This window comes from Mustela nigripes, chromosome 6 (assembly GCF_022355385.1).
Source record: "Mustela nigripes isolate SB6536 chromosome 6, MUSNIG.SB6536, whole genome shotgun sequence".
Classification (NCBI taxonomy): Eukaryota; Metazoa; Chordata; class Mammalia; order Carnivora; family Mustelidae; genus Mustela; species Mustela nigripes.
Genome location: NC_081562.1, coordinates 83065599 through 83134867, shown reverse-complemented (window position 1 = coordinate 83134867; position 69269 = coordinate 83065599). Strand labels below are relative to the sequence as shown.

General features: G+C 51.2%; 2 protein-coding genes across 6 annotated transcripts; one reads left to right on the top strand and one right to left on the bottom strand.

Moving 5' to 3' along the window:
* Positions 1–13257: 13257 nt before the first annotated feature.
* Positions 13258–43851, top strand: COL2A1 (collagen type II alpha 1 chain). The gene is made up of 53 exons (XM_059404501.1): positions 13258–13342; positions 14599–14787; positions 15553–15597; positions 17461–17667; positions 19568–19611; positions 19788–19889; positions 21111–21188; positions 21811–21855; positions 21959–22012; positions 22415–22468; positions 23244–23297; positions 23702–23755; positions 23884–23937; positions 24243–24287; positions 24814–24867; positions 27900–27944; positions 28332–28385; positions 29810–29908; positions 30215–30259; positions 30352–30450; positions 30605–30658; positions 31019–31126; positions 31492–31545; positions 31627–31725; positions 31881–31934; positions 32351–32449; positions 32838–32891; positions 33276–33329; positions 33636–33689; positions 33889–33942; positions 34151–34195; positions 34333–34431; positions 34651–34758; positions 35072–35125; positions 35397–35450; positions 35809–35862; positions 36213–36266; positions 36583–36690; positions 37233–37286; positions 37714–37767; positions 38508–38669; positions 38859–38966; positions 39178–39285; positions 39505–39558; positions 39714–39821; positions 40037–40090; positions 40247–40354; positions 40609–40662; positions 41049–41156; positions 41502–41790; positions 42264–42451; positions 42647–42889; positions 43377–43851. The coding sequence occupies exons 1-53, from the start codon at positions 13258–13260 to the stop codon at positions 43521–43523; spliced, it is 4605 nt and encodes a 1534-aa protein (XP_059260484.1). The 3' UTR covers positions 43524–43851.
* Positions 43852–63455: 19604 nt separating this feature from the next.
* On the bottom strand, positions 63456–68850 carry TMEM106C (transmembrane protein 106C). Of its 5 annotated transcripts, none has more exons than XM_059402983.1 (8): positions 68746–68850; positions 67954–68165; positions 66986–67049; positions 66330–66489; positions 66098–66238; positions 65596–65645; positions 65054–65107; positions 63456–64185 (listed from the first exon to the last, which is right to left on the bottom strand). In XM_059402983.1, exons 2-8 carry the CDS (start codon positions 68135–68137, stop codon positions 64089–64091), a joined length of 750 nt encoding a protein of 249 aa, XP_059258966.1. In that variant the 5' UTR covers positions 68138–68165; positions 68746–68850; the 3' UTR covers positions 63456–64088. The 5 variants fall into 5 exon arrangements, with proteins under 5 accessions (XP_059258966.1, XP_059258965.1, XP_059258963.1 ...); XM_059402982.1 differs by having other exon boundaries at positions 68627–68806; XM_059402980.1 differs by having other exon boundaries at positions 68668–68805.
* Between the last annotated feature and the right edge of the window lie 419 nt (positions 68851–69269).

The window sequence follows — 69269 nt, the reverse complement described above, 5'->3', positions numbered from 1 at the left end:
CAACTTGGTTCATGGTAAGATGGCTCTCCTTTCTCCTTTATGGGTTCTTCCAGCAGCCATGCTCACAGAGACTTGGGGAGTGAGTTCTCTGTAAAGTCTCAGCACCAAACCGTGATTTTCATACATTTGGGTTTACGGGCTTTCCCTTCAAGGGGGGGCACCATTGACCCTCTAGGTAGAGGACATAGACCACAAGCAGTACTGATTCTGGGCAGGGAACATGTACTCTATCTGAGAAAACTATGTACATTACGTTCCTTTGCAGTGCAGAGCCCTGGAGGGAAAAAACGGGCTTCTCCCAGCCACAACATTAGGGGGAGAGAAAAAGAGAGATGGAGAGGGAAAGAGGACAGCAGGAGAGGGAAGGAGAGAACAAAAAGAAGCAACTGAGTGTCCATCAATGAGCGGATGCTGTGTCATGGTGTCCCCATACAGAGGAACGTGCCGCATCATGTGGTCATTATGCAGAAAGAAGAGGTGATCGTCGGGGCTCAGCTGCTGACCACTGTTCATTCTTCATGTATCTATGGCTGTGCTCTCTGCTGGGAGCATGGGGTGAGTAACAGAACTCTTGAAGAACGTCATCAGCCTGGGTTTGGGAAAAATGGAGGGGGCTTCCTCACTTGGAAAGTAGTACAGGTAAGAGAGGGTGGGGCTGGGGAGCTGGTCTGCATCTTGGCATGTGTCCCTATAGCTCTTATTATCTCACTGCAGTAATAATATGTGGACACCACCATCGGCAGCAATCCTGTATTTAGGGAATGAACTTGCAGCTTCTTGAATTTTCAAATATTACTTCCCTGGCTGGGCAATAACCTTGCAAGTGGGTTATTATTCTACCAATTTAGTTCCCTGCCCACCAGAACTCTGGACTTATTTGGAGAGATAGGACTTTGCACTTGAGGCCAACAGAGAAGAATGAAGTTTGTAGATTTGGAAGACCCAAGTTCTCCTTTGGCCTCTGGTCAAAACTAGCATTGCCTTGAGCAACTCTCCACCCTTCCTGGCAGGGCCTGGCCTAGAGTGAGGCACTCACCTCTGTGTAAGCTTTAAGGGGCACCCAAAACCCAAAAACCTCAGTGATTACAATAAAGAGATTTTTAAGTCATCCATGATGAACAAAATATCAAACTCTTCGATAGATCTGAAATGACTTCTCCTTTAGCGTTAGGCTCCAATATGGTTCACAGCACTACTCTCTGGGCCCCGTTTCCCCAATCTCTAAGTCAAGAGGGTTGGACTATTTGGCCTCTAAGTAGCCTGCTAGGCCCTGAAGCTTTATGGCACGCTAATGAAGGCCCACTGAAGAATTAGGGGGCATTTAGCAAAGTGCTAATTGCACAGCCCAGACAACACTGGAGGTGGATGACATGGAGACTTTAGAGAGACAACAAAACAGCTACAGAGTTGATAAAGCTGGAGGTGGTAACCTTTGGCCAGTCTCTCTTTCCATTAGATATAACCTCACCTATGCAGCCACGGAGGGGAGAAAATCCTCCCCCTGCTTCCTTTCTGAACTCCCCCAGGAAATGGGCTTGTTCCATGTCAGAGCACAAAGAGAGCCTCATTCAGATGTCACTTGTGGTCTAGGGGCCTGCTGGCTAAGAAAGCTTTCTCAGGATATCTGGATATCTGCAAGATGCTTGCTAACATGGAGGTGTATCGGAGGCAGACATGGAGGCAGAGGGGAGAGCAGAGAGCCACCTGCTCTGGCTGTCCTGGGACCCACCCAGTGCTGGCCCTTTCTCCTCCCTTGCCCCGATATGGGCAAAAATCATGGCCGGCTGCCTCATAGCCTGCCTGAGGGCACCCTTGTATTGACTGAGTCTCCCTAGGTCAGCATGGAATGCGTAAGAAGAGCTATGGATACAAAGCTTAAGAAATTCTATGGACATGTCAAGAAAAATGAGCTAATAGTCATATAATTTCAGATCTCATTTCCAAAGCGAATCATTTGTGTCTCCATATGACCCAAGTCAAGGATGATATTCCTCAGTGAGACTCTGGAAATCAATGCCCCATGCGGGGGCTGCAGCTTCGTCCCTTAAGACAGCCTGAGTAGGGCACAATGTCCTCAGAGCCTGATTTCAGATGTGCTTTTCCTAAACCTTTGCCTGATGGGAGATGAAGACTCATCTCTGCAAATGTCACTCATCACTAGAAAGTGACTGGGGCCTCTCAGGTCCTGTTCAGATCAACAGGATGAGAGTCTGGCTCTTCAGGAAAACCCACCTTTTCTCTTTGGCCCCAGTGACCCTTGGGCACTTGCTGGAGCTGCAGGAAGGGGCAACTGAAGGCAAGTTGAATTGGAAAAACCAGCCGCCTCCACCCTGGATGGGAAGAATAGCTCCCTTCATGGGGCTGCCCTGGGAGGCCAGGGGATCCAGGCCCGAGAGTGAGGAAGTGAATCAGCCCTTCCCAGTCTTCAGTCATCCGGCTGGCTCAACACCCTTTGGTGCTGTGGCATTTGGACATGTTTTGTCAAAAACTAATGAACATCTCACTTGGGTTCTGGAAACAAACACAGGTCTCGGCCAGTTCTTACACTTGCTGAGAATGAATACTTCCCTTTGGCTTTCCAGCCAGCAGGGCCCAACAAGTGAATTGAGAGGCTGAGTTGCTGGCCCTCACTGGGATTCGGCCATCAGAGCGTGACCCAGGCTGACTGCATGGCCCCAGGGCAGCCGGTCTCAACATTAGTGTGCATTGGAATCACCTGGGGGGACTTAAAAAACACTGGTGCCTGGGTTTCATCCCCCAGAAATACTGGTTTAATCTGGGGCTCCTGGGTGGCTCAGTTGGTTAAGTATCTGACTCTTGGCTTTGGCTCAGGTCATGATTTCAGAGTGGTGAGACTGAGTCCCGCGCTGGGCTCCATGTTCAGCAGGAGAGTGCGAGAGAGAGCAGAAGTGGAGAGGAGAGGGAAAAGCCGACTCCCCATCGAGCAGGGAACCTGACACGGGTCAGGATCCCAAGACCCTGGGATCATGACCTGAGCTGAAAGCAGATGCTTAACTGACTGAGCCACCCAGGTGCCCATCAGCTAACATTCTTGGAAAGTTGTATCCAGGACAGCTCAATGGGCATGGTAGAGGTTAATGCCCAGGTTGCACGGGGAATGTTTCCCTACCCCAAACTGGCCGATGAATCAGGCAAGAAAATGCAAGGCTTCAGGTGATCTCTGTCGGAGCGTCTGTCATCATTAGTCATTCTAACCCAGAAGATGGGCTGAGATGCACAGGTGCAGACGATGGGACACTTCCATCTTCTGAGCCCCATTCAGAGGAGACAAATCTGGACACGTCCTCTCTCCCAGGGCCTTTTTTCTTGGGCCGTAGGGAAAGGAGCCTGCTTCCTATTTCTAGGTCTCCCCTCTGCCTCTCCTTGGGCAACAGACACGAACCCAGGAGACCAAGTAGGGCTGGGAGAGGGGTGCTGGGTCCCAAAGGCAGCAGTTTTAGCCACAGTGGGTGGCTCCGATTTAGCCTCCGATTTAGCCACACTGGGTGGGAAAACTTTCAGCCAGTTCCTCTCTTATTTTAGCTGCATGGTGGTTGATTTTCAGATTCAGCTGAAGGGTCATTGATAGTACAACTAAATTCTGCAGGATGAGGGAGGGGAGAGGCAAACAAGCCAGAGCTAGCACCGCTCATCACAAAACTACACTCAGCCACCCTACTTTCCAGATGAACCATCTGAAGCCCACAGAGTAAAGCAATTGGATCGAGATCACACAGCAAGCTAGATGCATAGATCAGTGTAAAATTAAGAGCTCCTGACTCCAAGGCCAAAATTCTTTTCACTGCTGCAGGCCCAAGAGATTTGCAAGAATGTATAAGCCATTCAAGAGAAGAAATAGTATATTACATAAACCTGTGCCTCTAGTACAATAGGTAATATAGGGGTTCTTGAAATGTCTGCTGGAAAAGATGGTAATGAAATTGTTTTTTTCCTGCCTTCTCACAACCGCTCACCATGCTACTGCTGGATTCACATTGCACACACTGCTTCTGGAACAACTGGCCTCCCTCCCCCCACCTCACATATCTCAGCGCTAGAGCAACGTCTTTAATGAGTAACTCACCATGCACAGGGAAAGGAAACACGATGAGCACCAAAACCACAGGTATTGTTTCCAAGATGGCAAAGCAGAGAAGGTAGAGGTCTTTGTGAGCCTACAGATACACCACCCTGCATCTTTGCAAGCAAGCCATGCAGCCCAAGGCACCAAAGCGGTAAAAGCTCTGCTCTTAATAAACACAGGAACTTATATCCACCAGCGTTTCTCAAAATATCCTTTCTTTCTCCCTACCCTGGCCTGGATTATGTTACTTACCAGTTCTCCAGCTAGACAACTACCCTAGAGTTATCACCATTCAGTGTCATCTCCATGGAAAATCTGTGCTAGACGGAAGTAATCCCTGCCCTTTAATTTAATGCCAAGAACAAGCACATGAGATTGGACACTCACGGGCATTAATATTAGGGGACTCTAACTTCTGCAAAATGCTGTCATTTAGAAAACATTCGGTAGGATAAAGACAGTAACTGAATTCACAAGGAGAATTCTGGGCATTTACAACCCTTACGAAAGAGTAAAATGATGTGACGTTGGCTGTTAGGTGCACTTGCCCAGAGGCCTCGGGGTTTCTGGGTGCTTTGCCTGCATTACAACCCTCTGCCACCAGGTGGACACTCGGTTTTATCTGTGGACGGTTGGAATAATCCAGCCCATGCAGGTTTTTGTTTTGTTTTGTTTTTAAGTCTATCTTCCCTGGCAAAATAGAACCGTTTGTTAATGAATTTAAGTATACAGATCACAGAGAATCAGAATAAGTGATTTAGAAATAAAACTACACAATTCCAAACACGATTTGAAGGCATAGAAACACCTGGATATAATGAGGCATCTTTTTCCTTTATTTTGAATCGTGGTGCCAATCTGGGAGACACCACGTTGGTGCTATCCTGACCTGGGAAGAATCAGCTTCTCCCTGCCATGTCTTTTGAGTTAGAGCCTCTCAAACTGCTCATCAAACTGGATCGAAGAGCCTTGAAGGTAGGTGGTTTCCCCCAAATGTTTATCTTTCCACAGTTCAATTAAACTTGTGTTTTTCTTTAGCCTGATAACTGTTGAGAAGGTCAGTTGCTATTTTCGTCTTCCCTGTCTTCATAGCAACGTGACAAGCTTGTGTTCTCCTTCTTAGGGAAGAACTGTGCCCAAGGATGTGGTCCTTGTATTCCCAGTGCCAAGGACGCTCTTCAGGTAGTATTGAAAGTTTGTGCACCCAGAGTTTGCGTTCCTGATTTTAAAATAATTATAATGTCTTCAGCTGAAAACCTCAAATTCCAGGATATTATCGATCAGCCTAGATTCCATCAAATGTCATTCAAAGTTGTGGAAACATAATGGGTAAGCCAAACATGTTAATGGGACTCAATAAAAAATGGAGAAGTGAGATTGTTGGGTTTTTTTAATGGTGTGGCAGACAGGTGGGACAAGGGTCAGTAACTCGGGTGGTGACCAAGGAAAGCAGCGCCGAGGATAAGAAAGGCGACTTCAAGCCTCCTCTCTAACTCCATGTGGACATCCCACATCCATTACTTCATTTATCCTGACCATGAACCTGTGAGCAAATTGCTGTTATCCTCATTTTGTAGACGAGGTTCAAGGAAGCAGAATAATTCACCCAAGGGGAGAAAGCTAGCAAGAGCACCTGCCAAGGAAGCAAGTTGAAGGGCAACCCTCGTTTCCTTTTATGTTTCCCTGAGACAATAGTAAGGATATGTGTGTTCCTAGATACTGCGAGGATGACGCTAGCCTGACTTCCTGACGGGTTGGCACCCGTGGCAGCACAGGTGGGATTCTTGACCCTCGTTCGCATGAGAAAGACATGCTTGTGCCACCAGCCGAGGACTTGAGGGCAGGGCTCCCACATGACAAGGAGCAAACGCCATTATGGGGGCCTCGCCAGTCATGTAACTAAGCTGCCAGAGGCAGAAATTTATACTCGGGGGTGCAGGTGGGTGAGGAGTATGGCAGATCTCTGGAGATTCTAACGAGATTAGTAACACTGAGGCACATGTGTGGCCAAGCTGTCCTCCCTGCCCAAGGCTGTGTCTGGAAGAGCTAGTCTCAGTGAAGGGCCAGGACAGAGTGCTTCCATGCGGGGCACTGCTTTGGGCGGCATCATACCTCTTCACATACATTAGAACTTATTTACCTCTTAGTCTGGCTTTTTCCAGGAGCATCTCCTCCAAGGGGGTAATGTCCTTGAGGAGAGGATCCTTACTGGGTAGATCTCTGTGTCCCCCATACCACTTAGCGGCGCCAAGTGCATTGTCTGTGCTTAGCCCAGAGGAGCTGAAGGGATGCTGGTGAGACACCGGAGGGGGAGGGGACAGGAAGAAGGACAGGGGAGGGGGGTGTCCAGAAGGACTCCAGGGCTCTGAGGGCTGGTGTCTGCCAGGGAGGGGTGTGGAGGGCAGTGGGTGGCTGTCAGCTGAGAAGCTGGCCCGCAGGCCGGAGCGGGGTGCGGGCGTGCAGAATAGAGTGGGGCTCTGGCTCCCCTGGACAGGTGCCTCGGGCAGGTCAGACAAGGTGCTCTCGTTGGGTTTGCGGTGTGGAGAAGGGCAGTACACACTGTCCTGCTCCCTCCAGAGGTTGTTTTTGGCAGGGGAGGCCACGAAAAGCTTACCACACGTTCCCTTGAGCTTTTCAGGGACTTCCTGGAGGGCAGGCCCACCCCACCCACTGGGGCAGAATAAACTTGGTTTCCAGGGACCTGGCTTTCTCTGAAGGTAGACGTGCCCTGACAGGCCCAGAGTCATCCCCGTACGGCTCCTTGCTTCCCATGATACTTCCCACCCCCTAAGAGTTCATGGGTGAGCAGCCCCGAAGCATCCACTCAGCTCTCCGCTCTGCCCTGACACCGTCCCCACCGAACCCAGTCCCTGCCTCACGCTGACCCCATTTCCTATCAGGGAAATAGAACATAGGAAGAGTGGCCACCCATCTACTTGAGGAGACATCCTTTGAGAGTTCACACACTCACACCCCCATCAGCAGTCTTTGCGGGGTCATGCCTCCTCTCCAACCTTCTGTCCATCCCTTCCCCTCAACTCGTTTCTCCTTTCTGCTGCCCTTTAGCTCCCCACGCCTGCCATATCTGCATATGCAGCCACATGTCACTGTCATGTGTCACTGCCACGTCTCCCTGCAGACACCACCACCCCGTTAGCCAGGGCCACAAATAGTCAGCCAGCCTGCTGTAGGCAGGCCTGCACTTTACCAGCCTTGATGGGCACGGGTGGTCTGGAGATCTTGGTAAAATGCCAATCTGGCTTAGTGGGTTCTGCTTTTCTAGCAAGTTCCCAGGTAGGTGGGCACGGCTTGTCCATGGGCCCCACTTCCAGCAGCAAGAATTTAGAACACAGACTCTGTGACAGCAGCATGCTACAGAGACTCGAAGTGTCTGAGTTACAGGCCCTGCTCTCAAGGAGGCGTGGGAGCGGATTCATGTAGGTCAGACGAATGGATGGATGAACGAATGACTAAGGGCACAACTCCATGGTACTGGGTGTCTGTAAGTGTAGAGCTCGCAGGAGGGAGAGAGATGGAAGACAGAAGCCAGCCACTTTCACATGTCTGGCAGGGTTTGGGCCCCTCAAGGGGTGTCCCTGGAGCCCCTGCACTGGGCCATTGCTTGACGCATGCACAGAGCAAATGCTCTGTCACTCTTGGAGATGGGCTGTGGCTGGACAATCGTCTGACGTGGAACTGACTGCTTCCCATGCAGCCTCTGCTGGGAGTGCTGCGACTTCTCTGCACCGAGGCTTTGACACTTGTCCCCTCACCCCAGCACCATCAAGAGCTGATGAGAGAGACACATGTTCCTTAAAGCCAAATGCCGTGCCCTTTAAGAAAAGGCAAAATTTTGTATGAAAGGGTTCTGTAATTAAAAAAAAAAAAAAAACGTTACATGGGGCGATCATTTTTGTATTTCTTCAAAAAGTAAGTCTTTAAAAAACCCAGACATCTCTCTGTTTTTCTCCCAAAGGCCTATCTAGTAGGAGAGGAGTCAAGGAGGGAAAAAGGAGAAGAGAGGCAGCTCTGAGCCAGACTCAGTGACAACCAGTGGCATTCATGACAGCCTCTGCGTCTGGCCTTGATCTTGTCTGTAGAGCCACGTCTTATTTCCAGTAGCCCCCATGGCTGACCCCCCATTGTCCTGGGCCCCTTGCCTTGTCTTCTGGGTCATGGTTCTGCTAGCCTTGTCGTGGGAGCCATCGTGTGCTCTCACCATCGCTGTGCATTTCAAAACCCCACCCATCCCGGAGGCTCCCTTGGCTCAGGGAGCCTTCCCCAGCTTGCTCTGTGGCCTCCAGAATGCTCTTCTTGTTCTCTCTCTCTGTGCTCGTGGTTTCTTTTCTTTCTCTTTTTTAGGAGGGTGCCTTCTTCCAGCGTTTTTCAGTCCATTTTTGATTCCCTTACGAACTCAGAGGCAGCCCCTTAATCCCTTCTGTCTCCCCATTTCCTACCGCAGTGAGGTGTTCAGTGTGAGTGCTGAGCGGGATTTGTGCGGTGCTGAGACAGGGCTGAGGAGACTGAGTGCGATTCTTGATGCCGTTTGCGTTTGAGACTACATAGTGACACATTTATGCTCCAGTGCGAAGGAATGTCCACCATAAATCTGGAAACCCTACCCTGGACAGTCCTGATTCTGTTACTCTGCCCCAAAAAATGTCAAAGGAAAACATAAACACATCTTGAAAGGATGTCTGAACTGAGCCCGACCAACAGAGACTGAACGCCACTGAGAGACTGAACGCTGAACGCCACTGAGCGCCTGGACCCCCTCTCCCTCCACCATGGCCGACTGGGGGAAGCGTGGCCAGAGGTTGGGTGAAGCGTGTGCTTTCACCGCCTGCCATATTTGGGGATGGCTTTGCCTCTCAGGAATGTGAATCCTTCCTCACTTTATCACTATTTTTAAATGGAATTTGTGCAGAGGGAGAGAAAGCTCCTTTCTTTCCTGTCTACCTACAAATATCTTGCCCAGTGAGTCTGTGTCTACAGAAGTCTAAATTTAATACCCACAGTAAAAGGAAAACAGCAAAAGAGTTCTTTCACGACACAAAATGACTGGTTGAACCCGTCTGTCTCACTGAGTCGGTCGGATCTGGGGTAGATGCACGGATTCTGTCTGATCGCTCAGTGTTCTCCCAGCAGCAAGGTCGGGGCTTTCCTCAAGGGTGTGAGTGGATGGTGAGGCCACGTAGGAGCTTCGTCCTCAGTTTTCGATGCCCTTCCTTCACCAAGTCCAGTTCTGCACGTCTCCGTGCCTCCTCATCAGTTTAGAGTTGCTGGGCTAGAAGGCTTTTCACGTGACGTGAACAAACACTTATTTTCATTATTTTCAAACATTTATTTAACGGAGACCCTTCTAAATTGTAATGCACATTTCCCTGCCTCTTCGAAGAGACCGTATTAAACTGCAAAGAACATTTTTCTTGGACACTTAAATTCATTGTGACAAACCATAGGATTGCTGCAGATGCTATAAAACGGGGTATTCCCTGGAGCCACTGAGGACCCCAGAGCATTTGACTCCCACCCTGCTGGCCCAAGGTTACCAGGTTTTTTACTCACTTTGTCAACTTCATATTGCTTTTCTGTCTATCTCCTCTCTTCTTGTCCCTTCTTGCTCTTGTTATTGTTTTCATTCTACAACCGCTCTCTTCCCTCTGTGTTTTTGCATCTAATGGGTGACGTCAGATGACATTTTACCTGTTAAAAGAATATCTAAACTATGAATCAACAGACACTGAGCAAGAGGGACTCTAGGATGTATAAAATGCATATGCTCAAGTACATGCCCTAAATCCTGGCCACTCAGAATTCTGAGTGGTCACTGGTTTATTTCCTCTTCTTTTTAGCTTCTTGGCTATATTCTGGATAGTGAGATTGCTGGGTAAGTAATCTCCAAGTCCGTGGTTCCCCTCTACCCCTTTGGCTACATATAAGTTCAATTCTAGTCTGAGTCACAAATCAGAGGCTTTTATTTAATTTTTTAAAGATTTTATTTATTTATTTGACAGAGATCACAAGTAGGCAGAGAGGCAGGCAGAGAGTGGCAGGGAAGCAGGCTCTCCACTGAGCAGAGAGCCTGATGCAGGCTTGATCCCAGGACCCTGGGATCATGACCTGAGCCAAAGGCAGAGGCTTAACCTACTGAGCCACCCAAGCACCCTTGTCTATTTAAATTTGTTTATTTGTGGAGCATAAGAAATAACATGGAGGACATGGAGAGATGGAGAGGAGAAGAGAGTTGAGGGAAATTGGAGGGGGAGACGAACCATGAGAGACTGTGGACTCTGAAAAACAATCTGAGGGTTTTGGAGGGGTGGAGGGTAGGAGGTTGGGTGAGCCCGATGGTGGGTATTATGGAGGGTATGTATTGCATGGAGCACTGAGTGTGGCGCATAAACAATGAATTCTGGAACACTGAAAAGAAATTTTAAAAATAAAAGTTTTTTTTTTAAATGTTAAATTTTATTTTGCTTTGATCAGTTTTCATCTCCAATGAAAAAAACTTTTGTTTTCCCTCATAGGGAGCAGAGAACTAAACTGTAGTCACAGATGAACCATGATTACTGGGCAGAATCCAGAACTCCTATGTGTAGAAAGAGTTCACTGGCAAAGAGAAATCACAGACTTAGAGGATGAAATCTAGAGCAGCCTCGCTCTGGAGGATGTGGTACTTCACTGCCCACCAAACCAGATCACCTTGAAACAGGCTTTGGTTTTTTTCATATATTTTAGTGTTTTCACCAAACCTTTTTTATTTGGTTGAATCTTTATGGCCACTTGTATTTGAGGTCAACCCAGCTTTGTAGCTGCTTACATACTGTTTGTATCATAAAAGAAATCATATTTTGCATAGACATGCACTAGTCCACGGGGTTTCCCTAAGTCCTCCGGTGTGCTGACATTGTGCTAGGCACTGTTCTTATCCCCAGAGGGGCTCCCGGGCTCATTGCTAACACCAATGAATAGAAAGGTTAAAAAAAAAAAAAAAGGAAGCCGCACAAAAAAAGTAAGTAGCATAGATTGTTAAGTGGACACAGGCTACAGGTGCCAAAGGGATTCAGGAAGGCAGGGAGAAAGTTGTGTTCTGGAGATATCGCAGAAGTCTTCGGGGCGGGGTTGGGAGGGCTTCCCCTGGGGGGTCTTGAGAAATGTGTGGGGTTTGGTCAGTCATCCTCCCTTCCAGGTGGAAGACAGGACCCATGGCCTCAAGGAGGGCCTGGGATACTGCGGGTCTGAGCCATGCTTTCTCCTGGCAGAGGCTGAGGCTGAGGAAAGGCTCAGAGAGCTTCATGCCCCGCCTTGAATAGGAGCTTGGGAAAAGAGCGAATGCAGGCCCATGGCCGGCAGAGCAGTGGGAAGCCGTGGTTCAATCCTTCACCCACTTCCATCCAGGCTGCACAAAACATGGAGGCATCTCTTTAAATAATGAGACGTCTTTCTCTTTCTGGCCAGCATATGTGCACAGAAGTTCTGCACACTTGGAATTCCAGGCTCTACTCTGAGAAGCTTCAAAGCATGAGGGATTGGAGAGAGGGAGGGGAAGCCCCAAACTCCCTGTGGGGCAGCCTGAAGCCCAGGGGGTAGAAGTAGCTTCTTCCTATGCCCTCAACTTTCCAGAGGAAAATGGGGCAGAAACTCCACTGCTCGGGAGGGCAGATCTGGTCAAGTCAGACCCCAAAGAAAGTTTCATGAAAGTGTGTTTTTCTTAAAATTCTTTGAGATACCTGACAGTCCTCAGGGAGAGAAGACCATCTGCTCCACAGGAAGAAGGTCTATTCTGGGTTCTTTCCCCTTTAGTATCAATAAAGACACCAGGAGCCTCTAGAGAAGAGCTGAGCCCTGGGGAGCAGGCTGTGGCAGGCTAAGGTGCCCCAGGGCCCTCATCAGGGAAGGTGAGGTGAGGTGGGAAGCAGCAGAGGGCCAGGGGACCAACTAGGAAATTCTGGCTTCTCCCCTGGCTCACAGAACTTGGTCCAGCTGGACCAGCCGCCCAGCTCCCTGGACAGGACTTCGGCAGTGACCAATCATCCCTGGCCAGGACTGCTCAACCTGGCGGCAGTGCCCACTCCCCCCGGGGACTCCCGGACCCCGGGCCAGGAAGAGCAGACACCACGTCTGAGCCTGGACCTAAACAGTCCCCCACCTGGGCAGCAGGCAGGTTTAGTCTCCGCTCCCTCCGTCCTCTGTGGCTGCTTGAGCCCTCTCCCCGGGGCCTGCCCCCGCCCCCACACCTTCACACAGGTCTTCCTCTGTGCTATAACACACCGGCCCCTTTCCTGGCTATTGGCTCCGGCCAACGTCTGCCAAGGCTCCAGAGGAGGCTCTTTCTTTGCAAAGCTGGATGGGGGAGGGGTTGGGGGCTGTGGCTCTGAATCTTCAGGTGGAAGCACCGGGCCAGGTACTCCGGGAAGTGGCCAGAAGATAGGTAGAGGCAACTCCCCAAACCTGGCCCTTCCTGACGGTCTCGGAGGTTTAGGGTTCCAGATACCATCGCGAACTGCCCCCGTGCCCTCCTTCCTGCCTTCCGCCCAAGGTCCCAACGCGGAGCCCCCCTAACCCTCCCTGCTACTCCTTCCTACCACTTTGCCGGCTCCCTCCCAAGTCTTTTCCGTCCACGGTCTAGGGCTCCCGGCCTGCGCCTCTGCAAACACCCCCCGCCCCTCCAATCCGGGCAGAACTCCGAGGGGAGGGGCCGGAGGCCCCCCTTCCCGCCTGTGGTCGGAGGGGGCAGCGCCGCAGTCCTGGGTTGGGGGGAGGACAGCAGCCGTCTCTGCGCCCCGCCCGATCAGGCCACTCAGAACACTAGGGGTGGGGGGCGGGAAGCAGGGCTAGGGGAGAGGGGGGTCCAGCCCAGGCAGGTGCGGGCTCTGGCTGGGCCCCGGCCGGCTCCGGGGGCGGGGTCTCAGGTTACAACCCCGCGGGGGGCCGGGGGCGGCCCGCGGTTTGGGCGAGTTCGCCAGCCTCGAGAGGGGCCGGGCGCATATAACGGGCTCCGCGGAGGGGAGAAGACGCAGAGCGCTGCTGGGCTGCCGGGTCTCCTGCCTCCTCCTCGTACTCCAAAGGCCTCCTGCATGAGGGCGCGGTAGAGACCCGGACCCACGCCGTGCTCCTGCCGCCTCGCTGCGCTCCGCTTGGGCCTGCTCCGCCAGGCCCCGCGGTGAGCCATGATCCGCTTCGGGGCTCCCCAGACGCTGGTGCTGCTGACGCTGCTCGTCGCCGCTGTCCTTCGATGTCAGGGCCAGGATGTCCGTAAGTCGCCCAATGTCCCTGCCTGCCACCCTTCTGTGTCGTCCCTTCGCACCCTTCCTCCCGCGCCCTCTCCCGCTCTGGAGCCGGTGGGTCCGGGTCAGAGTGGCTCCCGGGGTCACCGCGTGCCGAGACTTGGGTGCAAGACGCGCGGAGTTCTGCAAGTTCGGGCTCTGTCTGAGCGTCCTCTGGTGCGGGTCGCAGTTGGAGGCAATTGCAGGTCTCTCCGTTGCGCAGGAATTTGAAACGTGCAAAGTATCGGGTCGAGATGTTTGAGCGCAGATTTAAGCGCGCTCTCTTCCACCGGCTTTGGTAATTAGGCAGGGGCACACGCGCACAACTCACCTCCCCGAAGCACTCGGAGTTCAGCAAAAACAGGTCTTGGCCCATCGATCTTAGGAGAAGTTGAAACGGGCCCTAGCGAAGGAGTGAGAAAGCACCAAAGTGTTGACCTCGCAATCTTCTCCAGCGGTTGGTGGCTGGAGGGTTCAAAGGGGAGTTAGACAAAGGAGATGCTCTGAAACTGGTGGGCTGAAATCCGAGGCCACAAAGAGGCTTCCCGAGAGCCGCTCTGAGACTTCAGCGCCTCTCGAAGTTTCCTCCCCCTCCTGGCTGGCGCAGGAGCAAGGTGCAGCAGCCCTCATTCTCATCTCGGCTTTCGCCCTGCCTCTAACGGGTGCAGAAACTTCCCGTAGGAGAGGCGGTCTGAAAGGCGATAACATTCCAACCAGATTGTGCTTTTCAAACGCCCCCAGAAAATAGCGCCCCCTCCCCGCCGACCTCCCCTCCAAACCCGGAGGTTCTACAATGAGTTACTCTTCTAAGTTCCTGGAGCTCGTGGAGCCAAGCTGCTAGCTGTGGGTCTGTCTCTCTGTGTGTGTAGCAAGGGAGGGGGCACTGTTGGTCGACTGCTATAACAATTTCAACCGAATATAGTTAGAGATGGCAGTTTCACAATCTAGTTCAAAGGCGGTTCGGATCGCACCTTTCCATCTCTGGTAAAGTCCACTGTCTGGGATTATATTCAGGACAAACGAAGCCTGGAAAGAGTATTAGGTAGAGAGGACTTTTTTTTTTTTTTTCCTTTTTCTCCACGTGTTTGGGCACGTTTCCGATGGCTGAGATTCCAGCCCTGTCTTTGTATGTTACAGACTGTAAATCAATCGCAGAGGAAACTTTTTTGGGGGGCGGAGGATGAGGTGGGTGGGAATCAAAATCTCTGTGGCGACCAGGCTCTATTTGGTCTCTCCTGCCACCAGGTTGTCTCCAGAGACGGTCTGGAAAGCTCTGGGCCCAGGAGGGCTTTCCGTTCGTTAGCTCGGCTGTGAGGCGGGGGCAGGAGTGGGGCCTGCGGCACAGCCGCAGGGAGCTCGGGCAGGAGTTTCTGGCCAGGTCTTCCGGTGTTGCGCTGAACTGGCCGCGCGCTCCCGGGCACTTGTTGGAATACGGTGTGTCTCTAAGTGATCCCAGCTTGGTCTGACTATATTTTTGTCTTCAGTTCGCACGGACACCCACCTCTGCTCAGTGCACAGTGAAATTAAGTCGCTCCAAAATAATTTGGGAGAATTTGGGAATTCTCCATCTATTAGAGGCATTCAGGTCAGTGGCGGAGCGCTCTCCCGCCGCAGCTTTACCGGGAGTAAGTGAATTCCACAGTTTCCTGGGCCCAGATATTCTAGTCGCAACCCCTTCTCCCCAGGAGGAGTGCATCGGGGCGGTTGACTCTGCTCCCTGGAGCGTTCCTGCCGGATCACCCCCTCCTCCGTGGGCGGTGGACCCAGAGACGTGACGTGGAGAAAGGCACGATCTGCGTGGATGTCAGGGATGTCAGAACCCTTAAGCTGGGGCACACCCCTCCTCCCCAGCTGCCCACGAGTTTGAGAAACTCATTGGAGGCGGCGTATTTGACCCACATCTGCATTTCACAGCCCTCGCCTCCTAAAGTGCCCCTCGGCTGAGGGGAGAGACCTCAATTCTCCTTTGTGAGGCTTGTTTGCGTTGGGAGATTGGCAGAGATGGCTTCCAGATGGGCTGAAATGCTGCCCGTATTTATTTAAACTGGTTCCTTGCGGAGACCTGTGAATCGGGCTCTGTGTGCGCTCGAGAAAAGCTCCATTCATGAGAGGCGAGGTCCGGTGGATTCCCCCGGACTCCCCGACCCCCTCTCCACAATGCCCCCCTGTGCCCGCCCGCCGCCACCTCCCGGGCTCCAGCTCTGCGCAAAGCGGCGGCGAAGCAAAAACAGTTCCCCGAAAGAGGTAACTTTTTAATTGGCCTGCTACAAAGGAGCGCTTTATGCGGCGCTGCGGTAACGAGGGGAAACGGATCAGGCGCGCCGGGATGCTATCGGCAGCCGTTTGGAACCGCAATTATGGTGGTGCTGGGCTCCTCCGTCCACACCTAGGGGATCCGGTTACGGGGCTGGCTCCTTTCTGGGGCAGTCATTTAATCCTACTTTTCACCCTCCCAGTGTCTGTGGGCGAGCCGCGTCCAGCGCTGCAGCCGCGAGAGTCACCCCGCGGCTCGCAAGGCCAGCGCCGCCCGGCCCCGCCCCCCGCATCCCGGCGCCGCCCTTCCGCGGGAAATCCGAGCCGCGTGCGGGTGCTCCCCCTCCTCCCAGCATTTTCTTTTTTAACCCCGAGCCCTCTTGAGTGAGGGCGGGCTTTTCCTTATACCGGACGGGAGACCTCTATCCCCTTCACCTGCCCCTGCCCCACCACCCGCTTTTTGCCATTCCAGCTATTTTAGCGGTGGGCGTGTCACGGCACTGGGACCCGGTGTACCCCCTGGGATCCCCGTACCCTCGCCGGGATTATTTTGCCTAAAGGCTGAGAGGGTTCCTACAGGTGGCAAAGGTCGGGGTGGGGGGGGTTTATCTTTAGATTTTCAGAGTCTCCTTCAAGAGCAGCAGGCAGGCCCTTTTCTTTCTCCGCCCACCTGGTTTGTGGCTCTTTCCTATTATTCATCCCCTGCAGCTGCCATTGCTTTGGGGATTTTGATGAGAAAAACAGCGCTGGGCGCTCCCTAGCACGTGGTGCGGGCTCTTCAGCCCTTGGCGCTCTCGGGAGAGCTCTTGTCAGCACAGGCTTCGTTTGCAGGGTGAATTCCAGACGGCCGGGCGCTGGTAGAGAGAGAGAGAGGACTGGTCCGTGCCGTTCTTGGTCTGCATTCTTGGACGAGACCAGGCCTGGACTGGGCTAATCTTAGCCCAGGCCAGGCGTTCAAAGCCCCCTGAGCCCTCCCCACCCCCCCACATTGATGTGTTGGCTTCTGATGAGGTTAGGGTCTCTTACACGGAGGGGAAGGGCTGGAGGTCAGCTGTGGAGGGGGGTGGGGGGCCGGGGGAGGGAAGTGTCTCTTGGCCCTTCCTGCCTCCCAAGGCATTCTGTTAGCCTGCTGGGATCCCCAGTGTGTTGTCTGAATTGGCCTATCCTACCCACCCCCCCAACTGGTCCGGATTCTAATAGGATTTAAATTATGGGATATTATCCTAATTCTAACAGCTCCTCCTTTCACCACCACTACCCCGGCCCCATATATCCACTTTTGGAGTCTGGCTGTTCCTAGATTCTAATTTTTGTAGGTAGAATTTTCTACATGCCTTCTGCATTTTAGCTGTCAGTTGTATTTAGCAAATCCCATAATTCCTAGAGGAAGGCAGAAAAAAGGCCTCTGTAGCTGTGCTGGGGAATGGGGTGTCTGTTTTCTCCTCTCCCCTGTCTTTGCAGTCCCTGAGTTCCCATTCAGGGTCTCACCCCCTGCTCCCACTCCAGCTTGCCCCTGCCCCTTCACCTCTGCCCCAGGCTAGATGCCAGAAGCAAATATGCTACAGTAGCCCTGCCTCCCCCTTCCCTTCACTGCTGGGTCGGGGAGGGGGGGGGGTTCAGTGGCAAACAGAGGGCATAATGCCAGGTGCACAATAAAGGGACCTTGAATATGTGGACGATTGCAGGATGGCTTAAGAAAAATCATTTTCAGGTGATCTATGTTCAGGAGCCCGCATTCTTCAGCATTTGAGTGATGTCAAGTTGACTGCAACCTCTTTCTCTTTTTCTCTTCTGGCTCCCCACCCCCTCCTTCCCTTGGCTCTCTCTGCTTCCCCTGCCCGGCCCTTGGTGCAGAGAAGGCTGGCAGCTGTGTGCAGGATGGGCAGAGGTATAATGATAAGGATGTGTGGAAACCCGAGCCCTGCCGGATCTGTGTCTGTGACACTGGGACTGTCCTCTGCGACGACATAATCTGTGAAGACATGAAAGACTGCCTCAGCCCTGAGACCCCCTTCGGAGAGTGCTGCCCCATCTGCTCAACTGACCTCACCACTGCCGGTGGTCGTAATTTATTTATTTCCTGTTCCACATAAATAAATTACTTGCAGGTGCAGCAAATGCCCTCCCATGGATGCCGGTCCTCTCTGCGGAGTGCAGGGACTGGTTATCCATGGGACCCCAGCAGCCGAGGCTGAAAGGAAAGGCCACTTCTTGCTTGCAGGTTGAAATAGAATGAGCCTGAGACACTGAGAGAGGTCCTCCCTCACCCAAAACCTCCCCAAAATATACTTCCAGCATAGGGAAGGGCGGGTGGGATCCCACAGAAGTATCCACACTAGAATGATCTCTGCAAATCACTATAGCCACGATGGCGATCATGTGCTCTGTGGGCCAGACCGCAGATACATTCCTCTATGACCCACAGCTCATCTTCTCTGTAGAAGACCGCTAAATATCTGGTCTTCAGTGCGGAGAGACCTTGGCCGGCTAGTGGGGAGACAGAGGGCAGGCTCCCTCTTTGAAATATGGGACCTTGGTGGCAGTTTCCTTTTGCTTACCTCTCTTGGAGTTAACTGCCAATTAAGAAGCAGGTTAATAAGAGAAGGCGGAGCTGGTTCCTGGGGGGTGGGGGTGGGGCTGGGCCTGCACTCTGGTGGGTTTATTTACTCCCAGCCCAAACTGGTGCTGGGGGTGGTGCATGCGTGTCCGTGACCCCTCTACAGCACTTGGACACAGGCCCCATCTCCCCTTGGGGGGGGGGGCACATGCCTAGGCCCCTTGGGTGGCCCTCGCTGTCCCCCTCCTACTCAAACGGAGAAGCAAGTGGAAAGGGAAGCAAGGAGTTGCCCTTCCTTAACACTTCGCCAACACTGGTGACCTGCTTTTATGGTCCAGATTTCCGGATCATTTCTGAGGCCCACGTGAGGGAAGTGTTGATTGCCTCACTACTTTGCTGCCACAGAGGGGGAAGGGGGTCTCTGATTTGGGAAGGCCCTCACTGCAATGCCCTCTCTAACTCCCATGCCCTGCTGTGTTCATGTGCTTGCTTCGAGGAGACCCAGCTTGAACGTAAGACCCTTCTGACCACCTAACTCCACTTCTGGGAGGGCTCGGGCTGCGGGAAGGGCTTCCTACCCTGTGGGGAGAGAAGACACTTGGACCTTCTTCGAGCTTCTGGTGCTTCCTTTCTTGGTGCTAATTAGACCTTGAGTGCCTCATTTTCTCTTCCTACGCCCTGCTCCATTCTTTTGCATGCCGACTGCTTTTTCAGTAACAAAGTCTGGGTCAGCTCCCTTCCTCAAGGGACCTCAGCAACCCCAGGACCCCAATGACCCTAACATCCCAGTGGAGGGACAGGAAGCTGCCTCCTTCTGGGGTTGTGTCCTTGTCTTTGTTTAATCCATTAAGGAGTGTTTGCGTGACAAGAACTCGTCCTTCTCCATCTCACAATTTTTCATTCTTCTCTTTTTCCCTCTGCAGGGCAACCAGGACCAAAGGTAAGGGCTTTTTCTTCTCCTTCTCCTCTTGTTTTGCTAAGTGGTGTTGTGTGCACCCAGCCCGTGGTGTTTGTAGGTAGCAGCAGAAAGCTGTCTTAGGGGGCATCTCAGGGCTTGGCCCAGGGTTTTGTACTTGGGGCTTGGTGGGCTAGCATGGCTCCCTCCTCAGACTGTGTCCTGTTTCAGGGACAGAAAGGCGAACCCGGAGACATCAAGGATGTAAGTACAGGTTTCTCTCATCCTGGTTACATTTTCTACTCGAACTGGGTCACCTCCTTGGGCTCCCTCTAATATGCCATCCTGTGGGTCTCTCTCTCTCACAGATTGTAGGACCCAAAGGACCTCCTGGGCCTCAGGTAAGAATGGGGGAAATCCCTTCCTCCATCCCTTCCTCCAGTAACTGATCTGCAGGTCCCCCGTCTTGCTGTCATCTCATCATTTTCTTCCCCTTTAGGGACCTGCAGGTGAACAAGGACCCAGAGGTGATCGTGGTGACAAAGGTGAAAAAGTGAGTTGAGAGATGTTCTCCCCCCCCCCCCCGCCCCCGTGGACTCCCCGAGTCCTCTGACCTCTCCCACCCCTCCCCCGTGTGCATGCATGACCACCTCCTCAGGGGCAGCCCATGGCCAGGCAGTCCTTGCATAAGCCTGCTTCATGTAAGTGCCCTTTTCTCTTTTTGCCAAGGGTGCCCCTGGACCTCGTGGCAGAGATGGAGAGCCTGGGACCCCTGGAAATCCTGGCCCCCCGGGACCCCCTGGCCCCCCGGGTCCCCCCGGCCTTGGTGGAGTAAGTATCCTTACGTCCCCTCTCTGCAGGCTGTCCCTCTGGACATGGGACTTCCAAAATTGCTACTCACACTTGGCTGGCTGGCGCCCAGGGCTGCGAGCAGTGTGTACATAGCCCGTCCTTGGGCTTCTCCCTGGGCCTGTAATTTAGTGGAATCACATATTACGCCTGACACTGCGGCGCTAAGGGAGGACTTTTTGCACTCGCCGGGTGTCTGCAGGGCAAGTCTTCAGTTACCAGGTTCCCAGGCATCTGTCCTGTGTGGTCGATTCCTGGGCGCGGGAGTGGGGGCGGAGGGAGAGGTTGACTGGACGCTGGCAGTTCCCTGGAAGAAGAGTGGCCGCTGTCCTTGGAAGACATTTACTCCTGGTCCTTGCCGGGTACATTCCAAGCCACCAATTCGCTCTCATGAAAGAGCCCCACTGAGCAAAGGTGTGCGGTGAAAGACATTTTTGGAATTAAACATCGACAGATTATATTATTGTCAAGTTTTGGCACATTTGCTGTTTTGGTGTTTGCTAGGTTTTACATTTTTAAACTTCGGTGGCTTGCAGATGCCTATGTCTTCCCTTGCCTGAAATATTTTAAGGCTGTTGATTTTAGTCTTTTGCTGGGCATTAAATGCCTGGGAATTAAAAAAAAAAAAACTTTAAGAGGAATATTTTAATTGTATTTCTCAATGTAGGTCAGACAATGTATTTATTATATTAGAATTTTAAAAATAATTCCATACAATGAAATGCAGGTAACTGAGACTCCTCCAAATAGCTCTGTATCTCCCAGGGAAAAGATTATGCCAGAATCTCCTAACGCATTTCCAGAATGATTTTTCAGGCATCATTGGCAATTCTGTCCAATGCAGTTAGTCTACAATAATTAGTTTATCTAAAATAGAGTTTTGGCTTGGGGTGCCAGGGTGGCTCAGTGGGTTAAAGCCTCTGCCTTCAGCTTAGGTCATGATCCCAACGACCTGTGATTGAGCCCTGCATTGGGCTCTCTGCTCAGAAGGGAGCTTGCTTCCTCCTCTCTCTCTGCCTGCCTCTCTGCCTACTTGTGATCTCTGTCTGTCAAATAAATAAATAAAATCTTCAAGATAAATAAATAAATAAATAAAATAAAATAGAGGGTTTTTTTCCCCCTATCCTGGTTTATAGCTTACCTAGATGAGAAGGAACAACCTGGGGCCTCTCAGTCTTCTAATGTCATTGAGTTTATTTGCAGAACTTCGCTGCTCAGATGGCTGGAGGATTCGATGAGAAGGCTGGTGGTGCCCAGATGGGAGTGATGCAAGGGCCAATGGTAAGAAAAGACAAGGGGTTTTTGCAGCCAAAATGGCAGGAGGTGGCGCTTAGCAGAGCCAGAGAATCTGACAACCTTACGTTACAGATAATTGCTTAGAGCAGCTCTTCTCCCTCACTTATGTAACCTCCCATGGGGTCAGCCCAAAGCATTTGGTTTTTAATGGTGATGGGTGCCAGGTCCAATGACGCGCCGGAGTGACCAAGAAGAATGAGGATGGAGAGATGCATGGAGGTTGAGGCTGGAAGGCCAGTCGCTGTTGCTCTTGGAATGAGAACTGAAGAATGCAGACAGCAGCCACTGTCCTCCAGCACCCACAGACTTCCAGCAGGAAATCTCAGCCCTGCAGCTCCGACTTGGCACGAGCTAAATGAAACTCAGACTTTAGTAAACATGGCTGCAGGCCAGGAGAAAGCAAGGCCAGCTTCTCTATCCAAATGGTGCCTATAAATAAGTAGATTGTTGCGCAGGGAGTGGGAAATGAGAGGGAGCAGCCACTGCAGGCCCCCTGCCCACAGAGTAACTTTTTGTCCTTTGTCTGGGCTGCTGGCTGTGGAGTGAGGGCACACTGGTGGCCGCTGGCGCATCACTTCCAGTAACTCTCTTCCTCCTCTCACTGCAGGGCCCCATGGGACCTCGGGGACCTCCAGGCCCTGCCGGTGCTCCTGTAAGTACTGGGTCTTTCTGCTCTGCGGTAGTGCAGACACTTTTTCAAGCTCTCATGTGTCAGTTTGTGGGCTTAACTTGGTATGCTCATGTTACTTTTTAAGGGACCTCAAGGATTTCAAGGCAACCCTGGTGAACCTGGGGAACCCGGAGTTTCAGTGAGTACCTGCGCTCCCCCTGGGGGGGCGGCTCCAGCAATGTACCATGCAGACCCCAAGACTGCCCTGAGTTTTCCCAGGGGAGGACCCCAAAATGCCACTTCTTAGCTCCACAGGGATCTCTCCCAGAGAAGCCCAGGTGGCAAGAACCACCAGGAACTCTGTCACAATAGTCCCCTTTCTGGGTCACCCCTGGCCTGTGCTGCCTGCTGCCTTCCAGTATGATCAGCTCTGCCCTCTTGCTTTCTCTCAGCACTGAGTAGGCTTCCCAAACTCCAGCCTCCATCTTTCTTCCTTATGGGAGAACTTAGATTCCAAAGGCTGCAGTTCCCAAATTTGGTCTACTAATAAGGCATCATTCCCCCTCCAACGATCTCATAAACTCTCTCACTTCGTTTGTAGGGTCCCATGGGCCCCCGTGGTCCTCCTGGCCCCCCTGGAAAACCTGGTGATGATGTGAGTACCCCCAAGTGGTCCGATGAGTGGCTGCCTCCTTTGGAAGGGTGTGGAGAGGGGGGTGTCTATGGGGGCAGGTGTGGAAGTGCCCTCAGCCTGGCCCAGGGTAGAGGTGTCCTTAGGAGCAGGACTGGTCCATCAGAGCCTCAGACCCTGTCTACTGTCTACATTCCCCCTTGCAGCTTAGCTTACGAGTGCCTGGGGACTGCTTTGGACCCACTGGGAAGGGAAATAATTAAAATATCATTAGCTCCGGGAAGGGAAATTGAGAAATGGGAGAAAGGAGAGTGAAAAGATGTCATGAAGGGAAAACAAAAGGAAGACACTCAACAGCCCAACATTATCTTAATTGTAAATGAGCTAGGAAAAGCACAGCCCACGTCAGGATGTCTGCAAAGGATACAGACGAAGTGAAGAGACCAGAGTTGGCTCTCGAGCTATTCTTATGAATCCCATTAGATGGTAAAAGTCTCTCCGGGTAAGGCAGCGCTAGCCGGGTCTGCAGGGCTTAGGAGGAGAAGAGGAAAGTTCTCTGGGGAAGCTGCAGGCTGGTCCAGATGCAGATGTTTGCCCACACAGTGAGCAGCTCTCCAAAAGAATACATCATGACCCAGAAAGGCGTTTGAAGCCTAGACTCTGGGGAAGGTGGGGGAGATGAGCAAGCACGTGGGCGAAAGGCACAGAAGCCGGGTGGGGAAGAGAGACGCCATCCGGAGCGGGCCAACCAGGCTGACTTGTCTTGTGGGGAAGCTGAAGTACATCTCTTTCCCTTTAGGGCGAAGCTGGAAAGCCTGGGAAATCTGGTGAAAGAGGCCCCCCTGGCCCTCAGGTAAAGTGCTCCCCTTTCCCAGCTGCAAACCTTGTTCCGAGTCTCCCTCTCTGCAGCTAAGGCAGTGGCCTCCCACCCAGCGCGTCCAGTTCAGCTAGCTCCCTTCTAACACGGGATTCCAACAGCCCATACGTACATCACCCCTCCGTGTGGACGCATAGGATCCTCACACAGGCCCACAGGGTGGGGGGATGCCGGGCAGCTCTGGTTTAAACCCATTTTGCCTAAGCTGGGGTGAGGTGTGGTATGGGGGCTCTGCGACCTACTGCAAGGCCCACCCGAGTGCTGGGCTTCTGGCTGCCCTGCTGGCCTGAGGGAGCTGGCTCCGAAGGTTCTGGAGCAGAGCAGGGCAGCCTGGACTCTGCCCTCTGCTCTGCCTTGAACATCTCCTCTTTGGACCGCAGGGTGCTCGCGGCTTCCCGGGAACCCCAGGCCTTCCTGGTGTCAAGGGTCACAGAGTAAGTATTGTGGATGAGGGTGCTGGAAGGGAGGTATTGCCCAGGGGAGAGAAAAGCATTCAGGGGGCATGAATCTTCTTTAAAGTGTTTTCCAGAAATGTGATGGGATGTTTTCTCTTGTCCTCTAGGGCTACCCAGGTCTAGATGGTGCTAAGGGAGAAGCTGGGGCTCCAGGTGTGAAGGTAAGGATGGAGAAGCACATGGGGTGGGGACAGAGGGAGGCCATGAGCCTCCTCTCTCTCCGGTCAGGGAGATGTTATTGAGCCAGTGGGTTAGCATAGAACAGCTTTGCCTGGGGACAGCCAGGCCTGCATCCTGCTGGAAGAAGGGCAGGTCGGGAGCACTCGGGGAATTGTCCATTTCAAAATTGAAGTTTGGGGGTCTTGGTGCTAACTGAGTTGACCAGAGCTTTTGGCTTCCTCCTCGGGAGTTTTCTGGGGGCTGCCACAGGGGACCCCCTCACTGACCCTATGCATCTTTTTCCCAGGGAGAGAGTGGTTCACCCGGAGAGAATGGCTCTCCAGGCCCAATGGTGAGTATGACTATCGCCCCTCGGGACAGCCTCCAGACCCCCTCCCACCAGCTTCTAACAGCCAGCTGATGGTTCTTCTGTGTAAACTGTTCCCTTTGTGCAAAGGAGATACTCAGCTTTGTAGATCTGATCTCACTGTGATCAGATCGAAAAGGGACATTTATTGAATAGATGATTTGTTCAAGGTTCACCAACATTTCCTTGCCATAGCCGTGCGCTAAGATGGGCTTCAGTTTTAAAAAATTGCTTTTCTTCTCCACATTTTGGGGAGTTCATCTGTGGCTTGACGCAAGATGTGTCAGTGACAAGGCTCCCAGTGGTGCCAGCAGGAGTGTCGATGGTTCTGTCTGGGCAGAAATGCCTTAGATGAGATGCGGGGGGTCCTAGGCAAGCTGGGAAGGCATCATCAGGGGCCACGGCACCTCCCTCCCCGCCATCAGCCCTTGCTGCCCCCTGTGGTGTCTGCTGAGAACAGGTGGAGTGTCCGTGAGTCAGCTCATGCTTATGCTGTTCTGGTGTGTTCCAGGGTCCCCGAGGCCTGCCCGGTGAGCGAGGACGGACTGGCCCTGCTGGTGCTGCAGTGAGTAATGACAAGGCCAAAGCCACCACGTGGTCCCCACTTTGGAGTTTACAGGACATTTTCCTCTAGGGCTGACCTTGACCCTCCCAATAGCCCCATGAGGCGTAGAGAGTGTGGCCATCCCGCCGGGATGGATTCTGAGTGTGCCTGGCACGAGTTCCCAGGCCCCGGTCTGCACAGCTGAAGGACAAAGGACAGGGCTGCGCTGTGGAAGGGTTGGTTGGTGGGGGCGGGATTCCCCCTGAGCCGTCAGGATTTTTCGGGTCATCCCCTTCTGAACCCCCACACGCTCCCTGTCCGTCCAGTTTGAACTTATGGACAGACTTCAACTGGCTACGGTGCTGAGCTACTTTTTGTTCTTTCCAGTGGTTGAGATGATGCTCTAGAAAAGTGTTGACCATCCCGTGTCAACTCATGGGGCTGTGACGCTGTGGCCCCGGTGGCTCAGGCACTTCCTGGGGTCAATACCTCATGTGCTCCGTCTCAGCTAATCTTCCCTCAAATCCTGTGTAGATTCTACCATTTTCCCCATTTTATTTATTTATTTTTTAGATTTTGTGCTCGCTTCGGCAGCACATATATTTATTTTTTAGATTTTATATCTTTATTTGAGAGAGCGAGCAGGGGCTTGGGGAGGGGGAGGGGAGGAGAGAGAGGGAGGGGCAGCCTCCCTGCTGAGCAGGGACTCCCAACACCACTGCAGGCAGGGCCTGGATCCCAGGACCCTGAGACCATGACCTGAGCCGAAGGCAGACGCTTAACTGACTGAGCCACCCAGGCGCCCCTTGTCTCCCCAAGAGAGAAGAAGAAACTGAGGCCCAGAAAGGTTAAATTGCTTCAGGCAGTGCTTGGCAGCCTCAGACTCTAGCAACTTCTTGTTGATGTGGGAGGGGAAGGGCATGTGCAGGAGATTTGTGGCCTGAGGAGAAAGGAGCTGTGGGAGTTTAGCTCTGCTCCCTCAGCAGTAGAGAGCCCTTCTGGGTGCTTGGTCAGGCGAGGAATGTGATGAAAGCCATGTTCAAGAAACACCGAGCTTTCTGTTGGGCTCATACCCCAGCCACCCAACCTCCGAGGCCCCGCCTCACAGGCCCTGGCCAGGTTGGCCCAAGTAAACCAGCTTTATTCCCTCGGCTGCTTTGCATGTAATGCATGTGTTTGGCAGAAATGTCCCTCAAAAGCAGACCAGGGAAATAATAGGCAGCCTGGACCCCCATTTGTCAGCCTGCCCAGGTGCCTTATCCAGGGGTCACTTTGCGTGAGCGGATCAGAGAGCGCTGGGGCTGCCAAGAAACACTGCGATTTCTGCAGATTATGGGGACCTGGCTTGTGGCTCTTTGGCCAGGCCTGTCACCACAGTGGTTGCACCCCATGAGGGACAAAGATAAGCTGCATGCCTGTCCTTCCTCCTCCTTGCTCTGCCTTGCTGCCTCCTGGCCCCACAGTAGTCTGTCTGGCAGGCGGGGCACAGGATTTGGCATAGAAAGTTGACAACGTCACATAGTTCCAAGTGCAGGCCTGGTGTCCAGGCTGGGCCCGGGACTGGGCTGGGTTGGCCTCTGCCGGCTGTGGTCACGTGCCCCCCTTGGGCCAGACGGTGCCCTCTCCCAGCCGTGCTGTCGGCAGAGCCATGGCGCCTGGCCCCGCACAGGACTCCGCTCAGCTTCCCCTTGCTCATGCTGGGCCCCAGGCCTCTCCTCTGGCCAACCCCTGGAGGGGAGGGTGCTCCAGAGTTTCCCAAAGCAGCCAGCCTGGCCCAGAAGGGGCTCTGGCCAATGCTGAGGCTTCATGTGCCCTCTGACATTTTTTTCTGTCCAGTCTCCTCTTGTTTTCCTATTTAATGCCAATTTGGAGAGTCTCCGTCAGGAGAAATGGACCATAGCCAGGAAGAAGATTTGAGTCTTTTCTAAAACAGGAGCTCCCCCTAAAGCATCCTTTTTCTTTAGCATGCCAGCAGGGGCAGGGGCAGGCAGGTGGGCCTCGCCTTGCAAAAGGTAGCCTTCTGGCCTGCTCTGGTCCCCTGCCAAGGACCAGGGCCCAGACGTAGCTCTGTCCGGCCTAATGGTTCCTGGAGTTTGGGTAAAGGTTCCTGGTCCTGAGGGGTTTTGAGAGAGAAACTGGGGAGTGCTCACCCTAAACCTGTGGAAAAGAAACCCTCAAAACTGGTCCTATGGGTGCCTGGGTGGTTCGGCTGAGTGTCTGACTCTTGGTTTTGGCTCAGGTCATGATTTCATGGGTCATGAGATTGAGCCCCAGGTCAAGCTCATCGGTGGGCGGTGAGTCTGCTTGAAGACACCCCCCCCCCCCAACTAGCATGTGGGGTCTCTCTTAAATAAATAAATAAATCTTTACCAAAAAGACACAAAAAACTTGTCCATGAGAGAAAGAACGGCAGCCTTGTTTTAACAGTGTCATGGACTCTCAGGCATGAACTCTGATGTGGCCCTCAGGCTTAGCCCAGTGCCCTGCCCCCTCACAGGGCTGTTTCCCACCAGAGCCAGACATCCTATGGGCATCTGTGTTTCCTTAGGAACCGGTGGTCTGGTGGAGGTGGCAAGGGAGTGGATCCCAGAGGTATCCTGGTGTTAACCACAGGGAGGCCTTAACCAAGCCTTAACTAAGGAGGTTAACCAAACCCCTGAAAGTGTCTCCCGCTGCAAGCAGGTGGGAAGAATTGAGTTAGGTTTGCTGCTTGGCTCTTTCATTTTTCTTTGGTTCAATTCGCGGAGTCTTTAAATGAAGACTTGGCCTTGAAGTTGGGGATATTTGGGTTCCAAATGAAAGTTTCAGAAATGATGGACTAGTGAGGAAATCGCCCAGGCTTTGTCCACTGCTGCCCCACAGCCCATGTTCTTGCAGCCACGACAGAGGGTTCCTAGCTGCTCCCACACTTGGGCCCGGCCAGCCTCCCCCTCCTCCCTGGGGGCCCCAGGCCCCAGCGCCGCCCGAGGTTTCTGGTGGGATGGGCTGTGGATGAGGAAGGCTCAGCCCTATGGGGCTTCTCACTGTGCCTGCTTCCTTCTCCCCACTCACAGGGTGCCCGAGGCAACGATGGCCAACCAGGTCCCGCAGGCCCACCGGTAAGTGCCTTTCAGCCAGGTAGGAGCAGGCGGGGTGAGCCTTCTAAGATGGAGGAGCGGGAGCACTTTCTCCCTATTACCCTCGTGTGCAGATAACCCTCGTGTGGTTCATTTGTCTTAGCCACTCTTTTGGCATTGTTTTGAGGAGGGCTAGATCGGGAGGTCAGAGAATCATCTGTGTCTCCCTGTGTGTATAGTTAGTTAGATGCTTTGCCTTGGGAAGCCAGGCTCCGGGACACGGGCCATGGGGATAATTTTCATCCAGGGACTTTGAGCCCCAAGGGGTGCAGAGCAAAGGAATGTGAGGTGTGGGGGTGGCTCACTTTGCGAGCTGGAGAAATACTACCCAGAAATGGTGTTCACCTTCCCCCTCCTTCCTTCCTCCAGGGTCCCGTGGGTCCTGCTGGCGGTCCTGGCTTCCCTGGTGCTCCCGGGGCCAAGGTACGTGCCCTACCCCCCTTTCCCATGTTCTTGCGGACTGCTCCCTCGACAGTCCCCCCTTCCCTTCTCAGGGGTGTCTCCCACCCCACCCACTGCTGCTCTCCTGGAGGCAAGGAAGGACCTTGCATCTCCCAGCCCCCAGCTGGAAGGGAGAGTAAGCAGGCAGGATACAGAGCTGGACGGACAGGTCCAGCCCAAGACTGGGGAAGGCAGGAAACGGTGGCGAGACTCTGGAGATCTGGGAGGGGCAGAAGACCAGGACCCGAAGGGAAGAAAGCAAAGCTCAGCAAACCCTACACCCCAGAGGGAGCTGGAGGATGGGGCCGGGGGGGGGGGTGGGGGTGGGGGTGCAGGAGAGGGCTCCTGCTTAGGCTGGGGGGCTCGGCCAGCCCAGCAGGGCTAGCAGAGTGCTTCTGAGGATTGATGGGGGTGGTGAGAGGCTGGTGGGTTCAGGGAAAGGTCCCTATGGCCCTAGGGGGACCCTGGTGCACACGGTGTGCGCATTCCCTGGGAATTCTCTCTGGAGATGAATAAGGAGCCTCCCCTCGGTCACTGGCATCAGGTTGCCTTTCCCCTCCCCGGGTTTCCATGGCAACCAGACAGTGTCTGAGGCCCTGGAGCTGGGTGAAGGAGACCCATTGTGAAGAGGGACAGCGGAAGGTGAGGGGGCCTGACCTTTAGAAATAATAATTACAAAAGTGAAGCAAGAGCGTCCTGAGAAGAAACCTGAGGCGGGTGTGCCCTGCCTCCAGGTCAGCAGCCCTCGGCAAGGCCCCTTGCGAGCCACACAGCCTGGAGGCCGGCCACTCGTGCCTTTTAGGAAAGAAAGGGAAAGTGGAAGTAGAGGCCATTTTGGGGGGCTGCCTCGGACTGGGGGAGCAGGGTGCTTGGCCCAGCTGGCTCTTATCCAGGCTGCCTGGCTTGCTGCAAGCTGGCCTGGCCACAGCCTGATCCGAGTGGAGGGGTTCCCTGAGCGGAGCTGTCCAAGGGCCTCCATTTCCTCCAGACAAGCATGGGGGCGTAGAGGGGGGTGGTGGAAGGAAAGGCTGCCCACCACGCTTGCTCATCCATGAGCCCACGGCACTGCCTGGGGGGACGGGGCCCCGGCAGGACCTTGCTGAGGGGTGCTGACTGGGCTGCACGGTGCCCGCTGGGCAGCGCGGACTCATGCCCCTGCCGTGGAGGGTCATGGTGTGGAGGGGACACGGAGAGCGCAGGAGTCAGAGGGGGCGAGGTCGTCAGGTTGGCCAGCTCTCTTGGGGAAGGGCGCCTTGTGGGAACAGGTAGGAACATATGGGAACACGCCTGCACACGTGCATAGTGGGCACATGCATGGGACTTGGCTTGCTGGTGCGTGCCTGTGGCTGGCCCACGAGAGGTCTGTGTCCCCTACCTTCTCATTCCTGCCCTCTGTCTTTGCCCAGGGTGAAGCTGGCCCCACAGGTGCTCGTGGTCCCGAAGGTGCTCAAGGTCCTCGAGGTGAACCTGGTACTCCTGGGTCCCCCGGGCCGGCTGGTGCCTCCGTAAGTGCAGCTTTCCTCTGGCCTGAAGTACCTGGGGTCTGTGGCCCGGAGGCTCTTGACTCTGTTTACCTCTGAGAGAACTGGGGCCCCCATTAGAGCCCCACCCACCAAACCTTCATTTTGGCCCAGCACTTGCATCCTGAACTCTAGGGACATGTCTCCCTCCACCCTGGCCTCCCCTTGAGACACCCAGCAGGACCCTGTCTGCACTGGACAGTTCTTGAATCTGCAGCCTGGGAGGGCAGGGAGGTGGCTGGGGCTTACTCTCTGCTGCTTACTTTGTAATGACACTGCCTCCTTTTTCAGGGTAACCCCGGAACAGATGGAATTCCTGGAGCCAAAGGATCTGCTGTGAGTGTGGCCCTGGGACTTGTCTCCTGCAGGTAGGGTCAGTGCCTCCTTGCCCCTCTCCTGACGCCCCTCTCTTCTACTCACGCCAACAGGGTGCTCCTGGCATTGCTGGTGCCCCTGGCTTCCCTGGGCCCCGTGGGCCACCTGGTCCTCAAGGTGCAACTGGTCCTCTGGGCCCGAAAGGTCAGACGGTAAGGCCCAGCATGAACCTCAAGTCCCACCAATACCCCTGGAGTCAGACCCCGCCATCCCTCCTTCCTGCGCTCACGCCGGCATCCTTGGGAGGTGGGGGGTGGGTCCCTGGAGGGAACCCCTTGCAATAACCTGCCTCTCTCTTTCCCCAAGGGCGAGCCTGGTATTGCTGGCTTCAAGGGTGAACAAGGCCCCAAGGGAGAACCTGTGAGTATCTGCCCATCGGTCTCGGGCCCACGACCAGCCCCCAGCCCTGCTCCTCTGTAGCCCCATCCCCTGATCTGGGACCCCTCAGGTTGTGTCGGGAGGAGGGGAGGTACAGGTTGAGAAGCTGATGCAGCTTAAGCTCTCATCTTTGGTTTGAGCAGTTGGAACAGTTTCAACTTTCCACCCTCGCTCGCCCATTGAGCCACTTCTGCTCTCCCTGAGCCGAGCCTTTACGGGCCCCCTTCCCCGTCCCCCCAGCCTTGAAACAATAGCCAAGGCCGCTCCCCCCCACCTGCTAGGCCAGTGACCACCCGGCACCCCATGAAGACTCACCCCGTTTCTCTTTTGTGTGGTTCTCAGGGCCCTGCTGGCCCCCAAGGAGCCCCTGGTCCTGCTGGTGAAGAAGGCAAACGAGGAGCCCGTGGAGAGCCCGGTGGTGCTGGGCCCGTCGGTCCCCCTGGAGAGAGAGTGAGTGGGCTGGGAGTCCGCACTTTGCGTGGGCTGTGTCCTGGATGGGGAAACTGTCTTTGCGGCTCTGTGTTCTGGCCAAGTCCTGTGGCCTGAGTATCAGATTCCGCTCTTCTCCGCTCACTGGCGCGGGGACAGGGAACCTGCTTATTTGTGCCACCCGCCCCCCCCACCAGGATGGCACGAAGCAGTCTGAGCTGCTCCCCAGGACAGGCCTGAGAAGTTAATCTCTCGGAATCTTGCCCGCCGTAGAAATGGTGGTTTGTGGGTTGGTGGGATTGCTCTCCTGAAGCCCGGCGAGGTGCTCTGTGCGATTGGGTCAGGGGCCGTTCTAACTCACTACCTGTCCTTCCACTTCCTTCTAGGGCGCTCCTGGTAACCGTGGTTTCCCAGGTCAGGATGGTCTGGCAGGTCCCAAGGTGAGTGGGGGACGAGGGGCTGGGGTTCCTGCAGTGCTGGTGAGATGGCCTCCTGCTGACTCCCTGACTCCCTTTGTGTAGGGAGCCCCTGGAGAGCGAGGGCCCAGTGGCCTTGCTGGTCCCAAAGGAGCCAATGGTGACCCTGGCCGTCCTGGAGAGCCCGGCCTTCCTGGAGCCCGGGTGAGTAGCCGAGCTGCTTTTGCTCTTGACTTCCAGCTCTGAGCCAAGTCCCCGTGCCCTAACCCACCTGCCCCCCCCAACCCTGTGCGGCCGGGATTGGGAGGGCCTGGGATCTTCCCTGACACCCATCTTCTCTCTCTCTCTCCTGAACAAAGGGCCTCACTGGTCGCCCTGGTGATGCTGGTCCTCAAGGCAAAGTTGGTCCTTCTGTAAGTCTCCCATCTGGAACTGTTGGGAGGAGTTGGAGGGGGGCTATCTGTGGGGAGGCAGGTAGTATGAGAGACAGGATTTTGGGTGGGGGCAGCTTGTGAATTATGAGAATGGGGGAGAGGGGCTGATGGCAGGCATCAGGTCAGGTGTGGAGCTCTGAAAAGGCTACCTTTTTGTGCATTTGGGCCTTTCCTTGGAGGAAGACAAAGGCTGGTGTGCACTTCTAGGGGTGCTGCTCCTCACTGAAGCCTGCCTTATTATTGGCAGCATCTGTGCGTGTGGTGTGGGCTGCTGGCCAAAACCGTGGTCAGCGCCGCAAGCCCCATGCTGCCAACGTGGTGGGCACTTGGTAGATGCTGGAGGGACAGAGGTGGTCAGAGTGTCCACGTTCTGACCATGCTGTCCTCTCTTTCAGGGAGCCCCTGGTGAAGATGGTCGCCCTGGTCCTCCAGGTCCTCAGGGCGCTCGTGGGCAGCCTGGTGTCATGGGTTTCCCTGGCCCCAAAGGTGCCAACGTAAGTCACAACCTGCCCTTCTGTTTCCTTCCGCACCGTGTGACCTCCCTCCTCACCCCCTGGAGAAAGGAGCGGCTCCTGAATAGTTACCCATGGACAGTTATGAGTGGGAGCCCCGGTGCCCTGGTCAGCCTGGGCCTCTGTGTCCTGCAGGAGTGCATGTGATCTGGGGAACCCAGGGCTCCTGAGAGCTTCAGAGCGCCTCAGCCGTGACATAGGTCCACAGGGCAGTGCTATCACACTCCCAAGCGGAAAAGGGGGTGCGAACCCTTGGCTTGAGCTTTTGCTCTCCCGCAGGCTATGGCCCCAAGCCCCAGGCTCCCCAACCCACTCTACCCACCTCTCCCACCACAACCCTCCCTCCATGGTCCTGCCCTTTCTCCTCCAGGGTGAACCTGGCAAGGCTGGTGAGAAGGGACTGCCCGGCGCTCCTGGTCTGAGAGTAAGTAACCTGCCTCCCTGTCCCCGTGCTGGTGCCAGCTGGACGTGCGCAGAGGGAGCCGCAGCCCCTGGCCTGCTCCCGGAGTCCTCGTCAGCAGGGGGATTCCTGTGGCAGCACCCCTACAGCTCTGGGCCCTTTGGGAGTCCACACAAAGAGACTTCTGGCTGCTCATGGTCAGAAGCCCAGGGATAGGAGGAAGACACCCACACCGAGAAAGGCTGGGAAATGGAGTGGCCCTGGGAAAGAAAAGGGTAGAAATGGAATTCGGGTTGGGGGATCACGGAGGTCTGGAGTCTCTGGGCCACCTAGCGTACCTGCTCAGCACTGGGATCTGCAAAACTGAAGGACGTGGGTCATGCCATTACCCCTTTCTCTTCTCTCTAGGGTCTTCCCGGCAAAGATGGCGAGACAGGTGCTGCAGGACCCCCCGGACCTGCCGTAAGTCCCTGCCTCGCCTCTGGGAGGCCCAGTGGGCATGGGGGTGGTGGCACAGGGTCAGGGAACTCAGGCCCACCTGGTGTGATGAGGATCTGGACTCTCCTGAGACACCAGACCTGCCCTCAGCCGAGGCAGTGTGCATCCCACCGCCATTTCAGGGGTGCAGGTCATCAGTGGGAGAAGAATGAGGGTCGCACGCATGCCCAGCTTCCGCGGGCAGCCCTCCTACTGCCCCTGCAGTCCTCTCTGGCCAAGGCTGTCCAAGTCTGCAGTCCTGGCTCAGGCCACCTTTGTTTCCCTCTGTAGGGACCTGCTGGTGAACGAGGCGAGCAGGGTGCTCCTGGGCCATCTGGGTTCCAGGTAAGTGGCTGGACTGGGCCCTCTCTTCTGTTCTTCCTGTGTCCAGGACTCTGCGGGCTGCAGCAGGCATCCCTCCTCAGGGAGATGGGGGGGGATGAGGATTTCCTACCATCCTGGCTTCTGTCCAGTGCTGGGGCTCCCTGGAGGGCTGGGGCAGTAAACTCACTCCTTTGCTAATGCATGCCACTTTGTCTTCTAGGGACTTCCTGGCCCTCCTGGTCCCCCAGGTGAAGGTGGAAAACCAGGTGACCAGGTGAGTACGGGGCTCTTTGAACCTGCAAACCACTTAAATGGGAAGATCTCGTCTGATGCCCAGGAAGCAAGGGCAGGAGGATTCCCGGGGCCCTGTGAAGCCTCCACAGAGGACAGTCCGAGCTCAGCCTCTGGTGCGAGGGCTGCTCTGCCCTGGATGGGGGACAGAAAATCTTTTGCTCTCTCTCACACCCTCCTTTGTTCCCCAGGGTGTTCCCGGTGAAGCTGGAGCCCCCGGCCTCGTGGGTCCCAGGGTGAGTGTCGGCCATTTCTGGTAGTCCCCTCTGGCCGTTCTGTCAGTGCACCTGTAGTGCTCGGCCCCCCACCCCCACTTTTCCCTGGGCCTCTGCCCCCTCTCTTATGTGATTGCTCCATGGTGTCTCTACCACAGGGCGAAAGAGGTTTCCCAGGTGAACGTGGCTCTCCCGGGGCCCAGGGCCTCCAGGGCGCCCGCGGCCTCCCCGGCACTCCCGGCACGGACGGTCCCAAAGTAAGTGAGGCTGTTGGGGTTGTGTGGGCCAGCCTGGGAGGCCCTGCTGGGGGAGAAGGAAGAATGGGAAGTACTCAGGGGAAAAGAATATTGGAGGAGGGCAGATGGAAGACAAAACAGAAAGGGGGTTGGCAGAGGAGGAAGAGAAGGAAAGGAGGCTTGGGTGCTGGGATCCTGCGCAGGTGCCGTCCAACACAGACTCCCTCCCCCGCCCCACAGGGTGCATCTGGCCCAGCTGGCCCCCCTGGGGCTCAAGGCCCTCCAGGTCTGCAAGGGATGCCCGGTGAGAGGGGAGCAGCTGGCATCGCTGGGCCCAAGGGAGACAGGGTGAGTACCAGGGTGACCGTGTCTCCCCCAAAGCTGAGCTTCCCTGCCCCCCACTCACCCCTCCCCCTCTCCCCACAGCACCTGGGTGGGGAGGTCCCTAGTTAAACGCCTTGAGGCTCTTGGAAACCCCTCTGGGCTTCTGTTTGCCCCTTAGTGACACCCTCCCCACGCCCCTGTCTCCCTCCTCTCACCCTGAACCCACAGCAAATCCTGTTGGGCTGGGGGCTGAGCTCCGCCTGCAGCCTCAGTGAGGGGGAGACTGGGCTGGAGTACCCCCCCCCCCCTGAGGTGGCCCTTCTTCTCTATCCCACAGGGTGACGTTGGTGAGAAAGGCCCCGAGGGAGCCCCCGGGAAGGACGGTGGACGAGTAAGTGAATGCTGGTTGTGGGTGCCCTGGGGACCCCACAGGTCTCCGGCCCTGCACTCTGGGGACAGGAGGGGGTCATGTGCGTGCAGCCCCTGCTCCTCTCAGTTGTGCAGACTGGGCAGCTCTGGGGACTCTCCCAACAAAACTGGGAGTTCTAGGGGTGTGGGAAGGTGCACCAAGGCCCAGCAGGTGTGAAGTCCTAGACTCCCTGCTGCCTGCACATCCCTGGTCAACTCTTCTGTCTCCTCACATTTGTCTCCTTTCTCCCCAGGGCCTGACTGGTCCCATTGGACCCCCTGGCCCCGCTGGTGCCAATGGTGAGAAGGTAAGTTCCTCCCTCTGGCTTGCCTTCACGTCACACCTCTCCACCTGCTGCCAAAGACGGCTCTCTCTCCTCCTCACTCACAGCTGGCCCCTCCTGCCTAGTGGGGGCTGCAAGCAGCGAGGGGTGGGAGTCTTAAGAGCAGAGTGTCTGGCTGTATGCCCTGTCCCGCGGAGCCACCGCAGGGAGTGGGGTCGGTGGCAGGCCTGCGTTCAGCGGAGGCCCCAGGAAGGCAGGCTGGAAGCAGCAAGGAGAAAACCGACCATCCCTCATGAGGCCTCTTGGATACACTTTGCTTTTGAAGGGCCCCCCTGCACCCCCATCCCTTATGCATGGCTCTTGTCCCCCCTCCCCACCTTAGGGAGAAGTTGGCCCTCCCGGTCCTGCAGGAACCGCTGGTGCTCGTGGTGCCCCGGTGAGTATCTGCCCTGGAAGCCGGTCCTGTCCCCAGGGCCGGGAGCAGAGAAGCGGCTCCGCCTTGCAGCATGGCCCTTTGGGTCTTGGGGTGGGAGGAGAGATGTGAAAGACCTCTGCATGGTGTGGTCAGCGTGGAGGGCCTCAGGTTGCCAGATGCTCTGACCAAGAAAGGCTTTCTGACTTGCGTCCCTTGTCTTTAGGACAGGGCTTCCCGGAGGCTACTTTGGGGGTCCTCCCTCGGGGGTGGCTGCGCAAAGGCTGGGTGGGGCCGGAGGGCTCTGGCTTCCAGGAGGGCACAGAAGCAGGCGGGCATGGGGCCTTACTGCTAATGGGCCCCTTCTCTCGCAGGGTGAACGTGGAGAGACTGGACCCCCCGGGCCCGCTGGATTCGCAGGTCCTCCTGTGAGTGTCCACCCTCTCTCCCAGCCCTCCGCTCAGGCCTGCTTGAAACCTGAAGGCACCGTCCTGTGGGGGCGGGAGGAGCAGAATTTAAAGGACATGGAAGTGGCCTCTTCCCTCTCTCCTTGCACCTCTACACTGACCTCACAATCCCATCTTAGAGCAGCCTTCAGGCCAGGGCAGACACATCCTCACTCATTCACCCGCTCACCAACCCTCCTACCCACCCACCCACTCACCCAGAGCCTCCGGCCCTTTCGGAAGAACCTCCAGTATCTGGCTTGCCTCTCATTCCCCCACTTCTTCCTCCTTGGGACAGGGCGCTGATGGCCAGCCAGGGGCCAAGGGCGAGCAAGGAGAGGCCGGCCAGAAAGGTGATGCTGGTGCCCCGGGTCCTCAGGGCCCCTCTGGAGCTCCTGGGCCTCAGGTGAGTAGCAGTGAGCTCCCTCAGGAAGTGTTCCCACGGGGCAGGGGTGTCCGGGTATGGGGGAGGGGTGCAGACAGGCAGAGAGTAGCCAGAAGGCCTAGGTGTAGCCCCCCTGAGTCTCAGCCTCTCGGCCTGGCAGACGCTGCCCCAGCCGCAGAAGGGAGAGATTGTGGGAGGAATCTCTGCTCAGGGATAAAGGTTTAAAAGTAGCTAAATTGACTTTCATTGTCTGGGGGGCAGGCTGAGGACAGAGCCTGGGACACAGCAGCCAGGCTCTGGGGCGGGATGGCGCAGACATTGGCCCAGCTCTGCAGGTGCCAGATGGGCCCTTCCTCCCTGAGGTCTTCTAGTATGTGAGTCTGTCTTGGCAGGGGTAGCAGGCCCCTCTGTGATGGCTTCTCCAGCCAAAAAGGCTACACCTTTGAAAACTTAGCTCTCAGGCGTCCATTGTTGGGGGCATCAGACAGGCCGTATGCCCAGAAGCTCATAGCCCTCCTCTGGGCGACCGGGCCTCACTGTGTTCCTCCCTCCTTCCTTCCCAGGGTCCTACTGGTGTGACTGGTCCTAAAGGAGCCCGAGGTGCTCAAGGTCCTCCGGTGAGTCATGTCCCCCTTCCCACCAGGTGGGGAGGAGGGGACTGTGGGGGCAGCAGCTTCTCCCACGCCTCCACTCTGGCCCATCTCACAAAGAAGGCCTAGGCGCTGCTGTTCTGGGACTGACCCAACTCCTCCTTTCTCTGTGTTGCTTTTGCCCCCAGCCTGAGCCCATCCCACAGCCAGGGGAGAGGGCCCCTCGCCGCTGGTGTGCAGTGGTCCTCGGGGGTCTCTGATCCTAGGCAGCCCCTGTAGGAGCTGGAGGCAGGGAAGCTGCAGCTTCCTGACCCAGGGCCAGACCCCACGGGCCCTTTCCCCCTCGCTGGCTCTCCTTGCCGCTTGGCACAACAGTCTCTGAGACCCACTGCCATCTGAGTCTTGGGCCTCCAGAGGGCCTGTGGGATTCACGGCCTCTCTTCCCCTCACACAGGGAGCCACCGGATTCCCTGGAGCTGCTGGCCGCGTCGGACCCCCAGGCTCCAATGTAAGTGACGCTCCTGGCTGGTTCCTGCTTTCCTTCTGGCATGAGAGACTCAGAAGGGACTTGAGGAGGCCAGTGCAGCCCTGCAGCAGGGACCCAAAGAGCCCAGGCTGGCTCGCCTCGCTTGGTACCTGTTCCCACTCCAGGGACAAGTAGTTAGTTAACTGATCGTGGGGACCTATTCTCCCCATAACCAGCTGGGAGCAGGGGCTGTGACCGTCTTGCTAGCCAAGGGCAACCCTCCCTGCTGACTTGGGCTGGACCCTCAGACTTCTGGCTCGGGGACAGGAGAGGCAGGCATCGTCGCCTTGACACATTTCTAGAGCAGGCTCTGCGCTCCGGGCCTCTACAAACTCTGCATCTTGCCCCTCTGGAGCTTGCCAGGGAGGCAAGGCGGGGACGTCCCCCAGCTCACCACCACCCCTTGCAGGGGGAGTACATACCTAGACTTAGGAGGGGCCGGGCTCCAGCTGTTTAGGAAGGAGCAGTGCGATTGAGGCCCAGAGGGAACAGGCAGAAGGAAATCCAAGTAGAGCAGAAAAGGCAACTTCAAGGGCTGAAGAAGCCTGGGCTGGCTGCTCATAGCACCCGCGGGCGAGAAAGGATGGAAGAGATGCACTGGGTCGGGGTCAGGCTGTCCTTCATGCAGAGGGAGCCCCAGGGGAAGATGGCCACCCCCGGGCTTTGGCAGCCTGGATGGAGCAGGGTAAGAGGAGTTTTCCTTTCTTGCATGGCTTTTCTAGGGAAACCCTGGGCCCCCTGGGCCCCCTGGTCCTTCTGGAAAAGATGGTCCCAAAGGTGCTCGAGGAGACAGTGGCCCCCCGGGCCGTGCCGGTGACCCTGGTCTCCAAGGTCCTGCTGGACCCCCTGGCGAGAAGGGAGAGCCCGGAGATGACGGTCCCTCTGTAAGTCCCTCACAGGCCGGGGCCGGGGAGTCTCTGGAGCTCACAGCGCCCAGAGTGGAAGGGGCTGCTGGGGAGGGGCTGCTGCCGGGGAGGGGCCGCTGCTCGGGTGGGAAGAGGGCTGGTGCCTATGGATGGCTGGGTCACTCGAGGTCGCAGCTCACGTTCTCACTCCCATCTCCTCTCTCTTAGGGTCCTGATGGTCCTCCAGGTCCCCAAGGTCTGGCTGGCCAGAGGGGTATCGTTGGTCTACCTGGGCAGCGCGGTGAGAGAGGATTCCCAGGCTTGCCTGGGCCATCAGTGAGTGACGGATGCCCCTTCCTCTGGGGAGTGGGGCCCGGTCCAGCTCCGCACACTGTCCTGCAGAAACACCACCACCCTCTGAGGCTCCCGCCCACTCCACACCCTCCAAGCTCTCCCTCTGTCAGCCCGTTCTTTGGGAAGGCCCAGCGGGTCCTGTGCCGGGATTCTTTCGAGTGCACACTCATTGTCCCTGTCACTGTCCCTCCAGGGTGAGCCTGGTAAGCAGGGAGCTCCTGGTGCATCTGGTGACCGAGGTCCCCCCGGTCCTGTGGGTCCTCCTGGCTTGACCGGTCCCGCTGGTGAACCCGGACGAGAGGTGAGCCTCGGGATGCCCGGTGGGTGGCTGTTCACAGGGAGAGAGGGCCCAGGGATGCAGAACCAGTGCCCGGGGAAGAAGGCAGAAGGAAGCTTGGGGAGCTTCTGAAGCTGCAGCTGAATGGAAGGGCACGAGCCTGGGGCTTCCGTGGGCAGGGTGGGTAAGCGGATGGGGGCCGGGCAGGGGCAGCTCTCATGGCATCTCGTCTCCCTTGCCCAGGGAAGCCCTGGTGCTGACGGCCCCCCTGGCAGAGATGGCGCCGCTGGAGTCAAGGTGAGTGTCTGGGGGTCTCTGTGCAGTGGGAAAGGGAGGTCTAACAGCTCTGCCTGGAGTGGCAGGGTAGGGTTAGAGTCCTCTTGGTTTGGAAGGACATTTTCTCCATGTCTGTTCTGGAATAATCTCTAAGCCTAAGACCTCTCTCCTGACAGGGTGATCGTGGTGAGGCCGGTGCGGTGGGTGCCCCTGGTGCTCCTGGGCCCCCTGGCTCTCCTGGCCCTGCTGGCCCAACTGGAAAGCAAGGAGACCGAGGAGAAGCTGTAAGTATCCCTACTTCAGTAAAAGCTGGAAGTGGAGGGGGGTGGCCAAGTGAGCTGGGAGCTCACCCCCATGTGCCTGATCCCCAGGCCCTGGGTCCGGGAGGTCTCTGGGCCATGGGAGCTGCAACCTCGGTGCCCAGCCACAGGAAGATGCCAGGGAGGACCCTCCCTGTCCCACCCTTGCTCTGACGCTGTTTCCACACTCTCCTTCACAGGGTGCACAAGGCCCCATGGGTCCCGCAGGACCGGCTGGAGCCCGGGGAATCCCAGTGAGTATCTGTGTCTCCTCTGTTGGGTTCCCGATGAGGCCAGGTTTGGAGGGCAGTGGAGACTCTGGGGATTCCAGGACTCCTTGGCTCAGGTGAGGCCCACAGCATACTCCTGCCTGGCTGACCTGACCCGACCTGTGTCTGTCTTGTTCCCAGGGCCCTCAAGGTCCCCGAGGTGACAAAGGAGAAGCTGGAGAGGCTGGCGAGAGGGGACTGAAGGGACACCGTGGCTTCACCGGTCTGCAGGGTCTGCCTGGTCCCCCCGTGAGTGTTGTTGTCTATGCGTGGCTCCCCAGTGCCTCCCACTGATCAGAGCCCACTTGAGGGTCCCAGGCTGCTCAGTCAACTTGGGATCGCCCCAGGAAATTTCCAGGACTTGCTCCTCCCTCCAACCCCAAGAAAGTAGAAAGGGAATGGGAGTAGAATATGTCCTGGGTATGTTCAAGATAGCCTCCCACCCTGGTAGACGAGGCCCTGTCTGTGTTGACCTCTGACCTTTGCCTCTTCCTTCTGCATAGGGTCCTTCTGGAGACCAAGGTGCTTCTGGTCCTGCTGGTCCTTCTGGTCCTAGAGTAAGTGAGATGGAGTGAGCCCTTCCTTGGGAGGCTGGGGGGCAGGCACTGGCCAGGCATGCGGGCAAAAGGGAGGCCTCAGGCTCAGAGGGCCTCACTCCACAGTGGAGGTAGGACTGACTTGGGGTGACCCTACAGGCTGGGTGAATGTGACAACAGCTCCGGCTGTTGGATGGGCCCCCAGGAATGGGATCTGACAACGAGGAGCTTAGGCTGGTAGGAGAGCCGCGAGGCCACCCTGCTATTTCTTGGACGAGTGGAGACCCAGCTGGGCTCTGTGACGGAGAAGCGTGAAGCTGCGGGGCTTCACCGCAGGATGGCCCCCCGAGTGGCACCCCGCCCTCCCACTGTCCCTTCGTTGATTGCTCTTCTCTCCTGCTGTGCAGGGTCCTCCTGGCCCTGTTGGTCCCTCTGGCAAAGATGGTGCTAATGGAATCCCCGGCCCCATCGGGCCCCCTGGCCCCCGTGGACGGTCAGGCGAAACTGGCCCTGCCGTAAGTGTCCTGATCCCTTCCTCGCAGTCTGGGCTGTCCCCAGTGTCCAAGAAGCTTGTGTGCTCTGGGGCCAAGAGTCTCTTTGAGGGCAGCTAATGATGATAGCATTCTTTATGCTGGGTCTTCCTGGGACATTCAAAGGATCCATGCTTGGTACTGGGCCAAGAAGAGAGGGGCTGATGCAGAAGTGGGAAGGTGCTAGGATTTTCTTGGTCCTGGCCTTCCATAGTCCTCCGCCACCCATGGGACTGGAAGAAGACCCTCTAGTATATTCTAGCAGGGGGAGATGTACCCAGGAGGGGCCTGTCCCAACGATCCCTAGCTGACCGTTGTTTCCCGCTGCAGGGTCCTCCTGGAAATCCCGGGCCCCCTGGCCCTCCAGGTCCCCCCGGCCCTGGCATCGACATGTCTGCCTTTGCTGGCCTCGGCCAGAGAGAGAAGGGCCCCGACCCCCTGCAGTACATGCGGGCCGACCAGCCAGCTGGTGACCTGAGACAACACGATGCCGAGGTGGACGCCACGCTCAAGTCCCTCAACAACCAGATCGAGAGCCTGCGCAGCCCCGAGGGCTCACGCAAGAACCCTGCTCGAACCTGCCGGGACCTGAAACTCTGTCACCCTGAATGGAAGAGCGGTGAGCCTGTGAGGCGGGAGCCCTGGCCCCAGAGAGCAGGAAGTCAGCCTGCTGGGTGGGGCCCTTGCAGAACAAGGGAGGAGGCGTCCCTGAGCACAGGGCAGAGCCGGGCCTGGAAGGTTCTGGCATATGGCTGAGCCTCCATCCCACAGCAGAGAACATGCAGCTCGGGCCCTGTCCTGCCATGGCCACATGGCAGATGGGAAATGGTGGGGGGAGCTCTGTCCGCCAGGCAGGCCTGGTGCACCTGCCCTTTGGCTTACACCCCTGTTTAACACCAGACTTTCCCACCAGGGTCTCCTTGCTCCTGGATCCCTGCATCTGTCCTCCCTTTGGCCACTCGTGGCCCTCGCCACCAGTGCCTCTGTCCCTTGTGTCCCCAGAAGCCTTTCTGTCTCTCCCAGGAAGGCCTGGCCCTCTTGGGAGGGTCTGCCTATCTGAGCCCTGAAAGGATGTCGCCTCCCCCCTCGCAGGAGACTACTGGATTGACCCCAACCAGGGCTGCACCTTGGACGCCATGAAGGTTTTCTGCAACATGGAGACTGGCGAGACCTGCGTCTACCCCAACCCAGCGAACGTTCCCAAGAAGAACTGGTGGAGCAGCAAGGGCAAGGACAAGAAACACATCTGGTTTGGAGAAACCATCAATGGCGGCTTCCACGTGAGTACCTGACTTCTCTGGGCCAGAGAGGGCGCCTCCAGACTGTGTTCTTCCTGCATCCGAGTTGTTGGCACCCCACCCACACTCTCACCCATTTCCTCTGGGGCTTAGGAGGAACGGAGGGACAGTAGCTTTAATCGTGATCCCATGGGATGCTGTCCCTGGGCCTCACACCACTCTTCTCTGCCCGAACAGTTCAGCTATGGTGATGACAACCTGGCTCCCAACACTGCCAACGTCCAGATGACGTTCCTACGCCTGCTGTCCACTGAAGGCTCCCAGAACATCACCTACCACTGCAAGAACAGCATCGCTTACCTGGACGAGGCAGCCGGCAACCTCAAGAAGGCCCTGCTCATCCAGGGCTCCAATGACGTGGAGATCCGGGCTGAGGGCAACAGCCGCTTCACGTACACCGTCCTGAAGGATGGCTGCACGGTGAGTCGGGCTGGCTGGAGCCTCCAGGGAAGGGAGATGGGCCGCCTGAGGCCAAGGGCGGGCCACAGCTGGTGCAGGCCTAAAATGATGGGTTCCTCAGAGGTGTGAGCTTGAGGGGTTAGGCAGAGAAGATGGGCAGAGGCACAGGTAAAGGAGGGGTGCTATTCTATCTTCTTCCCTCTCTCGGCTCAGGGAAAAGAAGCCCAACCCAGCATGTCCAGTTACCCCCGTAGGACTGTGGGTCTGTGGGTCAGCCCACAGGTTGAAGCGAAGAGAGGGTCACTATAGGGGAGAGAGCCAGTACAGAAGGGGAGCATGGAGGGGGTCTTGCTGGCAGGGACAGGAGTTGAGGTAGAGAGGGCTCTGGCAAGCCAAAGAGAGGTCAGGAGAGCCTCAGAGCACGTTTTGTGTTTTGTGCTCTATGAGGCTCAAATTTGGGGTCCTGGGCAGCTGGCACTGGACAGTGTCTCCTTTCTTTCTCCCCTAGAAACACACCGGTAAGTGGGGCAAGACTCTGATCGAGTACCGGTCACAGAAGACCTCACGTCTCCCCATCATTGACATTGCGCCCATGGACATAGGAGGGCCCGAGCAGGAATTTGGTGTGGACATAGGGCCTGTCTGCTTCTTGTAAAAACTCGAACCCACAAACACCACAATCCATTGCCAACCCAAAGGACCCAAGTACTTTCCAGTCGCAGTCACTCTAGGGCTCTGCACTGAATGGCTGACCTGACCTGATGACCATTCACCCCACCCGCTCACAGTGTGGACTTTTCTCCCCTCTCTTTCTAAGAGACCTGAACTGGGCAGACTGCAAAATAAAATCTCGGTGTTCTATTTATTTATTGTCTTCCTGTAAGACCTTTGGGTCGAGGCAGAGGCAGGAAACTAACTGGTGTGAGTCTAACGCCCCCCTGAGTGACTGTCCCCAGCCCAGGCAAGAAGACCCCCCTTCAGGTGCCGGGCGCAGGAACTGAGTGTGTCCTACACAATGGTGCTATTCTGTGTCAAACACCTCTGTATTTTTTAAAACATCAATTGATATTAAAAACAAAAAAATTATTGGAAAGTACATTTTGACCTGTGATTTGTTTTTTATTTTCCCTTAGTCTTTGATTCTGTAGACGTGACCAAATGGCCATCCTAAGGCCTTCTTCTGTAGACATTTCAACCAGGAGGGAGGTCACTAGAGTCACATTGCCTGGTTTAGTAACCTCACACAAACACATACTTGCCTCCTTTTGTAACCTTCACACCTTCACACTGCCTGGAACCCAGGAAGGAACTGGGACCAGAGGCCAAGATTTGGGAAGGGGGTGCAGAAAATATAGGCATGACTTGTTCTTGAGTAAACACAAAACACACCTCTAGGGCATGTGGATGGGAAAGTATGCAGGTCACGTCTTGCTGGATAAGGGAGATCAGAGATGCTCCCAAGGGAGGGTTGGGGAAGTTGGGGAAGAGGGGCAGGGAGCAAGTCCACAGGAACCTGTGTACGCAATCAGCCAGTCTTGGTGATCTATTTGTCTGTATCTTCCTCTAAGACTCTAGGTCAAGAAGAGGTGGAAGTGTTACATGATTATCCCTACCATTTATTCCATTTTCATGCTCCCTCCTCTGGCCCTCCTGTCTCTGCTTCCTGGGGCCTGCACTTAAAGCTTCCATGGACTTCCTCCCAACACCCGCCTTATGAATGGATAGCCTCCCATTTCTCCCTCCAACGACTCCTGTGTGGCACAACGAGGAAACCGCCGCCTTCCCCACTAGAGGGCGTGGTGGTGGTGATGTGTGCAGTGGGTGGGAGACACGAAACCAATCAAAATCAACAACGGTAGTAATTTATAAAATACATTTCAAAAGATACCTGGCACTGCTGATTAAACCTGAGGACCATCCCCTTCTCTGCCCCTGTCTTCATCCCTGCCTCCCACTGCCTCCAGATGAAGGTAGATGGCTTTCCTATTGAAGAAACAACAAAGCAAAAATACCTAAGACATTTTTTGTTGGACTTGTTTGTGTTACTATTCAATGTACAATGTAAAATTTGTTCAGTAAAGTAGCTTAGCAGGGCTAATTCATGACAAACTAAAAGAGTAAGATGAAAACATAAGTTAAAATACCTAACTGGAAAAGCTATCGCCTAATTTAAAAGTAACCCTTCCATCTGCCAAGAGAGCTAATGTGGGCCAGGGGAGAGTGGTGGGGCATATGGCCGCTTTGAGGACTCCACAGACAAAGGTAGAGCTGAACCGGGGAGCTGCACTCTGCCCTGAAACTACCCTCCATGAACTCACACTGAAAGCCTCCCTTGGCTTCCTCTGTGGTCACAGCAAAATGTACATCCTTGGTTGCCAGTGCTGGGCTCCCTACCACTGCTCTCTTGTCCCCATTCAGCCTAGAGGGGAAGGTGAGAACAACCAGCTCTGTCACTAATTCCCGTGATCCCTGATGCCCCAGGAAAGGCAAAAGTTCTCTCTGCTGAGAATAGCCTCTCCTGATCCCAGCAGGGTTCAGTGGACAGACCTGGCTTACTAAAATAAGATCCCTCATATTCATAAAAAATGGTATGGTATTAAAAGGCTTTAACTAGGAGCTGGAGCTCAGACTTCCTCAAGTGACCTGGACCCTGAGTAAATCAAAACTTCTGAAATTGGTTTCCCTTCTAATCGTGTGAAGGGACACAGAATCTTATGAGTCAAGGGAATGAAGAATCTTACTTAAAGTTACTTCGGGAGAAGACTGCAGAGTAAGAGGACCCTAAGCTCACTATCCCACAGATGTATCCCACAGATACATCTAGAAACATCCACATCACAATAAATAACCCAGAAATGACACAAATAGTAGCAGAACAGATTCTCTGTAGCTAAATGTAGAGAAGGCCACATCAGAAATGGTAGAAAGGGCCAAGATATGGTCCAGAACTAAACAGATTTAGAGGACTGTCTGTAGGAAGGAGGGACGCAACGGGTGAGGAGAGGGGAGAGAACAGACCCTTGCATCAGAAATCCCTGGTGTGGGGAACTTGTAAAGGGAAAACAAATTCCTGTAACATTTGGCTTTGAAAACCACGGGGACAAAACTCTATAGTTTTTACAATCAGTGGGGCTTAATACCTGGAACTTTAAAAATCAGGCTCAGCTCTGGGAGGGCAAGGAGGGTAGAGGGAATGGAGTCCCTACCTTTAAAGAGACAGCATACAAACAGCCCTGCTGAGATACAGCATAGAAGCAGTAGTTTGAAAAATGCCTGGGGTATTTGGGAGGGAGATTTGTTTGCTAATCTCTGAGTGTGTGCTGGCAGAGCAGGGATTTTTGGGAGACTTCTCCAGGAACAAAGAAGGTAGCAGGCAGCATTTCCCTCCCTTGCCTCCCAGCCTAGACACAAGGACACCTGAGGGAACCAGTGTGACATCAACATTCTGCACCTAGCTTGCTAACAACATCCCCACCCCAGTGTTCTCCTGTGGATATGCCCTCTCCAACCTAGCTGGAATTGGCCAGAATTTTGGGCAGCTGCATGTCCTCTTCCACATTGGAAAGGTGCAGAAATTATGCCATGAGCCCTGTCTCCATCATGTCCTATGGACCTGTCCCCTGCAATATGCCCTTGACCAGAGTCTATCCAAAGTGATACCATGAGCCTGGTAGTCATGCAAACAGCCCTCAGAGGGGCCAGCATCCCTCCAAAGGGACTCCTGCCCTGGGGGAAGGGGAAGGTACCCATACACACTAGTCCAGATGTAGCCCCAGCAGTGGGCTGGAGACAGGCAGCTGATGTGATTGCTGACCTCACCCACCAATGAAAGCTTCTCATGGGACAACACAAGGAAAACACCCTGCAGTTTGGTGCTACTACATCTCTGGCAAACATCTGGACTGACTCAAGCCCAAGGTAGCCCCAGACTGGCCCACTAACAACACAGAGACCAAACCCTACCCACAATTGGCAAAGAGAGCTATTGCAGACGACCAGACTGAAGGCAAGTGTAGCTCAGCCTCAACAACAGGGCTCATGCAAAACACAGAGGAGTCAGCCCTGAAGCACCAGGTTCTGATGAACAGACGACATTGCACTGCAGGACACTATAGGACTTCTTTAGAAGGCCACTCTCTCTTTCAAGAGAGAGAGATGTAGTTGACCTCCCTAACACAGAGAAACAGACACAGAGAGTTAGACAAAATGAGGAGATGACAGGATATATCCCAAATGAAAGATCAGGACAAAAATCACAGAAAGAGAGCTAAACAAAATGGAGATAAGTAGTACGACTAAGAGGAGATTTTAAGTATTGGTCATAAAGATACTTACTGTACTGAGAAAAGAGTGGAGGATCTCAGTAAAAACCTTAACAAAGAGATAGAAAACATAATAAAAGAACCAATCATTAAAAAGAGATGAAGAACTCAATAACTGAAATAAAAAAATATACTACATGGACTAAATAGTAGACTAGAGGAAGCAGAAGAATGGATCAGTGACCTGAAGGCCAGAGTAATAGAAAGCAGGAGAGCTGAATAGGAGAGGGAGGGAAGGAGAGAGAGGGGGGAGAGAAAGAGAGGGAGAAACAGACTTAGGGAACTCAGTGACTCCATCAAGCACAATTAACATTCACATTATAAGCATCTCAGAAGAAGAGAGAAAAAAGAGTGCAGAGAATTTGAAGAAATACTAGCTGAATACATTCTGAATCTGAGGGAAGGAAACAGAAATCTAGATCCAGCAAAGAGAGCTCCCAACAAAATCAACCCAAGAAGGTCCACAGCAAGGGAAATGGTAATTAAACTGGCAAAAGGTAGTAATAATTTTTAAAGCAGCAGAAGAAAAGTTATAGACAAGAGAAGCTGCATAAGGCTATTCAGGGGACATTTCGGCAGAACCTTTGTATGCCAGAAGGGAGCAGCATGATATATTCAAAGTGTTGGAAGAAAAATCCCTGCAATATTCTACCCAGCAAGGCTATCATTCAGAATAGAAAGAGAGATAAAAACTTTCTCAATAAAACAAAAGTTAGGGGCACCTGGGTAGCTTGGTCAGTTGAGTGTCCAACTCTTAGTTTTGGCTCAGGTCACGATCTCAGGGTTGTGAGACTGAGTCCCATCCTGGGCCCTGTGCTCAGCAGTGAGTCTGCTTATGATTCTCTCTCTCCCTCTCCCCCTTATCCACTCTCTTTCTCCAAAACAAAAAACAAACAAACAAAAAACCAAATAAATAAATCTTAAACAAAACAAAAAACAACAACCAAATATCCAAAAGTTAAAGGAGTTCATGACCACTAAGAGCCCTACAAGAAATATTAAAGGGAACCCTTTGAGTGGAAAATTAAGACAATAAGTAGGAATAAGAAAAGTAGGAAGCACAAAAACAGTAAAAACTGATATATCTGTGAAAATCAGTAAAGTGATTCACAAAATGAAAGGATATAAAATATGACACCAAAGATCTAAAACATGGGGTCAAGGGAGAGGAGTAAAGAATGGGTTCAAACTTAAGCAACCATCAACTTAATATAGACTCCTATATGCCTAATACATTACAGACAAACCTTATGGTAACCACAAATAAAAAACCACTGATAGATATGCAAGGAATAGAAAGAAAGGAATCCAAGTATATTATTAAAGAATGAAAGCAAACTATGAAAAAGAGTAAGAGAGGAAAGGAACAGAGAAGAACTACAAAAAACAAATATAAAACAAGTAACAAAATGGCAAAAAGTATTTGCCTATCAATAATTACTTTGATTGTAAATGAATTAAATGCTCCAATCAAAAGACACAGAGTGATGGAATAGATAAAAGAGAAGACCCATTTATTTGCTGCCTACAGGAGAAGAAGTTTGGACATAACAACACATGCAGATTGAAAGTAGAGGGTTAGAAAAGCATTTATCAGCCAAATGGATGTGAAAAGAAGGCCAGAGTAACAATACTTCTATCAGACAAAATAGACATATGAAGAGACTGTAACAAGAGACAAAGAAGGGCACTGCATACTCATAAAGGAACAATTCAACAAGAAGATATAACAATTGTAATTATTTATGCACCCAACATTAGAGCACCCAAATATATAAAGTAGCTACTAATAAATATGAAGGAAATAATAAAGAGTAATACAATAATAGTAGAGGACTTTAACAACTCACTTACATGAATGGACAGACCACTCAAATAGGATATCAACAAAGAAACAGCTCTAAATGACATATTGGATCAGATGGGTCTAACATACCATCCTGAGACAGCAGAATGCATATTCTTTTCAAGTACACATGGAACATTCTCCAGAACACATCACACATTAGGCCACAAACCCAGCCTCAACATATTCAAGATCAAAGTCATGTCATGCATCTTTTCTGAATACAATGCTATGAAACTAGAAATCGACTACAAGAAAAATATCTGGAAAGAACACAAATATGTGGAGGTTAAATAACATGCTACTAAACAGTGAAGGGTCAACCAAGAACTCAAAAAGGAAATAAAACACAATGGTCCGTCAACCAAGAACTCAAAAAGGAAATAAAACACAATGGTCCAAAATCTTTGGGATGCAGCAAAATCTATTCTTTTACTTATTTATTTTTTAAGATTTTATTGTCAGAGAGAGAGAGAGACAGAGAATAAGCAGGAGGAGTGGCAGGAAGAGCAGGCAGAGGGAGAAGCAGGCTCCTAGTGAATAAGGAACCTGATGTGGGACTCGATCCCAGGACCCTGGGATCATGACCTGAGCCCAAGGCAGACACTTAAACAACTAAGCCACCCAGGAATCCCAGCAAAAGCTGTTTTAAGTGGGAAGTTTATAGCAATACAGGCCTACCTCAAGAAACAAGAAAAATTTAAAATAAACAACCTAACTTTGCACCTAAAGGAGCTAGAAAAAGAAGAAGAACAACAACAACAACAAAAACCAGCCAGCAAAAGGGAGGAAATAATAAAGATTAGAACAGAAATAAATGATATAGAAACTAAAAACAAACAAACAAAAACCCAGAACACATCACTGAATTCAGAAGCTGGTTCTTTGAAAAGATCAACAAAATTGATAAACCTTTACTTAGATTCATCAAAAAAAGAGGGAGGGAAGAAGGGAGGGAGGGAAAAAGGGAGAGAGAAGGGAGAGAAGGAAGAAGGGGGGGAGAGAGACAGAGAGAGAGAGAGAGGCAGGCAACCTAAATAAAATCACTAATGAAAGAGGAGAAATAACGACCAACACCACAGAAACACAAACAATTTTAACAATATTATGAAAACTTGTATGCCAAAAATTGAACATTAAGAAATGGATAAATTCCTATATGCAATAACATCCCAAAACTGAAGCAGGAAGAAGTAGAAAATTTGAATAGGCAATTACTAGCAGTGAATTGAATCAGTAATCAAAAAACTCCCAACAAACAAAAATTCAGGACCAGACAACTTCATGGGTGAAGTCTATCAAACATTTAAAAATGAGTTAATACCTATTTTCAAACTATTCCAAAAACTACAAGAGGAAGGAAATCTTCTAAATTCATTCTACGAGGCTAGTATTACCCCGATACTATACCCAAATACAGACAGCAGAAAAAATGAGAAATACAGGCCATTATCTCTCATGAATTTAAATGCAAAAGTTCTCAACAAAATATTAACAAACCAGATTCAACAAGACATTAAAAAAATCATATACCATGATCAAGTGGGATTTATTCCCAGGGTGTGAGTGTATTTCAATATTCAAATCAATCAAGGTGATACATCACATCAATAAGAGAAAGGATAAAAACCATATGATCATTTCAATAGATGCAGAAAAAGCATATGACAAAGTATAACATTGATTCACGATAAAAATCCTCCACAAAGTAGGGCTACAGGGAACATACCTCAGCATAATAAAGGCCATATATGAAAAAATCCATAGCCAACACAATAATGGGGAAAAACTGAGAACTTTTCCCCTAAGGTCAGGAACAAGACAAGGATATCCACTCTCACCACTTTTACTCAAGATAGTACTGAAAGGGGGCGCCTGGGTGGCTCAGTGGGTTAAAGCCTCTGCCTTTTGCTCAGGTCAAGATTTCAGGGTCCTGGGATTGAGCCCCATATCAGGTTCTCTGCTCAGTAGGGAGCCTGCTTCCCCCTCTCTGCCTGCTTCTCTGCCTACTTGTGATCTCTTTCTGTCAAATAAATAAATAAAAATCTTAAAAAAAAGAAAAAAGATAGTAATGAAAGTCCTAGCCACAGCAATCAGACAAGAAAAAGAAAAGAAGGAGGAAGCAAGATGGTGGAAGAGTAGGCGACTGAAATATCATTAGGTCCCAGGAGTTCAGCTAGACAGTTATCAAACCACTCCGAACACCTACAAACTCAACAGGAGATAGAAGAGAAGAAGAGCAGCAATTCTAGGAACAGAAAATCGACCACTTTCTGAAAGGTAGGACATGAGGAGAAGTGAATCCAAAGGGATGGAAAGATAGACTGTGGGGGGAGGGGTCAGCTCCCAGCAAGCAGTGGAGCAGCAGAGCACAAAATCAGAACTTTTAGAAGTCTGCTCCACTGAGGGATGTTGCTGCAGAGGCTAAGTGGGGGTGGAGCCCTCATGGGGACAGTGTGGTCTCAGGACCACAGGGTCCCAGAAAGACCAGGGGTATCTGAGCATGGCAGAGCTCCCAGGTGTCTGAGCAGGAAAATGGGCTACAGAGATGGAGCTCACCAGTGGGCTTTCAGCTCAGGGTTAGCTTAAGCCATGATCCAAGGCACAGTCAAGCCACTCCTCTTTAGGAAGGGACCCCACAAGTGGCAGATCCAGGGAGACACCCCCCCCATACTCCTCTGGGAGGAGTGGCGCAGGAGCATGTGGCAGGAATCTGCTGGGTTTAAAGACTCCAAATGGGGCTGTGCACCAGAAATAGGAACACTCAGTCACAGACTGGGTGAGCACGGAGTGCAGCTGGAAACCAGGGAGATGGGACGGATTGACTGCTTTTCTCTGAGGGCACATTGAGGGGTGGGGCCCTGAGCTCTTGGATCCTCTGGGTCAGAGATTGGGAGGCCACCATTTTCATTCCAGTCCTCCAGAGCTCTATAGAAAACATTCAGGGAACAAAAGCTGAGAGCAAACACAAGCAGATTACTTAGCCTGGCCCCTGGCAAGAGTGGTACAATTCTACCTCGGGCAAAGACATTTGAGAATCACTGCAACAGGGCCCCTCCCCCAGAATATCAGCAAGAACATCCAGCCAAGACCAAGTTCACTGATCAAGGACAACAGCAGAACTCCAGAGCCAGGGGAAAGCAACACATAGAATTCATGGCTTTTGCCCATGGTCCTTTAATCTTAGAAAGTTAAATTATTTTTATTTTATTTTTTTCTAACTTTTCCTCTTTCCTCTTTTAAGGTTTTTTAAAAACTATTTTATCTTATCAATTCCTTTATAAAAAAGTCTTTTTAAATTTTATGGTTATAGCCATATTTTATCCCTTTACTGTATTTAACCATATTTTTTTAAATGTTTTTTGTTGTTGTTCTTAATTTTTTATTTATTTCACAGAGAGAGAGAGAGAGAGAGAGAGAGAGACAGTGAGAGAGGGAATATGCACAGGGGTAGTGGAAGAAGGAGAAGCAGGCTTCCTGTGGAGCAGGGAGCCCGAGATGGGGCTTGATCCCAGGACCCTGGGATTATGACCTGAGCCTAAGGTAGAGGCTTAACAACTAAGGCACCCAGGAGCCCCAACTTTACTTTCTGTATACATATAGGGTTTTTTTCTTTAAAATTTTGGATACAGTTTTTTCTAATAGATCAAAATATACCCTAAATCTGATGCATGGCTTTGTTCTAGTCTCCAGCCTGATCACATTTTTTTTTTCTTTTTCCAACCAACTTATCAATCCTTTTTTAGAATCTTTAATTTTCATCTTTACAGTCATATTCCATACCTTCATCGTGTTTACCCTTATTTTTGTATTTATATAAGTTTTTCCATCTTTAAAATTTAGGGAGGTAGTTTCTCTTAAGAAACCAGAATACACCCAAAATCAAGTGGGTGGCTCTGTTCTATTCACCAGTCTAATATATATACTTTTTTATTTTTTTATTTTTTCCCTGTTTATTCTCCCCCCAATTTCGGGTCTCTTCTGATTTGGTTAGCATATATTTTTCTGGGGTCTTTGCTACCTTTTTAGTATTTTATTCTCTCATTCAAATATTCTTATCTGGATAAAATGACAAGGTGGAAAAACTCACCACAAAAAAAAAAAGAAAGAAAGAACAAGAGGCAGTACTGATGGCTAATCAACATGGACATCAGTAATATGTCAGAACTAGAGCTCAGAATGATGATTATCAAGGTGCTAGATGGGCTCAAAAAAAAGGCATGGGAGATATTATTATTATATTCTCCTTTCTGGAGAAATAAAATCCCTTTTTGGAGAAATAAAAGAATTAAAATCTAACCAAGTTGAAATTAAAAAAGCTATTAATGAGGTAATCAAGAATGGAGGCTCTTGGGGCGCCTGGGTGGCTCAGTGGGTTAAAGCCTCTGCCTTCGGCTCAAGTCATGATCCCAGGGTCCTGGGATCGAGCCCCGCATCGGGCTCTCTGCTCAGCGGGGAGCCTGCTTCCTCCTCTCTCTCTGCCTGCCTCTCAGCCTACTTGTAATCTCTGCCTGTCAAATAAATAAATAAAATCTTAAAAAAAAAAAAAAAGAATGGAGGCTCTTACTACTAGGATAAAAGAGGCAGAAGAGAAAAGTAGAGATACAGAAGACCAAATGATAGAGAATAAAGAAGCTGAGCAAAAGAGAGACAAACAACTACTGGATCATGAGAGGAGAATTCAAGAGATAAATGATACCATAAGATGAAACAATATTAGAATGATTGCAATCCCAGAAGAAGAAGAAAGAAAGGGGCAGAAGGTATATTGGAGCAAATTACAGTACAGAATTTCCCTAATATGGCAAAGGGAACAAGCATCAAAATCCAGGAGGCACAGAGACGCCCCCTCAAAAATCAATTAAAAAAGGTCCACATCCCATCATCTAATAGTAAAACTTACAAGTCTTAGTGATAAAGAGAAAATCCTGAAAGCAGCTCAGGACAAGAAGTCTGTAACATAGAAATATTAGATTGGCAGCAGACTTATCCACAGAGACCTGGCAGCCTAGAAAGGACTGGCATGATATATTCAGAGCACTAAATGAGGAAAAATATGCAGTCAAGAATACTATATCCAGCTAGGCTGTCACTGAAAACAGAAGGACAGATAAAAAGCTTCCAGGACAAACAAAAATTTTAAAAAATTGCAAACACCAAACCAGTCCTATAGGAAATATTGAAAGGGGTCCTCTAAGCAAACAGAGAGCCTAAAAGTAATAGACCAGAAAGGAACAGAGACAATATAGAGTAACAGTCACCTTATAGGTAATACAATGGCACTAAATTCATATCTTTCCATAGTTATTCTGAATGTATATGGGCTAAATGTACCAATCAAAAGACCCAGGGTATCAGAATGGATAAAAAAAACAAGACTCGGGGCGCCTGGGTGGCTCAGTGGGTTAAGCCACTGCCTTTGGCTCAGGTCATGATCTCAGGGTCCTGGGATCGAGTCCCACATCGGGCTCTCTGCTCAGCAGGGAGCCTGCTTCCTTCTCTCTCTCTCTCTCTGTCTGCCTCTCAGTGTACTTGTAATTTCTCTCTGTCAAATAAATAAATAAAATCTTTAAAAAAAAAAAAAAAAAGCAAGACTCATTGGGGTGCCTGTGTGGCTCAGTGGGTTAAAGCCTCTGCCTTCAGCTCGGGTCATGATCTCGGGGTCCTGGGATTGAGTCCCGCATTGGGCTCTCTGCTCAGCGGGGAGCCTGCTTCCCTTTCTCTCTGCCTGCCTACTTGTGATCTCTCTCTGTCAGATAAATAAATAAAATCTAAAAAAAACCCAAAAAACAAAAAACAAACAAAAAAAACCAACAAGACCCATTGATATGCTGTCTGCAAGAAACTCATTTTATTTTATTTTTTTCAAAGATTTTATTTATTTATTTGACAGACATAGATCACAAGTAGACAGAGAGGCAGGCAGAGAGAGAGAGAGGAGGAAGCAGGCTCCCCACTGAGCAGACAGCCTGATGCAGGGCTTGATCCCAAGACCCTGGGATCATTACCTGAACCGAAGGCAGAGGCTTTAACACACTGAGCCACCCAGGTGCCCCAAGATCTAAAAATTATAAATATCCATGCCCCTTACACGGGAGCAGCCAATTATATAAACCAATTAGTAACAAAATCAAAGAAACACATTAATACAATAATAGTAGAGGACTTTAACACCCCCCTCACTGAAATGGACAGATCATCTAAGCAAAAGATCAACAAGGAAATAAGGGATTTAAATGACACACTGGACCAGATGGACATCAGAGATATATTCAGAACATTCCATCCCAAAGCAAGAGAATACACATTCTTCTCTAGTGCACATGGAACATTCTCCAGAATAGATCATAGCCTGGGTCACAAATCAGGTCTCAACTGGTACCAAAAGTTTGGGATCATTCCCTGCATATTTTCAGACCACAATGCTCTGAAGCTAGAACTCAACCACAAGAGGAAAATTGGAAAGAAGTCAAATACATGGAGGCTAAAGAGCATCCTACTAAAGAATGAATGGGTCAACCAGGAAATTTTTTTTTTAAGATTTTATTTATTTATTTGAGAGAGAGACAGTGAGAGAGAGCATGAGCAAGGAGAAGGTCAGAGGGAGAAGCAGACTCCCCATGGAGCTGGGAGCCCGATGCAGGACTCGATCTTGGGACTCCAGGATCATAACCTGAGCTGAAGGCAGTCGTCCAACAACTGAGCCACCCAGGTACCCCAGAAGTGAAAAAATTCATGGAAACAAATGATAATGAAAACACAACTGTTCAAAATCTGTGGGACACAGCAAAGGCAGTTCTAAGAGGAAAATATATAGTGATACAAGCCTTTCTCAAAAAACAAGAAAGGTCTCAAATACGCAACCTAACCCTACACCTAAAGAGCTGGAGAAAGAACAGCAAAGAAAGCCTAAACCCACAGGGAGAAGAGAAATAATAAAGATCAGAGCAGAAATCAATGAAATAGAAACCAAAAAAACAATAGAAAAATCAAAAAAACTAGGGGCTGGTTCTTTGAAAGAATTAGTAAGATTGATAAACCCCTGGCCAGGCTTATCAAAAAGAAAATAGAAAGGACCCAAATAAATAAAATCATGAATGAAAGAGGAGAGATCACAAGCAACACCAAAGAAATACAAACAATTATAAGAACATATTATGAGTAACTATATACCAGCAAATCTGACAATCTGGATGAAATTGATGCATTCATATAAACTACCAAAACTAAACCAGGAAGAAATAGAAAACCTGAACAGACCCATAACCAGTAAGGAGATTGAAGCAGCCATCAAAAATCACCCAATAAACAAGAGCCCAGGGCCAGAAGGCTTCCCAGGGGAATTCTACCAAATATTTAAAGAAGAAAGAATACCTATTCTCCTGAAATTGTTCCAAAAAATTGAAATGGAAGGAAAACTTCCAAACTCATTTTATTAGGCCAGCATGACCTTGATCCTAAAACCAGAGAAAGACTCCATCAAAAAGGAAAATTACAGACCAATATCCTTGAACATGGATGCAAAAATTCTCACCAAAATACTAGCCAATAAGATCCAACAGTACATTAAAGGATTATTTGGCACAACCGAGTAGGATTTATTCCTGGGCTGCCAGGTTGGTTCAACATCCACAAATCAATCAATGCGATAGAATACATTAATAAAAGAAAGAATAAGAACCATATGATACTCTCAATAGACGCTGAAAAAGCATTTGACAAAGTACAGCATCCTTTCTTGATCAAATCATTTCAAACTGTAGGGATAGAGGGTTGCACCTCAATATCATCAAAGCCATCTATGAAAAACCCACAGCAAATATCATTCTCAATGGGGAAAAACTGAGAGCTTTTCCCCTAAGGTGTCAGGAACACACCAGGGATGTCCACTATCACCACTGCTATTCAACATAGTCCTAGAAGTCCTAGCCTTGGCAATCAGACAACAAAAAGAAATTAAAGGTATCCAAATCAGCAAAGAAGAAACCATACTCTCACTCTTTGCAGATGATATACTTTATGTGGGAAACTCCAAAACTGCTAGAACTCATAAGGAATTCAGTAAAGTGTCAGGATATCAATACACAGAAATCAGTTGCATTTCTATACACCAACAGCAAGACAGAAGAAAGAGAAATTAAGGAGTTGATCCCATTTACAATTGCACCCAAAACCATAAGACACCTAGGAATAAACCTAACCAAAGAAAAAAGAATCTGTACTCGGAAAACTAGAAAGTACTCATGAAAGAAATGGAGGAAGACACAAAGAAATGGAAAAATGTTCCAAGCTCATGGATTGTAAGAACAATTTATTGTGAAAATCTCTATGCTACCTAAAGCAATCTACACAATTAATGCCTATCAAAATACCATCCTTTTCTTTTTTTTAAAGAAATGGAACAAATAATCCTAAAACTTATATGGAACTAGAAAAGACCCCAAATAGCCAGAGAAATGTTGAAAAAGAACCTCCCCACCCACAAAAAAAAAGAAACCCAAAGTTGGTGGCATCACAATTCCAAACTTCAAGCTCAATTACAAAACTGTCATCATCAAGACAGTATGGTACTGGCACAAAAACAGACACATAGATCAATGGAACAGAATAGAGAGCCCAGAAATAGACCCTCAACTCTATAGTCAACTAATCTGTGACAAAACAGGAAAGAATGTCCAATGGAAAAAAGACAGACTCTTCAACAAATGGTGCTGGAAAAATTGGACAGCCACATGCTGAAAAATGGAACTGTACCATTTCCTTACACCACATACAAAAATAGACTCCAAATGGGTGAAGGACCTCAATGTGAGAAAGGAATCCATCAAAATCCTTGAAGAGAACACAGGCAGCAACCTCTTCGACCTCAGCTGCAGCAACTTCTTCCTAGAAACATTGCCAAAGGCAAGGGAAGCAAGAGCAAAAATGAACCATTGGGACTTCATCAAGATCAAAAGCTTTTGCACAGCAAAGGAAACAGTCAACAAAACCAAGACAACTGACAGAATGGGAGAAGATATTCCCAAATGGCATATCGGATAAAGGGCTAGTCTCCAAAATCTATAAAGAACTTAGCAAACTCGGGGCGCCTGGGTGGCTCAGTGGGTTAAGCCGCTGCCTTCGGCTCAGGTCATGATCTCAGGGTCCTGGGATCGAGTCCCGCATCGGGCTCTCTGCTCAGCAGGGAGCCTGCTTCCTTCTCTCTCTCTCTGCCTGCCTCTCAGTGTACTTGTAATTTCTCTCTGTCAAATAAATAAATAAAATCTTTAAAAAAAAAAAAAAAAAAGAACTTAGCAAACTCAACACCCAAAGAACAAATAATCCAATCAAGAAATGGGCAGAAGACATGAACAGATATTTCTGCAAAGAAGACATCCCAGATGGCCAACAGACACATGAAAAAGTGCTCCACATCACTCGGCATCAGGGAAATATAAATGAAAACCACAGAAAGACACCACCCCACACCAGTCAGAATGGCTAACATTAACAAGTCAGGAAATGACAGATGCTGGTGAGGATGTGGAGAAAGGAAAACCGTCCTAGCCTGTTGGTGGGAATGCAAGCCGGTGCAGCCACTCTGGAAAACAGTATGGAGGTTCCTCGAAAAGTTGAAAATAGAGCTACCCTACGACCCAGCAATTGCACTACTGTGTATTTACTCCAAAGATACAAATATAGTGATCCGAAGGGGCATGTGCATCCAAATGTTTATAGCAGCAATGTCCACAATAGCCAAACTATGGAAAGAACCTAGATGCATCAACAGAGGAATGGATAAAGAAGTGGTGTATAGGGGTGCCTGGGTGGCTCAGTGGGTTAAGCCTCTGCCTTCAGCTCAGGTCATGATCCCAGGGTCCTGGGATCGAGCCCCGCATCAGGCTCTCTGCTCAGCAGGGAGCCTGCTTCCCTTCCTCTCTCTCTCTCCACCTGCCTCTCTGCCTGCTTGTGATCTCTGTCTGTCAAATAAGTAAATAAAATCTTAAAACAAAACAAAACAAAAAGAAGTGGTGTATATATATGTATATACATATATATACATACATACATACACACAATGGAATACTATGCAGCCATCAAAAGAAATGAAATCTTGCCATTTGCAACACCCTGGATGGAACTAGAGGGTATTATGCTGAACGAAATAAGTCAATCAGAGAAAGACAATTATCATATGACCTCCCTGCTATGAGGAAATTAAGAGGCAAAGTGGGGGGGTATGCAGGGTAGGAAGGAAAAAATGAAACAAGATGGGATTGGGAGGGTGACAAACCATAAGAGATTCTTAATCTCACAAAACAAACTGAGGGTTGCTGGGGGGTGGCGGAGTAGGGATAGGGTGGTTGTGTTATGGATATTAGGGAGTGTATGTGCTATGGTGAATGCTGTGAAATGTGTAAGCCTGATGATTCACAGACCTGTACCTCTAGGGATATAATACATTCTATGTTAGAAAAATAATTCAAAAAGAAATGAGGCATCCATATTGGTAAGGAAGAAATTCAACTGTCACTATTTGCAGTTGACATGCATAAAACTAAACACCCCACCAAAAAATTACTAGAACTGATAAATGAATTCAGGTAAATCACAGGATACAAAATCAATGTATAGACATCCATTACTTTTTATTTTTTAAGATTTTATTTATTTATTTGAGGGAGAGAGTGAGCGAGTGAGAGAGCATAAGCTGGGAGGGAGGCAGAGGGACAGGGAAGTGCAGACTCCCCACTGAGCAGGAAGCCTGAAGTGGGACTTGATCCCAGGACCTTGGGATCATGACCTGAGCTGAAGGCAGATACTAAATTGACTGAGCCTCACAGGCACCCTGCCATTGCATTTCTATACACTAATAATGAAGGAACAGAAAGTGAAATTAAGAAAACAATCGCATTTAAAATCACACCGAAAAAAAAAAAATATCTAGCAATAAACTTAACCAAAGAGGTAAAAGAGCTATACTCTGAAAACTATAAAGCACTGACAAAAGAAATTAAAGAGAACACAAAGAAATGGAAAGATATGCCATGCATAGATTGGAAGCACAGATATTGTTACAATGTCTGTACTACCCAAAGCAATCTACAGATTTAATGCAATCTTCATTAAAATACCAACAGCATTTTTCAAAGAACAAACAATCCTAAAATTTATATGGAACCACAAAAGATCCTAAATAACCAAAGTAATTCTGACAAAGCCAAGCCAAGCTGGAGGTATCACAATTCTAGACTTCAACTTATAAAACTTGTAGTAATCAAATCAGTATAGTACGGGCACAATATCAGACAAAAAGATCAATGGAACAGAATAGAAAACCCAGAAATAAACCCACAAACATATGTTCAATTAATCTTTGACAAAAGGGGAAGGAATATCTAATGGGAAAAAGTCAGTCTCTTCAACAAACAGTGTTGGTAAAGCTGGTCAGCTACGTGCAAAAGAATGAAACTGGGCCATTTTCTTACACCGTACACAAAAATAAACTCAAAGTGGATTAAAGACCTAAATGTGAGACCTGAAACCATAATCATCCTGGAAGAGAGCATAAGCAGTAATTTCTCTGACACCGGCCATAGCAACATTTCTCTAGATAGGTCTCCTGAGGCAAGACAAACAGAAGCAAAAGAAAACTATAGGGACTATATTAAAATAAAAAGCTTCTGCACAGTGAAGGAAACAATCCTCAACAAAACTAAAAGGCAACCTACAGAATGGGAGAAGATATTTGTAAATAACGTCTCTGATAAAGGGTTAATATCCAAAATATATAAAGAACTGATACAACTCAACATCCAGAAAGCAAATAATCCAATTTAAAAATGGGCAGAAGACATGAAAAGACATTTCCCCAAAGGAGACGTCCCGATGGCCAACAGACACATGAGATGCTCAACATCACACGTCATCAGGGAAATGCAATTCCAAACTACAATGAGGTATCACCTCACACCTGTCAGCATGGCTAACATCAAAAACCTAAGAAACAACATGTGTTGGCAAGGATATGGAGAAAAAGGAACCCTCTTGCACTGTTGATGGGAATGCAAACTGTGGCAGCCATGATGAAAGACAGTATGAGGGTTCCTCAAAAATTAAAAATGGAACTACCATATGATCCAGTAATCACGTGAATGGGTACTTACCCCAAAGTACAAAAATACTAATTCAAACAGATACTTGCACCCCTACATTGATTGTAGCATTATTTACAAAAGCCAAATTATGGAGGCAGCCCAAGTGTCCACTGACTGATGAATGGATAAAGAACATGTGGTCTATATACACAATGGAATACTATTCAGCCACAGAAAAGAATGAAATCCTACCATTTGCAATAACGTGGATGGAGCTAGAATAATGCAAAGTGAAGTAAGTCACAGAAAGAGAAATACCATGTGACCTCCCTCATCTGTGGATTTGAAGAAATAAAACAAATAAGCAAAGAAGTGAGAAAGCAAGAAACAGAGACCTGTAGAGAACAAACTGTTGGTCGCCAGAGGGGAGATGGGTGCGGGGTGGGCAAAACAGGTGAAGCAAGTGAGGAGTATACTCCGTGTAAGCACTCAGCGAGGTACAGAAGGGTAAAGTCACTACTAATGCACACCTACAACGAATAGAACACCGTATGTTCACTATGCTGAAATTAAAACACAGAATCTTACTGATAAAGGCAAAGAATAAGAACTACTTTGCCGAGAGGAAGTATTTGGGACCCTTTAGATTCATGTAGAGCTTTTGTAAACAGGCTCTGTCTTTTATTTTCATTATTATTTTCTTAAAGTAGGCTCTACACCCCATGTGGGACTTGAATTCATGACTCTGAGATCAAGAGTCGCATGCTCTACCGACTGAGCCAGCCAGGGTCCCACCGAATGGACAGAGCTTTTAAAATAATTTGGTTCACACCCGAGGCTAGAGTTCCTAGAAGAGCTGATCCAGGGATCTCAGGGATTCTACTCTGGGTAAACTGGGGTTGCAGGATAGACAGGTAAGGTAAACTGTGACCTATACAGGGCCTAGTAAATATCAAAAGCTTGTGATAGTTAAACTTCTAGCTATGATTCTTGATAAATTGCATCAGACAAAACACCATCCTTGGCACACAGCAGGAGCTCAATAAACAGTTTTCTGGCTTAAGTGAACAAATGGAGATTTCCACCGGTGTCACAGAAGTCATTTAGAACAAGAAAGATTAGAATACAGGCCAAGCCAGAAACTACAGAGATTGCTAGTAAAGTCTTACCTCCTAAGAAACATACTCTCTCCAAATCTCAGTACACTAGAGAAACAACAGAGACAGCAATGACGCCCAAGCCAACCACTCGCCCTTCCATTTTGGTGCTGTTGACAGCAAATTATATGCATTTACTCAGTAATTGACAGATAGCATAATAAAATTGGGCAGAACATCCCAAAGTGTCATTTGGGATGCCAGGGATATAAATAGGCACGAGAATTCATATAGCATTATGCAGTCAGATGTGTTTAAAAATTCTAAGTGCTCTCATTTGAATATCATAGCTGAATTCCAAACCACTATTTAGTAGACATGTTACTGAGGCACACAGCCATAAAATGTTACTCAGAACGAAGTAACCTTTTCAAAATTACACGAAAAATGGGCAAGCGGCCATCTGGGAAATGGGAAAACGAAAGAGAAGACATCTAACTGTGAACATCTTTATGCGTTCCAGGCACGCTCCGTCTGGGACAGTGCTCTCAGGACCGGCGACACACTCCTGTTCTGCTGCACCCGACAGACATCACTATCCCGTCCAAACACACTGCTGAAGGATCCGCGAGAGTGCTGAAGCTTCACTTTCAACCCTCAGTTTTAGGTTACTCAGTTACGGTCAACATCAGCCAAAGAGTCATGAACTTTAAGCATCGTCAGAAGATTCAGAGTGCAAAAATCATGAGGCAAATATTGAGTAACAGGAATGGGAACAAAAACTAACACAGACTCCCTGCCTTCATCTGTTGCTTGTTAAGGAGCCCAGCTCAGCGAGTTCTGAAACCTAACTGCTCAAGCTACTCAACGGGATTAGCTGCCGTCATAGGGCTGCAGCCCACTTTCTGGGTGCCAAGAGGGTGGCCACCCATCAGGGAGCTTTCAGCCTCAGACCATTGGTGGGGGAAGTTATTCCTCCACAGGAAAGCAAGCTTCACCCGGCAGGCGTCTGCCCTACCTACAGAGTGAAGCATTCTGTCCTGGGAGAGCAGGGGGGCAGCCTGTCACCATGGGGGCCAGGTGGAGAGAGAAGCAAGGCTGCTGTGGCTGAGGGGAACTCACAGGGACAGGGCAGTCAGGCTCCTTTGCCTCCCTCCCATCCTGTGCTGACCCACTTAACAGGCAACTATTCTAGTCCCCCGAAGGTGGCTCCTAAGACATTCAGGTAATCAGAGGAGACACAGATGAATCAAAAGCCGGGTTTATTTTTCTACCAAATCCTTAATCCATGTTCCAGCCAATGGATGAAGGGTAATCAAGCCTCACATAGACTCTTGGTAAAAACAATTGTAGCTTTCTACAGGAAAAAGTTGTGGGTTTTGTTTTGAAGTTCCTAGGCATTTGTGAACAGGTGCAAAAATTTCCCCTATTAAACGGTCTGTGCTTTCTTAGGTATTCAAATGTTCTCACCCTGCTGCCTCTTCTGGGCAGACGAGTGAGACCATTCTGCGGCTGCCGGAACAGTCCAACCTTCACGTCACTCCATGGTCTGCTAACCTAGAACCACCATAGGGTTTCAGTGCGTAATGCCCCAAGAACAGCTGAAAAGACTAGAATTCAATTCTTCAAACTTGCTCTGAGTGCCTACTATTTGCTGGGCACAGGCTAGGCACTGGGCAGTGATTCTGCTGGTTCTGAGAAACACAGGTGGCGCCACAGAGAGTTCTCCCTGCAAGTGGCAGGAGGTTGTCTGCTGGGGATTAAGAGAAACAACTTCTCCTCTACTTCTACCACCTGGGGTAGGTATGAAACTCAGGCCCTGGGAACAGATGTTGTCTCTTCTGGCAGGTGCTGCCATGGAAGAACCAAGAGCAGTTTCTAAACAGCCGTGGAATTTGCTCCACAATCCACATAGTGATGTGTCTCCAAGGAGCTCTGGGTCATGTGGCCAATATATGAAATCTTCACTGAAGTTCTGGGGGGAAAAAAAAACCAAGAAGAATAAATTCGATTTTTGAGACAAAGTAAGAAAAATTGCCTAAATAACTTCTTGCAAGCTCAGGCAACAAAATCCATGGGCCCCAGATGCATTATCTTCATGGTTATGTAACCAGGAGACCAGAATTTCGTACATTCACAGAAAGGCTATGTCACGAGGTGACTTTCTCAAGAAGCGATTCTAAACTCAGGACAATTTTACCCCACAGGAAACTTCTGGCATCGTCTGGGGTGTTACAACTGAGGGCAAGGGAAAGTGGTGACTGTTCCTGGCACTTAGCAAGCAGAGGCCCGGGATGCTATAAAATGTCTTGTTGTGCAAAGGACAGTTCCTGACAACAAAGGACTGTGAATCCTTTGCTGAGGCTGAGAAACCCTGCTCCAGACCCTCACACGTCACATGCCCACAGCAGGTGCTTCTCATCAGTAGATTCCGTGGTCAAGATTCTAGGCCAGACCTGCAGACCCATGCATGACACAGGGTAATTTGTGTGGACAAAAAGCAACCTGGCCAAATGCTCAGTCCTTACACCTTGAGAACCTTTTCAATTCTTTACTAGTCTCATTAGGATTCTAAAGGGATCACAAAACTAGACCCAACTTCATGGAGAAAACTCTCTAGCTGCCAACTACGAATTTGGTGATTTGTATCTAGGGGTATCTAGGGGATACCCAAGGGTCTACTCTATCTGTGCCTGTAAGGCACTGGGTATCCCCTCTTTGGTTAGGTGCCTCTGCCTTGTGTTTCACACAGCACCTCCTGAGCAGAGGTGGTGAGGTCACACAGCCTGATGGTCTGGACGCAAACACAAAAGGCCAAGGGAACAGGGAGAAGAGCCACGTACCGCAGGAAGATCACTATATTGTGCACCAGGATATCGGGCAATGTGCAGAAGAAGCTACCGAATACCAAACAGCAAACAGGGAGACAGTTTGGTTTTTAAAAAAAAAAAAAAAAAAAAAAAAAGGAAAAAAGAAAAGAAAAAGTATCATCAGAAGAGTACTGAGTTACATGGTCAGCCCTACCTGGGGCCCCTGCCCTCCCCTTCCCTTCTGACCTAAGTGCTGCCAAGGCTCACTAGCTCGGAGTCCCCACAGTGTCCATGCACCCTTCCACATAATACTTTTTGTTTTTTTTCAGACCCACTAAGAAATGCTGGAGCTTGGAGATGTTTCTGGTGGCTTACTGTTCTCTTAGACATTCCAGCACCTCAGTCGTTTATCCAACAACACATCCTCCAAATAAACCTCAAGATGGCCAAAGCTTAGGGAACCCACAGGCCAAAGCCTGGGACTTAAGGGAGGACTGGCCCCAATCAACGAGTACACTCTGAATCCCCTTCATCCAGCAGAGAACACACATACAGAGAACAAACACTGTCCTTACTATACATAAGAAAATGGTCCTCCCATCTCAGCTTTCGCAGTAAAATTCACCTGAAAATAAGACACCAGCATCAGTCTGTGGCCAGGCAGGCCTGCCTGACACAGAACAGTACTATTATCAGCAATCCACAGACCTGGGAGCATTCTCCTGTCACATATAAAATACTTCCCCAAGATGGTCCTTGATACAGACTGTGTCCCTCTAACAATGTCTGCAACCCCTTCCCTTCTGAGGGGCCAACAGACCTCAGACTATAATACCTCCTCTTCTTGATTCGTAGTGAATTGTTTGCTCTTACAAATTCTTTTGTTCCCCTAACACTTAAATGCTGATTTTTCTCCTACTTTCTCATAATTACAGGGCATGTCAGATCTTCCTCACCAAACAGTTCCTAACAATGCAAATGAAATGGAGAGCAAAGTCATGAGGCTACAGCATCCCAGAGTCCCCTACTCCTCCTCTCTGAAGCCCATGGAGCAAGGACCCTAAGAGAAGAGCATACCAGTTGCTCGCTCCGAGGTGGAATGAAGGAGACGTTAGTGGTCACATATGTGCCAACCACTGTGTTCATGTACTGAACCTGGCTGGACAGGCTGGTCACTGCCACTGAGTAGAAGTTGGAGTTCCTGATTTTCAGGGTGGCCTGCATCAGGGCAAATGAGAAAACAAGGATGAGTGTTCCGAGTCCAAAACTTGCAGGTGCATGATCTGGGAAGCAAGGCCCTCCATCTTACCGTGATGGCAAGGATGACAAGGGAGTCCTGCTTATTAAATGTGACTTTCACCACTTTGATGCCATCATCATCCACAAGGACTGAATGTGGAAACAGGAAGAAAACCACCAAACCAGATGCCAGGAGACAGAGCAGGACAGATAGGAGGACGTACTGCTTGCTGGAATGACACAGCACATAACCAGATGGGTAGTCAGATATCAAGGTCCAGTTAGTGAAGATTAAACGCAAAACCAGGAATGAGGGGAAGGGGAAAGTACAAAGAACCAGGAACCACAAACCAGGGAGGAATGAGTGGAGTGGGGAGAAGCCTTTGAAAACCCATTTGAATGCTATCTGTCATCTGGGGAGAGAAGCTGAAGAGAGGAGCTCTGGGGACAGAAACATTTCTTCATCTCCCAAAGTACCCCTCTTCTCCAAAAACTTCCAAGTTAACTCTTTCACTTGGCCCTTGGAATGTTTCTAGTAGTTTCCATAATCCCAGACTGTGATGGGACAGAGATCTCTTGCTTGAGCACAGAGTATTAAAGGAAATGGAGAATTTACAAGAACAGATAATAAAAGTTTTCAAAAAGTTAGCTGGTGCTCATAAATATATGGACTAGGGAAAAAAGGACAGAAGTTAAGTACTGATAGGTGAGAGGCATGAAACTCACGTTCTCTGAGGGCGCAGTCTCTGATCACTGTGTGGGATCAAAGCTACCAACTCGTTTACTTGTTCTAGGAAAGAACCGAACAATTATTTTGGTATAAAAATAAATCCCACGCGCTAACGTTTACCACTCTCCTTTATGTCGCACATCAACCTGCCGCCACACATGCTTGCCTGGAATTAAACATTTCTGTGATACAGGTTTCACATTTTGGGCCTAAGGAACAAGAAACAAATCTAGAGAGTGTGCCATAAATTGCAAAACATTAATCCTACCAGGACAATGACACGGAGGTTGAGCAATCTAGGTTCCTGTTCTCGTATTACCCCATGGCCCGGAGCTGCCGAATGGCCTTGGGGAAGTAGTCGTTCCCTCCCTAGGCCACTGTCTCCTCACGTGTCACTGGAAGGCATGTCCTATAAAGTGGATAGTTTCTAGGGTTCTTACCAGCTGCAAACACCTGTGACTCTCCATCTAAAGTGTTAAGGCTTTCTGAGGGCCAACTTAGTGACAAATGATCTTGTCCTTAGTGGAGGCGCCACTCCTGAGCATCTGTTTTTCTCTCCCTGCTTGAAATATTTCCAGACCTTAGGCTGTTAATGATTTACTACCTGCTTCCTTGAAAAGAAGCTTCCAAGATGGTTCCCCTACAAAGCTGTGCCAGGCCTTATGAGTGAGAGCAATAAAGAGATGGGTCTGTCAACAGATCCCACAGCATAAAGCAAACTGGATGTTCCAAAGCAAGGAAACAAAGAACAAAAGAGTGGAAGTGAAGAAGGGCTTTCAGATAAAGGAGGCCAACAGAAGCTGTGGAACCTACCCAAATTTATCAAGTCAGCTCAATTGGCTCCTGTTCAGGGCACTGTCTCCGACTATGACAGTACTGCCTAGAAGCAAAGCTCTGCCTGGGAGATGGAAGAAGCCCTGTGCGTACCTTGGGAATCCTTCCCATGATTACCAAAGCCTCTCACCTGTCGGAATGTAGCCTGTCCCCTGGCACGTGAGACAGGTGATGCTATCTCGACCGGTGAACTCCACATATGGGAACTGAGCAATGGCTTCTTCCTGCTCCCTGTCGGCCAGCAGATCCTCCCTGTTCTCTTTCTTTCGCTTGCAGTAAGAGGGGCGAGCAGAGGTGGAATGCTGGGACCCCATAGCCGGGATGTGCCACTTGTGTCATGTCCTAGGGCATAGAGAGGCAAGCGAATGCAGGTTAGTGGCCCCACCGCGCCAGAAGAGAGCAAACTGCTTCTCTGTCTGAGAAAAGTGAAAACACAAAAATGACCAAACTGCCGTTCGTGATTTCAAACACCTGCGCGTTTTCTACCAGGATCATCATTTTGTAGCAATGCTCCCCACCTCCCTCCCACATGCTACATAAATCCAGGGGAACAGCAGCCCCTCCGCCAACCTGCCCAGCTCCTCACAGCCCGGGGACTCGGCGCACCCCAGCTCCCACCAGGTCCCAGTCTCGCCCCTTCCCGTCCACTATTTGCAAACTCTGTGCTCTCCTCGAGAAAACCTTCCGGGACAAACAAGCCCCAAATCAACAACAGGCCTTGGAGCTCCCCATCCCCCTCCACTCCCAGTCCCGGGAGGCGGGCTCAGGTCACGCCCCCTGACAGAGTGACGCTCCGGGCCCACCAGAGTCGCCAAGGCGTGAGCGAACGCCGACGTCCCCAGACCTGCAGGGCGCCGACTCCTGGCAGCTCCTCTCCGGGCCGCACCCGCAGCTACCTGCCAGCTCCGGCAGGTTTACTTGCCTCTTCAGTCCTCGCAGCAGCCCGCACTCGCTGCGCACGCGCCGGAAGACTTGCGGCGCCGGGAAGGAGGTGAAGGGGGGGCGGGGGCGGGGAAACGCCGGCTTACGCTCGCGCATGCGCTCTTCGGAATCCAGCGGGCAGAGGGCGGTGGAGAGCGGCTCCGGGAGCAGACTAGGGGAGAGAGAGCGGGCGGGGAGAGAAGGCGACGCTCCGCTTCCTCAGAAAGGCTGAAAGGTGCCTGAGTCAAGTGTCCGGAGGCGCGTTGCCTCTGCCTGGGAACGAGGAAGGAGCCTGCAGCTGCCAAAGCCGTTCTCAACTGCTGTTTGAGCACAGGGGCAGTGTGGACGCTGAGGGTGTAAAGATGCTTAGAAGACATGGAAACTGCCCTTCTGCGGCTTTTAGGCGTCGCCGTCGCTAGTCGTCCACACACACGAAGGCATGCACGGAAGGGGTTAGAGAACACTTTTAAAAGGGTGCCCCCCCCCCGCTTGTGCTCTCTTTCTCAAATAAATAAAATCTTTTAA

Bases quoted from the DNA above. Each gene is read 5' to 3' on its own strand.
- TMEM106C (XM_059402983.1), bottom strand. From the start codon at position 68,137: ATGGGGTCCCAGCATTCCACCTCTGCTCGCCCCTCTTACTGCAAGCGA. The intron at 66,490-66,985 runs GTGAGTTTCATG...GTGTCATTCCAG, and splicing joins AGACTGCGCCCTCAGAGAAC to CAAGCAGTACGTCCTCCTAT. The intron at 64,186-65,053 runs GTACGTGGCTCT...TTTTCCCCCCAG, and splicing joins AATATAGTGATCTTCCTGCG to AACTTCAGTGAAGATTTCAT.
- COL2A1 (XM_059404501.1), top strand. From the start codon at position 13,258: ATGATCCGCTTCGGGGCTCCCCAGACGCTGGTGCTGCTGACGCTGCTC. The intron at 23,298-23,701 runs GTAAAGTGCTCC...TTTGGACCGCAG, and splicing joins GAGGCCCCCCTGGCCCTCAG to GGTGCTCGCGGCTTCCCGGG. The intron at 38,967-39,177 runs GTGAGTGACGGA...CTGTCCCTCCAG, and splicing joins CAGGCTTGCCTGGGCCATCA to GGTGAGCCTGGTAAGCAGGG.